At 38.1% G+C, this 72,089-nt stretch overlaps 1 protein-coding gene across 1 annotated transcript; it reads left to right on the top strand.

Moving 5' to 3' along the window:
• The first annotated feature begins 41,559 nt into the window (after nucleotides 1-41,559).
• LOC107630382 (Translation initiation factor SUI1 family protein) lies at nucleotides 41,560-44,978 on the top strand. The gene is made up of 7 exons (XM_016333490.3): nucleotides 41,560-41,998; nucleotides 42,157-42,246; nucleotides 42,825-42,877; nucleotides 42,999-43,080; nucleotides 43,163-43,230; nucleotides 43,320-43,403; nucleotides 44,644-44,978. Exons 1-7 carry the CDS (start codon nucleotides 41,851-41,853, stop codon nucleotides 44,698-44,700), a joined length of 582 nt encoding a protein of 193 aa, XP_016188976.1. The 5' UTR covers nucleotides 41,560-41,850; the 3' UTR covers nucleotides 44,701-44,978.
• Nucleotides 44,979-72,089: the final 27,111 nt, after the last annotated feature.

Raw genomic sequence — 72,089 nt, 5'->3', positions numbered from 1 at the left:
TACCGTCTAACCAAGATACAAAACCACTAAGGCACAACTAACGCTTGAATCAAAAAAAATTTCCGTACTAACCTCGTCGTTGATGACCCCGGCTATATGAGCGACTCCGTCCAAACGATATAACCGTGCCGGATCGTCCCCCATCAGCAGAGTAGTCTGTTCGAATCTGGGTCGTTTTCTCTGAGATTTTGTGGGGTAGGGGGGAGGGATAATGGTTCGAATGAGGGTGATTCGAACTCCTTATATAGTCGAATCACACATAATTCGAACCAGCCTGGTTCGAATTATGAAGGAGTGCATTAGGAGTAATTCGAACCGACCTGGTTCGAATTACATGGACTCGAATACAAAGCATAATTCGAACCACCCTGGTTCGAATTATGCATGAGAGAAGTTCGAACCATATTGGTTCGAATTATGTGTGGGAGAAGTTCGAACCATCTTGGTTCGAATTATTCAAAAACGTAGAACACTAAATCGAACCATCTTGGTTCGAATTATGAAGGAGTGCAATTCGAACCAGCTTGGTTCGAATTGTATTAAAATACACTTTGGCTCATTGCTGAAACGAAATTGGATTTGGCGCATTTTGGTTACAAGTTTCTTGCTCTGGCTCAATATGGTTTTTTGCCCATGTATATATGTACCTAATATCGTAACCTCGTTAAGTTGATGAAGTTAAACTAAAATTAGCTATTTTTACAACTTCGAATGTTGTGCTCCTCTTAATTTTATTGAGTAATATTAGAGAGATAAAATTTTCAATTAATATCAGCTAACTTTTTAAAAATTATTCTATTTATCTTAAAAATTAGATTTTAAATAATAAATTTTTAATTTTAAATTATAAAATATAAATCCTAGCTAGATCCTAAATCTTCTAAAAAAAATTTATAATTAAAAAAGAAAAATGAAGTTAGCTAAAATTGACTAACAAATAAGTAGTTTTCTATATTTTTTATTTTTACCATCTATTTTTGGATTTTCTTGCAAAATTTTGACCAAGCTGTCAATTTGTTTTTTTTTTTAAATGTGATTTTCTATTTTTTTTAATGTTTAGTGTCCAAACTCAAAACTGTCGCAATATAAAAAAGAAAAAGTAAAATCAAAGCAGCTTTATGTATATACCAAAATGTTTAAGGTAGATTAAGAATAATCAACTAATATGCCTGCAAAATTTAAAAGATATTTGAATATATATATATAAAGTGCTTTGCAAATGGATTGTCATAATAGCAATTAGAATTGAGGACTTGGAATCTAAGTTTTCATTGAGATGTTGCAAATCTTTATCAATATAAAAAATTGTTAGTTTATTGCTCGACCAATTTGATGTTGGTGCTCATCATAATTACCTTAAGGCGTGTTGTTTGGGTTTGATGAATTTAATTGAGAGGATTATGCTGATGAGAGATTCCCTTTGCTTTTGGGATTATTAAAGCCAATATTTTTTATTAATAGCTAACCTTACTGGAAGTTCTGTATGTGGGTATCAATAAGTAATTAAATAAATATATTCGAAAACCAGAAGCTCAAGGTGGCAAGCAGTAAATTAAAGGGCTAAATAAAGTTTTAGTGCAGAATATAGTTTAGTTCAGATCGAGTGAGCTTGTTGGATGGTTTCAACAAAAAATTTATATACACACCAAAATCATGTATCTATGTATTTTTATACGTTTAAAAAAACAATATACATCAACCACCTAACAAATCTTTCATGCGCCAACACAAAACCACCCAACTCACCTATACCTTTCGCTATTCAAAAACCCAATTCTTTGATCATAGTTCTTATTGATTATGCTCTACATTATGGAACTTTTTAGAATTTTTATGATTTTATTTTATAAAAATAAATATTTAAATATTATAATAAAAAATTTTAAAAAATAAGTAAATAAATCAGGTAACTAAAAAATTTAAAAAGATAGATAATATTTAAAAATATTTATAATATCTAAGAATTAGAATTATCTAAAAATTATAATGAATCAATTTGTGAAGCCTATAAATAGGCCATCATAAAACTCATTGTAACTAACTAGCAAAAGCAAATTTCACTAGTCTTTGTACTTTTTTCTTAACTCATCAATAATATAATTATCAATTTTCTCAAACCATTCATGCAAACTACTTATTCATCAAAATTATTCTTGCTACAATATTGAAATCCATAATATACTAAATCAACATCAAACTATTTCATAAAACTAACAGTGGCATCAAAGTTACGTTCGGTCATCTACTAGGCGTAAAATTTTTTTTTCTAACCTGTCAACTATATATATATATATATATATATATATATATATATATATATATATATATCCACCACATTATAACCCATTCAAACCAATTTATCCATAACTATGACAATCTCAACCATAAATATTCTCATGCCCATATTGTCAGAAGACAATTATGAGGACTAGCATTCTCAAATGAAAATCTTTCTACAAGCACAAGACTTCTGAGATGTTGTCCACGAAGGGTTCACCATGCTAGAGAATTAAGAAACACTTTTCGTTGTAGAAAAGAAAAATTGAAGGAAGAAAAACAAAAAAAATTATATTGCTCTATATTTCCTCTAATAAGTTATAACGAAGACAATCTTCTCAAGGATAAGAGAAATATCGTTAGCTAAAGAAGTGTGGAAAAACTCAGAGCAAGAGTTCAGAGGCAACACAAAGGTACACAGAATTCTCCTCCAATCTCTAAAGAAGCAATATGCAAATATGAAAATGAAAGATTTTCAGAAAATAAAAAGTTGCTATACAAGATTAATGCACTTAATAACTGAAATGAAAGCTTATGGGAGGACTTACTGATAAACCCATATTTTATGATATATTTTATGCTTAGTTTGAGTGATTTATTCAATCCTTCACCCACTTATTCATATTAATTGCATGGTTTTACTTTTCCTTCCTTATTATGTGATGTATGTGAAAAACATGTTTCCTATGCTTTAAAATTAATTATTTTAATTACCTTTATTTCTATTCAATGCCGTGATTAGTGTGTTGAGTAGTTTCAGATCTTCTAAGGCAGGAATGACTCAAAGGATGGAAAGGAAACATACAAAAATGGAAGGAAAGCATAAAACTGAGTTTGTGAAGAAACTGGCAGCCACGCGATCGCATGGGCGACGCGGCCGCATGCCAGCACGAAAAGGCATTGACGCGGCCGCTTGACTTACGCGACCGCGTGACAAGGAAAACTCCGAATGACGCGACCGCGTGACCCACGCGGACGCGTGACAGAGGTCACGCACCAGAAATTGCAAAAAACGCTCATAGCGAATTCTGAAGCCCTTTTTGGCCCAAATCCAAGTCCAGAAGGCATAGTCCAGAGGTTATGAAGTGGGGGAATGCATCCATTCAAGGAGAGTCTCCACTTTAGTTAGTTTTCATGATTTAGATTTAGTTTAGAGAGAGGTTCTCTCTTCTCTCTTCTCTCTTTAGGATTAGGATTTAGAATTAGGATTTTATTCGCTTTCAGGACTATCTCTTTATCAGGTTCAATATTCCCTTTTATTTACTTTTGCAATTTAATTTATGAATTCTTCCATGTTACAGATTACTCTTTTGAATTAATGTTATTTGAGGTATTTCAGTTTAATATTACTTTCTTTTATTTACATTATTGTTATTCCCATCTGAAGACATTTTTATTCCAGTAGATTTACTTTTCTCCTTTTGGTCTTGGTTAAGAAATCAGTAACTCAGGAGTTATCAAACTCAAACATGATTGATAATTGTTATCTTTTTAATTAAATTGAATTTCAATAATCCCAATCTTTTCTTAGGAAATAAATAGGATCCGAAGCTCAAACCAATTAATCCCTTGACCTTCCTTTATCTTAGTAAAGGTTAACAAAGTGGAATTAAGATTCAAATTCTCATCATCATTGATAAGGATAACTAGGATAGGACCTCTAATTTCTCATACCTTGCCAAAAGTTTATTTACAGTCATTTATTTATTTTACTTGCCATTTAAATTACTTGTTCTTCATTTACTTTAATTGCTAATTAAACCATTCGCTCCTCATTCTCAAAACCCCAATTTACAATCTCCATAACCAATAATAAGAACATACTTCCCTGCAGTTCCTTGAGAAGACGACCCGAGGTTTGAATACTTCGGTTATCAATTTATTTAGGGGTTTGTTACTTGTGACAACCAAAACGTTTGCACGAAGGGATTTCTGTTGGTTTAGAATCTATATCTACAACACGACTATTTTTATAAAATTCTTTACTAGCAAAAATTCCAACGTCAAAATGGCGCCGTTGCCGGGGAACTGCAATCGTGTGCCTTATTATTGGTTATTATAAATATTTTTCTTTTACTTGTTATTTGTCTTTATTTTCCCCTTTTATTTTTATTAGCCATTATGAATTCTCACCCTTTTCGCTTTGAGTTTGGTTCTAATGTTATTGAAAGGAATGAAAGTTATAACAGGAACATGCATCAAGGTCAGAACAATCAAAGATGGATGGAGCCAAGAGGATCTGATCAACCCTTTAGGCAACAACACCCTCCAAGATATCATGGACAAAGACCATTCTACAATGCATACCAAGAAAATAGACGTGGTGGATAACCTTGTAATTACCAACAAGCCCCACTGTGTGCTTATAGACCATCCTCTCAACATAACTCCGAACCACCACACTCACAAGCTCCTTTTCACCATTCACCACCGTATGATCCTCATTTACCCCGATTCCAATCAAATTACTCCCAAACATCACCACTTCCCCATGCACCATATCCAAATCTATCACCCCGAGAATCAAAGGTTCGCCTCAAGGAAACAGTGGCTCGACTTCAAACAACCCTTTATCAACTGGAGCAAGCAGTAAGTCAATTATCTTCTAGGCGTTCGAACATTCAAGAACCTCCCACAGCCCCGTGTGGACAATCTAACGAAGAGCGTAGCATGAAGGAAATACTAGAAACTCCAGTGGACAAGACAGAGCATGGCTTCATCCTGGAACAAGTAGAGGAAGCTGTCATTATTGAAGAAGAAGAGTTGGTTGAAGACTTAGGAGACGCTGAACCTCCATGGGAATCCAAGGTTGTGGAGCATTCTGTCAAGGATGTTACAATTGATGCTAAGAGGAATTGTTCACAATCCCCAGAGCAAGTCTTTCATGAAGAACTAGACAGAATAACCCAAGAAGCAAGTCTCCTTGATAATGATAATCTCAAGTCAAGTTCTTCTAGTAATGAGCTTGCATCCGCGAGTGAATTCTCTGAGATCGAAGGATCTTCCCCAAGTGACTACGAAGATGATATGGAGGTAGATTTCTCTCAACCTCCAGTCTATGACTTAAGTGATGAGGAAGACATAGATGGCTTTGATCAGGACATAGATATGTTTGAAGAATCTTGCAAAGAAGTGGAGAAATTCACAGAAGAGCACAAGGGAGTAGAACTCACAGAACCACTGGAACAACCTATCCCAAGGCCATTACCACCCAATACAAGTTTCAAGTGGGTACAATCCTTAACCTTTAACTGTGTTTTTCCACTTGAATATGGTTTGCTTGAAACAGATGGCCAGCTTAGAGCTCTCTGCGGCTTTAAGAGTAAAAGGGAAATGGCTCGTACTCAAAGCTGGTGCACAAGGTTCAATAAGGTTCCACGCTTCGACTCGAAGTGCACGGATTGGCATCATGATCAATCGGATGGATCTCGGAAAACGTTTGGTTATTCTGGTGAGAATCTAATTTCTAAACCGCCCGGATGGAAAAATATAGATCAAGACGAAGGCGGATTTAAAAGCAAAGTTTGGGATCCTGGAATCTATGCTGACAATCATCACCCCGGGAGCCTGAGAATCTGTTTGAAGCTGCTCAGAAGCTTCACATGCCTAGTTTGGGATCCCGGAGGCTATTGGCATTCCAAGCATTGGTGGAGATTTCTGGATGAATTTAAGCATAAGCCGCCATAACAGGAAGCTCATCCAATGTCCAACTTAAGGACTTTAACTAAAAGTGCTAGGTGGGAGACAACCTACCATGGTATGATCGTTGCTTTTTCAATTTTTTTTATTTAGTTTTATTTGTTTTCAAGTCTTATTTCATTTTATTATATTGAACCTAGAGTTTTGTATCGCATTCATATTAATCATTGCATTCTGCATACTGCATAAAAAAAAGGTGCGTGACGCGACCGCATCATTCACCCGGCCGCGTGATCTGGAGATCGGCATAAAGATCCAATGTCCAGAAAGTTAGGATGGAATCGTGCGGCCATTGTGCGTTTTGCACAAACGGCCCACGCGATCGCGTCCCTGATGCGATCGCGTCACTTGCACAACATCAATCCCATGCGACAGCGTGAGCGACGCGATCGCGTCGCATGGATTACACAACACCCCAAAAGGAGACAGAGAGTTGCGCTGAAACGACGCTGGATTCGTGCGTTTAGCACAATTACCAGCGACGCGATCGCATGCCCCAGGTGATCGCGTCATTCACTCTTTTAGCTATTCCATGCGATCGCGCCACCCACGCGATCGCGTCGACCCCATTTCACTCCAGCCACGCGATCGTGTGGATTCAAATTTATAACCCTCCAGTCACGCGAACCCTAACATTCGCCCCCTAAACCCATCTCCTCCCTCTCTTCTTCTCCGATCACACCACCACCACCCAGCCACCATCACCGAACGACTGCCACCCCGCCGACCACCCAGACCCCGCCGCCACCCACCCCCTTCCTTCCCCCCTCTTTCTTCTTCTTCCTTCTTCCTCCTCCCTCCACCGCCACTGCCCTCCTCCGCGATCACCATCACCGCACTGCCGTCACCGCCCAGCGCCACCCACGCCCCCCTTCCTTCCCCTATTACCCCCTACCCCCATTACCCCTACCTTTCCCCCTGCCCCCGGACAGCCACCGCCGCCGCGCCACCCTCCTCCGCCGCGCCAGACACCACCGCCACCATCCCCAGCCACCTCTCTGCCCCACTCTCCTTAATTCGCCTACCAGGTTCCGCCGAACGCCACCCTTCTATCCATTCGTAGTTAATTCATATTTTTCTGTTTATGTTCCTATTTAGGCTAGTTAGATATGCATGTTGTAGTGGATTCTAGGTTGTTAGGTAGCCTAGGATGTGGTTAGTGGATTTAGGTCTGTTTAATTGCGCTGTTCGTGTTTCTTGTTTCATTATTTTTGCAATTCTGCTGTTGCTGTGATGTTAGTTTTGTTCATATGCTGTAATTTCTTGTTTCATGCTGCTCTTTACTCTGATTTTTCATGATTCTTATTCCTTATATGTAATTGCAGGTTTATTTTTGATTCATATGAACTATTCTGTTGCTGTTTATTTTCCGAGACAATCCAATTTTAGCTAGAATGCTGCCCAAATTTCTGTAAAATATTTTCATTCATGTCTTGGTTTTGCCATTTTCAATTGTGCTTTCCTTAGATTTCACCAAACCAATTCATGAATGCCAGGGCAAGCATTCTTATTCTCTGATTTCCTGGTTCATAAATTGCATTTTTGATGTTTGATTCTAATTTTTGCTATTTCTATATCTATCTGAATCATCATCAACCTGTTTTCCTTGTTTGGTTATGAGTTACCCGTAGCTTCTAATTATGAATGCTTGTTACTTAGAAACTTATCCTTATGCACTAACTCACTAATTTTAACTTCCTGAACTCTTTTTCAATTCTAACCAAACTAACCTTTCAAAACATCTCTTCTGGTTTTTCACTTTCTTTTAACCTTCTAACCATGGCATACTGATAATTTTTTTCCTAATTAACATGCCTTCTATTACATTTTGGATTGTGAATTCTTCCTTTCGAACTTTTAATTCCTATACAATCCTTAATGCACATTTACTTAACTCATTTTCCTTATCCTATTGCTCCTTTGCCACTTTGTGTTTCTTTTGACTATTTGCCTATTTGTTTTCCTGTTTTATTATATCCTGGTTTTCTGTTTTTCAGGATGTCTGCCACCCAGAGAAAGGGAAAAGCAAAGACAACTACTGGCAAACGTAAAAGAGGAGAATCCGCTATGTCCATCCTGGATATCATGCACGATGACTCCTGGCGGGAGAAAAATTTTACCCCACAGGAGAAGACTGACCAGCTACTCCCTGCTAATGATCCAGTAAAGTTTGCAAACCGATACAGTGAGCTGAAGTATCCGGTGTTTGCAACCTCCAGGAACCTATACCTAGAGAGGACTTTGAAGATCCCAGAAGAACTCCAGCAATACACCTCTGATCAGATCAAACAAAGAGGCTGGTTCTTTCTGGAGAGAAACCTGACTGAGGTCAATGCATTTTGGGTTAGGAAATTCTACTGTAATTACTTCAAAACTTCCCTAGATGCAGTGAACCTAAGAGGGAAGCAGATTCTGGTCACTGAAGAGGCCATTGAAGATGTTCTGAAACTTCTACCTAAATCTGATCAGCTGGATGGATATCAAAAAGCTGAGGAGGATATGCGCTTCATGAAGTTTGATTGGGATGCAGTCAAGGCCAGGATAGCCCTTGACCCGACCGTTCCTTGGATTATGGGTCAGAACACTACCATGCCAAAGGGAATTAAGCGGATTTACTTGAATGATGAGGCTCGGCTATGGCATCAGATACTTAGCAACTTCATCATGCCGAGCACTCACGAGACTGAGATACCAGCCGCTATGATCACCCTCCTATGGTGTGTGATGGAGGGTAAGGACCTGTACCTGCCACGCTTTATCCGGTACTATATGGCCAGGGTCCACATCCGAGGCACTCTTCCCTTTCCTTATCTGATTACACAGCTAGGCCGTCGAGCTGACGTGCCTTGGGAGGATGCTGATGAAAAGCCACCTGCTGCAGAATGCAAGAAGATTATCCCTCACAGCAGGAACTTTCTGGCTTTGGGCTACAGACCTCCATTCCTCACTGCTACTACTGAGATAGCCATACCATCTGCCGGCCCCTCTTCTTCCACAGCTACCCCTGCTACCACCACTGCACCTCCACTTGCCCCAAAGCCCGTCTATCATCTAGTGCACCACCTGTTTCGACGACTTGACCAGATGGAGCGTCGCAACAAGCGACGCTATGAGCACCTGAAGCTGATGATACGATCAGGCGACATCCCCTCCGAGCCTGACACACCATCCGAGGCATCTGAGGAGGAGGCGGATGATCACGAGGCAGAGACCCATCCACAGAGCGAGGCTGCGTAGGCAGGCACAGAGCAGGCCGCATCACATCAGGAGGCTCCGCCTCAGATTCAGGCTGTAGACCCCGAGATCCCTATCCAGTCAGCACCTCCTCTGTAGCAGACAGATCTTCAGACCGCCACCACAGAGACTCCAGCTACCCACCCTTCCAGTGATGACACCCCTTCACACCCTGCTTGAGTGAGCATCAGGGACGATGCTTCATTTTAAGTGTGGGGAGGTCGCCATCTCTGGCGTACATTTTGGTGAACCACTACAGACTCTTTCATTTTATTTTGCTACTTTTCTGTATTTTTCTCTTTATTTTTATTTTTCTTTTCTCAGTACTTATATATTGCTATTTTTATGTATTTTTACTCTATTTCTGCATTTCGCATTTTCAGTTCATATTTTAGCCATTTAGTTTAGTAGCAATTCTAACTTATTAGTTATAGAAATTGTGGATTAATTAGTATAGTTTACCCTTTTTAGCATAAGATAGCTTAGTTTAATTTGAAAATATAAAAAGGAAGTAAACTAGAGACTTGAACATAATAGAAACAATCCACACAACTTGTATATATAGCATTATATGTTAGTTAGTTAACAACATTTCATCAAGGAGAAACACTAAAACTTTAAAGCCATTCAAAATAAATTTTACATTGAGAATAATGGGAACTTTTAATTTTACTTGCATGACATACATAACTGATAAATGATTTTTGAGCTAGAGAATACACAGCCTGTGAGTTTTGAGCTTAATTGTATGGTTACATTCAAACCATAATTTTTATTCCTGTGTGTTCCGCCCTTCTTATTTATTCTGTTGTTCTTTACTTTGTTTTAATCTATATGTCCAATTATAGAATAGAAATACATACCAAGAGAGTGATTGAGGCCATTATTTAATTTTACATCACCCTTGTTAGCCCCTTGAGCCTTTAAATCCCCTTTTATTCTATCAGCCACATTACTAGCCTTAAGCAGAAAAACAAAATAAAAATCCCAAGTTGAATCCTTGGTTAGCTTAAGATAAAAATTGTGTAACTGTTTAAGTACGGGAAACCTATTGGGAACATGGATGATAAAAACAAAAGGTAGAAAAGTTGATAAGAATAAAATAATTCAAAATAAAAATTTTTGGGAAGCATGCTCATGTGAAATAAAAATAATTGAATTACCATGTGCATTAAAAAAAAGTGTTATTTTTCAGTAGTTGAATAAAGGGGACACAAAAGAATTCCCCAAATGTGAAATAAAGCAATGCACATGGGATAAAAATAATAAATATTGAAACATGAGCATGTAACATCAAAAGTGGGAAAATATAGGAAAATAGGTAAAGAAGTTTTGCTTTACAAAGTATGTATGTTAGGTGAGATCTTAGACTAATTAAGGATTCACTTATTAGCTCACTTAGCCTTATACATATACCCTTACCTTTACCTTGGCCCCATTACAACCTTAACTAAAGACTTCATGATTTTTGGTATGTCTATATTCTATAATTGTTGATTGGTTAGATGAAGAACAAAGTTATAGAAAGTAAGAATAAAAAGAAGAATAGAGTGATTAACCCAATAAACACTGAGTGACTAGAGAGTAAACACAAAATTCAGTGAGGGTTCAATAGCTCATTAACATATATCTCTGCTGAAATTATTAATTGTCTTGCAAGTTTATAAAATATTTTTCTCTCCCATTTCAATTGTAAAGGCACTTTATCAACTATCTAAGGTTTTGCTATATATATATATATATATGACTCCTTGAGAATGTGAATTAATTCAACTACATGCAAGCTTTATATTCAAGTGAATAAAAATTAGAATTGCATGATGCATCATTCATTTAGGTAGTTGCATTTAGATTAGATTGAATTGCATGACATTCCACCACTTTAACCTTACCTTACTCTTTATCTTGGACTTAGCATGAGGACATGCTATTGTTTAAGTGTGGGGAGGTTGATAAACCCATATTTTAGGATATATTTTATGCTTAGTTTGAGTGATTTATTCAATCCTTCACCCACTTATTCATATTAATTGCATGGTTTTACTTTCCTTTCCTAATTATGTGATGTATGTGAAAAACATGTTTCCTATGCTTTAAAATTAATTATTTTAATTACATTTATTTCCATTCAATGCCGTGATTAGTGTGTTGAGTAGTTTCAGATCTTCTAAGGCAGGAATGACTCAAAGGATGGAAAGGAAACATACAAAAATGGAAGAAAAGCATAAAACGGAGTTTGTGAAGAAACTGGCAGCCACGCGATGGCATGGGCGACGCGGCCGCATGCCAACGCGAAAAGGCATTGACACGGCCGCATGACTGATGCGACCGCACGCCTCGAGCGAAACACATATGACGCGGTCGCATAACTGACGCGACCGCGTGACAAGGAAAACTCCGAATGATGCGACCGCGTGACCCACGCGGACGCGTGACCCACGCGGACGCGTGATAGAGGCCACGCACCAGAAATTGAAGAAAACGCTCATAGCGAATTCTGAAGCCCTTTTTGGCCCAAATCCAAGTTCAGAAGGCATAGACCAGAGGTTATGAAGTGGAGAAATGCATCCATTCAAGGAGAGTCTCCACTTTAGTTAGTTTTCATGATTTAGATTTAGTTTAGAGAGAGGTTCTCTCCTCTCTCTTCTCTCTTTAGGATTAGGATTTAGAATTAGGATTTTATTCGCTTTCAGGATTATCTCTTTATCAGGTTCAATATTTCTTTTTATTTACTTTTGTAATTTAATTTATGAATTCTTTCATGTTATAGATTACTCTTTTGAATTAATGTTATTTGAGGTATTTCAGTTTAATATTGCTTTCTTTTATTTACATTATTGTTATTCCCATCTGAAGACATTTTTATTCCAGTAGATTTACTTTTCTCCTTTTTGTCTTGGTTAAGAAATCAGTAACTCAGGAGTTATCAAACTCAAACATGATTGATAATTGTTATCTTTGTTAATTAAATTGAATTTCAATAATCCCAATCTTTTCTTAGGAAATAAATAGGATCCGAAGATCAAACCAATTAATCCCTTGACCTTCCTTTATCTTAGTAAAGGTTAACAAAGTGGAATTAAGATTCAATTCTCATCATCATTGATAAGGATAACTAGGATAGGACCTCTAATTTCTCATACCTTGCCAAAAGTTTATTTACATTCATTTTTTTATTTTACTTGCCATTTAAATTACTTGTTCTTCGTTTACTTTAATTGCTAATTAAACCATTCTCTCCTCATTCTCAAAACCCCAATTTACAATCTCCATAACCAATAATAAGAACATACTTCCCTGCAGTTCCTTGAGAAGACGACCCGAGGTTTGAATACTTCAGTTATCAATTTATTTAGGGGTTTGTTACTTGTGACAACCAAAACGTTTACACGAAGGGATTTCTGTTGGTTTAGAATCTATATCTACAATGCGACTATTTTTATAAAATTTTTTACTAGCAAAAATCCCAACGTCACTTACCCGATAAAAAGATAGTGGAAAAATATTTATTAGTTTGCCTTCTAAATTTGATCCTAAAGTGTCTACAATTGAAGAAACTAAGAATTCATCAACGTTAACACTACTAGAGTTAATAAGCTCATTACTCATTTTTTAACAAAGAGTGGCAAGTAGAGATGATGAAAATTCAATAAAAAATGTATTTTAGTTTAAGCTCAATATAAAATCTCAGAATCTAAATAAAAGAGGAGGAAAAAGACAAGAAAATTCTAGAAGTTCAGACACTTCTAGAAAAATAGAAAATAAAACTGAAGATAGAAAACAATATTCTCCATGTGACATATGCAAGAAGACCAACCACCTAGAAAAAGATTGTTGGCATCGTGGAAAACAACGGTGCTGCAATTGTAAAAGGTTTGAACATATGAAGAAAGACTGTAAGATGAAGATCAATCATGGCGCAAACTTCTCTGAAGAAAAAGAGGGAGAAGAGTGCCTCTTCTATGCATCATCACAAGAAGAGTGCAAAAAAAAATGACATATGATATCTCGATAGTGGTTGTAGTAATCACATAACAGATGACCAAAGCCTATTGAGTGACATCAATAAATCTGTTCAATTTGGCATTATACTTGGAGACAGAATGATCGTACAGGCGAATGGTAAAGGTACAATCATCGTACACACCAAGATATGAACTAAGAATATCCATCGTACAACCACTGATTCTCCTCCAAGAAAAACTAAACCTCTACAAGATGTATATGAAACATGTAAGCCAAGATCGAGCTTACAAGATTTGAAGAAGTAGAAAAGAAAGAAAAATGGAGAAATTCCAAGGAAGAAGAAATCAAGATAATCGAGAAGAACAACACATGGGAACTGGTAGATCGCTCTTCAAATAAAGATATCATTGGAATAAAATAGGTATACAAGACTAAGCTCAATCTCGATGGATCTATTCAGAAGCATAAGGCAAGGCTCATAGCTAAAGGATATGCACAAATTCCTGGGATAGATTACACAGAGACATTTGCATATGTAGCTTGCTTAGATACAATAAGGGCATTCATTGCACTAGCCGCACAAAAGTAATGTAAGATCTATCAATTGGACGTAAAATCTGCCTTTCTACATGGAGAACTAGTAGAAGAAGTATATGTTGATCAATCATAAGGGTTCGTTGTATAATGACATGAAGAAGATTTGCTAGTTACTTTGTCATAAGGATTTATTGATGAATAAAATTTCCAGTTGCTTTATGCACATTTTTTTAGTGTGATTAAGTGAGGTGAGTAATTTGCTTTGCTTGTTCGATGAAGAATATTGATGGATCCAGCATTATGGTGAATTTGCGTGGTGGTTTCTTTCAGTTTTCATCCCTTTGATCTAGGTTGTCAAGGATAGGTTCTTTGAAAGTCTAGTAGGAAAAACCCTTCCAGTGACCTAGGTTGCTAAGAACAGGTTTCTTAGAGGTCTAGTAGGAAAACCCCTTATCTATCATTTTATGTTTTTACAGTGTCTTTTCTGTTGCGTCTTTTCTCTATCTTTTTCTTATCCCTTTATCCTTCGTTCTAATTTCTTATCATCTGTTGTGTCTCTTAGGGTGTGTCCTTTACTGAATAATCCTTATCTATTGTATTAAAATTCCTAAGTGCCAATAATTTCTTATCAGTAAAATATTAATAAAAATAAAAGGGTAGAGCAATAGGCAACAGATTATCAATGTCAAGTTTGGGCATTCCAATAATAGGTATTCAACTCTCATCAAGTTTAGGCTATTACCCTCATCGATGTCATTCTCGACAATAGACAACATACAACATACAATTCAATATACAAACTCCACTACAAATCCAAACCGAAATCACAATCGCAAGCAATCAAACAGTCAAACAAATAGTCTGATGGTTATCAGTGGCTAAGAGAAGGGGGGTTGAATCTTAGCCCCTTTTTGCTTGAAAATACTTGCTGACCTTTGAAACCAATTTTGGAAATTTTTTGTCTTTTTATCTCGTAACTAGCCACGAGACTTTTTCTTTTGTCTCGTCCTCAGCCACGAGACTTTTCTTTTTGTCTCGTCACTTGACACGAGATATTTTTGGTTTTTGCTCCTGTGCAGTAGAAACAAAAATGGAGTAGAGAAGAGAGAAAATTACACCCAGATATATCCTGGTTCAGCTGTTAAGTGCAGTGCAGCCTACATCCAGTCTCCATCACAAACATGATGGAATTTCACTATAATCTTCCTGATTACAAACTGTAAAGTGCTAACCAACTTACAAGGGGATTTCCACAGAATCATGAAACACAACATAGATGAACAAAGGAACTCTAAGGACATCTATGGCTTTTTCTTTTAATTTTGCACTCTCTGCCTTTTTCTGCTCTATGGCTTTTTCATACAAACATCACTGTTTGCCTTTTTCCATGAGACTCAAGACATGACAAAATTAAACAGAAAAATTACAAAACAGAATACATTGAAGGAGAAGAGAAAATTGTTAGCTCAGGTAGCTCTGAGAATACTGTGCCTTGCACTCTCAAACTTTCTCCTTGCTTCAAACCGTGGCTGTTCTCCCTTTTTATAGAAGAGGGAAGCTTCCACCTTTGAAGCCAAAAACCGAGCCAACTTCTTCTTCTCCAAGAAACAGAACCGGTTCGGCCACACAGAGAGAGAGAAGAGATAACCATGCAAAATCCAACATGCAATTACCTCTAGTCCTTCCTTGGTCACCACTCTTCATCAATCCGAGCGCTCCATCCTTGGCTTGCTCTCCAACATGAATTTCTGGCCCTTGATGCTTCATGATGATGATAGCTTCATCTGCTCCAATCTCTGCCTCCTCTATCACTTCGCCACTCTAGCTACTCTCTGTGGTGGTTGAGCAGAATCAGAGACAAGCCATCTCTCCAAGATCTTCTTCCTTGCTGGCCGAATCTTCTTCATCCATTTTTGGTATGGAGAAGCTAAGATCTCATCACAGAATCTTACTACAAGTGATAAGAATCTCAGCCACTATATTTTTTATGTTTTCTTGCCATCATTGTGATGGTCTTTTGGCGTGCCTTTTCTTCTTTTTGGTAGCTCAATGTAGCTTCCATGGTTTGCTGGGTATTGTCCAAAAAGAGAAGAAATAAAGAATGAATGAGAGAGAAGAAACAAATGAAAGAGAAGTAATTAAATGAAGTTAAACAATTAAGTAGAAAAAGTTGCTTTTACTTCCCTTGCTTGAGTGGCGTGCTGCACAAAGTAAATCAATCATGTCACTCATAATCTCTCTCATAGTTCCCATGCAATTAATGAAAATTGAGTGAATTTGAAATCCATCATGTGGCAAGCTTTGAGATCCGTTAGAAGACATAAGGCAAATGATAACATTTGCTTTCCTGATGAATTGTTTTCGGATCAAGCATGAGAAACAATTTTGGGCTTGGAGCATTGAAACTCATTTTGGCCCAAGTAACATAACAATCAATTCAGCCTTATAACATAAGAAACATTAATCAAGGTTGAGTGTAATTTTGATTTGGGCTTGCACCAGAATTCCTTTTATTTTCGGTCCAATTAAACAAAACATGGTTTCAGCCACTATGATCACAACAATTTGGCATCAAGGCTGAATGAGAATTATTCCAATGGGCTTGCTTAAATATTATTCTGTTCGGCCCATAAATAATTCTGCACAGCAAAAATTATTATAATTAACATACTTTAATAAAAAATAATTTAATAATTTTGCTGTTAATAATGTTTGATCATCATCAATTTAAATTAGAGTTTTCCAAACTCATCAATCTCCCCCTTGATGACAAACATTTATTAAAATTTGAAATGGAAAGAAATTTAAAGATTAGAGTATAAAGTACTCCCTTTGGAGATTTGAATTTCTCCCCCTTTCAAATTGTCACAAGACTTCCCCTTAATATATGCCATTCTTATCAAGGGAAGAACTAACCTGTAACAATTTTAATCAAGCTTCAAGTAACAATGTTATTTAGCATATTCATTACATGATGCTAAATGCTTGATTTATGAGCAGATTTGGTTTCATAATCAAAACTCATTTGTTATCATAAATTGATTTTCTGCTCAAATAATTTCACACATCAGATGAGTATTTAAGAAATGCTGTTCAAATGATTTTCAAATATTTTCCAGTCAAGATATCAGAGCAATATTATTATGGTAAGGAAAATAATTTTTGAAACACACATCAAATCATGGCAATTGTTAGATATCACAGTTGTTAAAAGAACTGCCAAAAAATATCAAGCATGTTAACCAAGATGAATCAGAGTATGCATATTCATCAAGATTAATTAACAACCAAGTATTCATGTAATCAAAACAAATGTATTGCCAAACATCACAAACTAAATGCCAAATGCATTTCCAGCAGCAGTAATCACAGTGAACCAAATGATGCAATATCAACATGCTTAATCAGATGTATCCTTTTAACAAGGGTGATCATGAATTTTCAAATAAAAATTTCATCCCTTGTTCCCCTGTTCATCCCCTGTTTTTTCATTTCAATTTTCAAAACTTTCTCCCCCTTTTTGTCATCAAAGGGGCACCTGCAAGAAGATTTAACATGGAAGCATAATATACAAAATATAACCCAAAAGTGTCTACAAAGTATCACAGAGTTAGTGTTCCAATAAAAACAAGCCAAAACAAAGTACTAAATTGAGCCTAAGTGTGCCAATATCAAATAGTAAACATACATAAGTTTAATCATCAGAGAGATTGAAGTCAGATCCCTCGGCCCCTGCTTCACTACCCACTTCATCATCCAGGCTTTCAAGCATTAGACCGACCCTTTCTTGGCATTTCTTCCAGACCGACTCATTTTCATATGCAAGTTTGCGTGAAGACTTATGAAATTGAACCATGAGATCGGACATGTTTGAGAATTCTGTCAGAATGTCTCTTAGGGAATCGGTCGCCTTTGAGGATTCTGGCCGGCTCTCAAAGTCATCATCAGAAGCCATAGATTTCTTTCCCTTTTTAACAGCTCCGCCTCCTTTGATCATAGAGACTTTGTTCTCTACATCCTCATTTGTTAAATCTACCTTAAAGTACTCAAAGATGCATGTGAGAAACATTCCATAAGGTAAATTAGCCTTTTTTGTACTCTTTACAGATTTCCACATATGTCTAATCATGAGATAGCTAAATGAAATAGAAGATGAAGTAACGAGAGCAAATATTATGAGACAATTAGATACGATTACCCTGTTATGAGAGCCACTCTGTGGGGGTAAGAATGTGAGTTATGATGCGGTGCAGTAGGGAGTTGGTTGGTCCAAGAGCCTTGTGAGTAGGAACAGTGCCGTCTAGTCCAGACAGATTCTCACAAATTTGATGAAGAACTTGCTTGTATGTGACCCCAACGTGCGCATCCCATTTGTCAGTCATATAAACCCTCGGCCCTTCATCAGTGTAACCAAGGGCAGAGCCAATGGTCTCAGCATTCAGAGTAATATGCATGCGCTTCACGTAGGAGTGAAGACTACCATCAATCAATCTCAGATTCGCATAAAACTGTTTTACCAACCCTGGGTAAACCATTTTGTGAATGAGGAGCAATGGACCATTTGAGATTGTCAAACAGAGGATGCAAATCAATCCCTTTGGAGGCCAGAGAATCAAGATTCACCAAGTATGAGGGACACAGATGCCGTTTTTCCAAAACCTCTTTGTGGAATTCATAGAATGCACATGTAGAAAACCTTGAAGGATCAAAATGAGAATGTGGCTTATGAAATTTGTTCTTGAAATCCATTGATCCAAGGTTTGCGGGTTCTCGGGTCTCATGAAGCACGAAACCTTTGGTTTTCTGAGAGCTTTTTCCAGACGCATGAGGGGTGAACTTCTTCGGTGGTGATGGAGGAGGTGATGTATGAGATTCCTCTTCCTCTTCCTCTATGCTTGGTTCCTTGTTCTTGTCATTTTTTCTCTTTCCAGAAGATTTCTGGGCTATAACTTTGCGCCTCATTGATTCGGTTTTCTTGGTGGGAGGTGAAGGAGAAGATGAAGAAGTGGAGTGAATGTGTATGTGTATATGTGTTTGGGGAGTGGAAGGCTTTTGAGAGAGACGAATTCTTTCACTCTTCCTTGGTGCTGTTTTCTTTTTCATTATGAGAAAGATGAATGGTGATGGAAGTTGGAGAGAGAGAGGTGGTCGAATGGTGAGGTGAGTGGAGGGAGGTTAGAGGGACATTAAATGCTGATTGGAAAGAGATAGTGGAGGGAGTTATTAACCATTAAAAGCGCGGTTATTAACCAGGGAAGTTTCAAAAAAAAAAAAACTGAAAAGGAGTTTCCTTGAATCAAGGGATTAGTTGGAAGGAAAGATTTGATTTGACAACATGCTTCTTCTAACAAGATTTGATAAGACAACCAAGAGATTTTGTGATTTTATTTTTCAAAAAAATGAGGAACTAACAAAACTGCCATGGTGGGGTCAAAGATATTTGGTAGGGCCCATGAAAATTGAATTTTGCGTTGCCTCCCCCTTGATTATAGCTCTTCCATCATGCCCTCATTTTTATCTCGTCCAAACCTACGAGACAAAACTGAACAGAGTCAAATATTCACAAGTTATCAATAGAACTTAAATCAAACATTCCCAAACTTTTTCTCAAGGTGCAGAATCTGTCTTCACAGAGGGGTTTTGTAAAAATATCAGCAATTTGGTCTTCAGATTTTACAAATTGAATATCAATAGTACCCTTTTGCACATGCTCTCTAATAAAATGATATTTTATCTCAATGTGCTTGGTTCTTGAGTGCAGAACAGGATTTTTTGAAATTTTTATAGCACTCATATTATCACAAAATAAGGGTATACTATTGATTTTTAATTTGTAATCTTCCAATTGTGTTTTTAACCAAATTAATTGAGAGCAACATGCGGATGCGGAAATGTATTCTGCTTCAGCCATGGATAAAGCTACTGTGGCTTGCTTCTTGCTTGACCACATGTTGAGTAAGCTTCCAAGGAAGCAACACATGCCGGATGTGCTCCGTCTATCCACTCTATCTCCCGCATAATCTGCATCACAAAATCCTACTGCACAAAAGTCATCAGATTTAGGATACCATAATCCAAAATTATAAGTCCCCTTAATGTATCTAATGATGCGTTTAACAACCGTAAGATGAGATTCTTTTGGATGAGATTGAAACCTTGAGCATACACCCACACTTTGGACAATATCCGGTCTAGAGGAGGTAAGGTACATAAGTGAACCTATCATTCCTCTATACCTTGTTTCATCCACATCTTGGCCATCATCATCCTTTTCAAGTTTTGTGTTAGGATGCATTGGTGTACCCATTGGTTTGGAATTTTCTAGGCCAAACTTTTTGATAAGTTCTTTTGCATACTTTCCTTGGTGAATAAAAGTACCACTAGGAGTTTGTTAGATTTGGAGGCCAAGAAAGAAAGTTAGCTCTCCCATTAAACTCATTTCAAACTCACTAGTCATAAGTTTTCCAAACTCTTCACACAAGGATACATTGGCCGATCCAAGTACAATGTCATCAACATAAACTTGAACAAGGAGTATATCATCATTAGATGCTTTAATAAATAAAGTAGTGTCGGTGGTACTCCTTTGAAATTGATTTTCCAACAAGAAGGCACTAAGCCTTTCATAACAAGCTCTTGGAGCTTGTCTAAGACCATAAAGAGCCTTAGATAGTTTGAAGACATGATTTGGGAAATCTTTATGTTCAAAACTGGGGTTTGAGCCACATACACTTCTCTATCAATAAAGCCATTAAGGAAAGCACATTTAACATCCATTTGAAACATTTTGAAACCTTTATGGGCTGCATAGGCAAGAAGCAACCTAATTGCTTCCATTCTAGCTACCGGAGCAAAAGACTCATCAAAATCTATACCCTCTTATTGATCATAACCTTGGGCCACTAATCTAGCTTTGTTACGAACAACTTGTCCATCCTCACCAAGTTTATTTTTAAATACCCACTTAGTACCCGTAACTTTCTTACCATCCGGATGAGGTACTAGTGTCCAAACCTCATTCTTGTCGAATTGAGCAAGCTCTTCTTGCATTGCTTTGACCCAAGATGGATCTTCAAGAGCTTTTTTGACATTGTTGGGCTCCATTTGAGACAAGAGGGCAAAATTGCTTGGTTCGGATTGCCTTTTGGTGGAGGATCTTGTTGTTACTCCTTGAGAGGGATCACCAATTATGAAGTCATGAGGATAACCCCTCATAGACTTCCATTCTCTAGGCTTCCGAAGTGGTGTTGAGCTTTGATGAGTTTCTGGTGGTCTCACTGTTTCAGTTTCTCGTGTCTGCTCAGGAGATAAAATGGAAATATCTCCTCCAATCTGACGAGACAAAACTGAACTGGCAGATTCTTCGTTTTGAGCAGATTTGGGATTTTCTTTAATTGTTCCAGCCTCTTCACCATCTGAATCATTATCTATCACAGCACTGGGAATTAAGTTAGAATCACAAAAGGTAACATGTATGGATTCCTCTATAGTTCTATGTTCCTTGAGATAAACTCTATAGGCCTCGCTTGTGGTGGAATATCCAACAAACATTCCTTCATAAGATTTTGGATCAAATTTTCCAAGGTTTTCTCTATTATTAAGTACAAAGCATTTGCATCAAAAAACATGAAAGTACTTAAGATTTGGAGGGGTTCCTTTCCATAGCTCATAAGGGGTCTTCTTCAACCCTTTTCTAATGATTGTCCTATTCAAAATGTAACAAGCTGTATTCACAGCTTTAGCCCATAAAAATTTAGGAATCTCATTCTCACAAAGCATAGCCCTAGTCATCTCTTGAAGGCTCCTATTCCTTCTTTCAACCACCCCATTTTGTTGGGGGGTTCTAGGGCATGAAAAGTTATGAGAAATTCCTAAATCATCACAGAATTTTTCAAAGTCTTGGTTTTCAAATTCTCTTCCGTGATCACTTCTTAAATGGGCAATTGTTAAATCCTTTTCATTTTGAATTTTCTTGCAAAGAGTGGAGAAGGCATGAAAAGCATCATTTTTATGAGCAAGAAAAAGTACCCAACCAAATCTAGAGTATTCATCTACCACCACAAGACCATAGTGTTTACCTCCTAAACTTTGAGTTCTTGTTGGTCCAAAAAGATCAATATGTAACATCTCTAATGGCCTTTTGGTTGAGATTCCATCTTTAGGTTTAAAGGTGGATTTTACTTGTTTGCCCAATTGGCAAGCATCACAAGTAAGATCCTTATCAAATTTGATGTTTGGAATTCCTCTAACAAGATTTTTCTTAACAAGCTTAGAAATTTGGTACATGCTTGCATGACCCAACTTTCTATGCCATAGCCATTTTTTAGATTCAAGAGATGTAAAGCATGTCACATTTTGTTCTTTTAGGTCCTCAAGAGTCAATCCATACACATTATTGCATTTTTTAGCTTTAAATAAAATATCCCCAGTTTTCTCACAAACAACTAAACAAACAAACTTCCTAAAAATAACCTCAAAGCCTAAATCACACAATTGGCTAACACTAAGTAAATTATGTTTCAAACCATGTACAAGAAGAACATCATTTATACAAGATGAAAAATTTTTACCAACTTTCCCAACAGCCACTATTTTTCTTTTTGCATCATCACCGAAAGTGACAAGTCCTCCATCATATTCATCAAGCTTTATGAAGAAGGTTGTCTTTCCGGTCATATGCCTAGAGCATCCGCTATCCATATACCACATATTTTCTTTCCGTTTGGATGCTAGGCACACCTACAAAACAAGCTTAAGTGACCTTTTATCCAAATTTTCTTGGATCTTTTCACGTTAAACCATCTCTTATGTCCTAAGCCATTGTAATCAAAAACAACTTTACAAACTTTATCACCAATCATTCTTTCACCAAAAAAATATTGAATAGGAAAGTGTCCATTTCGATTGCATAGTCTACAAAATCTTGGAGTTGCTGTTTTGTTAAAGTAAGTGGGATCTTGAAATCTTATATCATTAGAGGATGAAGCAAAGTTTTCAAAATGAGATTTTTCAGCAGATTTATAAAACCCCAACCCAGCCTTATCATAAAGAGGTTTTTGACTAGCCAAGATTTGATTCAGATTTTCAGAACTTTGGGTGAACTTGGCTAAGTCTTCCTTAAGCCTCTTAACCTCTTTAAGCAACTCTTCATTTCTTTTAAAACAGTCTACATATGCAAAAACGGAATGATCACTTTCACAGCTCTTAATTTGGGCTTTTAACTGCTTATTTTCTTCAACAAGATCACAGGCAGTTTCGGCCTCCCTCACTTTTTCTTTAAGAAAACTGTTTTCAGCTTTAAGAATGGTGATTTGTTATTCAAGTTCTTGATTTTCCAGCAGAAAGCATCTTATTTTTTCAGAAAGGTGGTCTATCATAAGATGAAGATCTTCAGTGTTAGGGTTATGAAAGACTACCTGATCTATGTGATCTGCCATGAGACAAGGTTGTGACTTGGTCTCGGATTCTTCATCATCATCATCCGAGTCATTTTCCAAATCTTCCTATGAAGCCATCAGTCCCTTCTTCTTTCCTCTTTTTGGCTTCTCTTCCTTCTTTAACTTAGGACAATCAGATTTGAAATGCCCAATTTCCTTGCAGTTGTAACAAGTTACTTTGCTAAGGTCTTTCTTCATTTTCCTTGAGCTGCTGCCTTTGCCTTTGAGCTTCATCATTTTCCTGAATTTTTTTGCAAACAACACAAATTCATTTTCAAATGAGTTATCACTAGATTCATCATCCAGAGGGTTAGTGACAGAAGAAAAAGCTATTCCTTTCTTTTTTGAATCTTTTTTCAAGTAGGTGTTTTCAAAAGCAAGTAAATTTCCTCTCAAATCATCATAAGTCATAGAGTCAAGACCACTACTCTCAGAGATAATTAAAGCTTTTGTTTTCCACTCTTTTGTGAGACATCTCAACTCTCTTCTCACTAGCACAGATTCAGGATACTTGATTTCCATAGCATCCAAGCCAACAATAATGGTGTTGAAGCGTTCAAACATCTCATCGATGGATTCTCCTTCCTTCATTGCAAACATTTTGTATTCTCAGTTCAACATATCAATCCTGGTCTTTTTCACAATGGTTGTTCCTTCATGAGTGACTAGGAGTTTATCCCAGATTTCCTTTGCTGTTGTGCAACGTGATACCCGTCGGTACTCCTCAAAGCTGATAACAAAGTTGAGCAGATTGATGGCCTTGACGTTGAGCTCCACCTTTTTTCTATCTTCATCCGTCCAACTTGCTTCTGGTTTAAGAGAAACAACTCCTTCGGCACTTGTAACAGTTGGATATTGAGGCCCTTCCAGGATGATCTTCCAAAGTCTGTAATCCACTACTTGTACAAATATCTTCATCCTCTCCTTCCAATAGGTATAATTTTTCTCATTGAAAAGAGGAGGTCTGTTGCTTGATTGTCCTTCGGTCAGATTGTAGGACACCACATTTGAGCCACTGTTTTCTGCCATGAGGATTTTTACTCCAAGCTGCAAAGCTTGATCTCTTTGAGACCAAGCTCTGATACCAATTGATGGTTATCAGTGGCTAAGAGAAGGGGGGTTGAATCTTAGCCCCTTTTTGCTTGAAAATACTTGCTAACCTTTGAAACCAATTTTGGAAACTTTTTGTCTTTTATCTCGTAACTAGCCACGAGATTTTTTCTTTTGTCTCGTCCTCAGCCACGAAATTTTTCTTTTTGTCTCGTCACTTGACACGAGATATTTTTGGTTTTTGCTCCTGTGCAGTAGAAACAGAAATGGAGTAGAGAAAAGAGAAAATTACACCCAGATATATCCTGGTTCAGCTGCTAAGTGCAGTGCAGCCTACATCCAGTCTCCATCACAAACATGATGGAATTTCACTATAATCTTTCTTATTACAAACTGTAAAGTGCTAACCCAACTTACAAGGGGATTCCCACAGAATCATGAAACACAACATAGATGAACAAAGGAACTCTAAAGACATCTATGACTTTTTTTTTTAATTTTACACTCTCTGCCTTTTTCCGCTCTATGGCTTTTTCATACAAACCTCACTGTTTGCCTTTTTCCATGAGACTCAAGACATGACAAAATTAAACAGAAAAATTACAAAACAGAATATATTGAAGGAGAAGAGAAAACTGTTAGCTCAGGTAGCTCTGAGAACACTGTGCCTTGCACTCTCAAACTTTCTCCTTGCTTCAAACCGTGGCTGTTCTCCCTTTTTATAGAAGAGGGAAGCCTCCACCTTTGAAGCCAAAAACCGAGCCAACTTCTTCTTCTCCAAGAAATAGAACCGGTTTGGCCACACAGAGAGAGAGAGAAGAGATAACCATGCAAAACCCAACATGTAATTACCTCTAGTCCTTCCTTAGTCACCACTCTTCATCAATACGAGCGCCCCATCCTTGGCTTGCTCTCCAAGATGGATTTCTGGCCCTTGATGCTTCATGATGATGATAGCTTCATCTGCTCCAATCTCTGCCTCCTCCATCACTTCGCCACTCTAGCTACTCTCTGTGGTGGTTAAGCAGAATCAGAGACAAGCCATCTCTCCAAGATCTTCTTCCTTGCTGGTCGAATCTTCTTTATCCATTTTTGGTATGGAGAAGCCAAGATCTCATCACAGAATCTTACTACAAGTGATAAGAATCTCAGCCACTACATTTTTTATGTTTTCTTGCCATCATTGTGATGGCCTTTTGGCGTGCCTTTTCTTCTTTTCGGTAGCTCAATGTAGCTTCCATGGTTTGCTGGGTATTGTCCGAAAAGAGAAGAAAGAAAGAATGAATGAGAGAGAAGAAACAAATGAAAGAAAAGTAATTAAATGAAGTTAAACAATTAAGTAGAAAAAGTTGCTTTTACTTCCCTTGCTTGAGTGGCGTGCTGCACAAAGTAAATCAATCATGTCACTCATAATCTCTCTCATAGTTCCCATGCAATTAATGAAAATTGAGTGAATTTAAAATCCATCATGTGGCAAGCTTTGAGATCCGTTAGAAGATAAGGCAAATGATAACATTTGCTTTCCTGATGAATTATTTTCGGATCAAGCATGAGAAACAATTTTGGGCTTAGAGCATTGAAACTCATTCTGGCCCAAGTAACATAACAATCAATTCAGCCTTATAACATAAGAAACATTAATCAAGGCTGAGTGTAATTTTGATTTGGGCTTGCCCTAGAATTCCTTTTATTTTTGGTCCAATTAAACAAAACATGGTTTCAGCCATTATGATCACAATAATTTGGCATCAAGGCTGAATGAGAATTATTCCAATGGGCTTGCTTAAATATTATTCTGTTCGGCCCATAAAAAATTCTGCACAGCAAAATTATTATAATTAACATACTTTAATCAAAAATAATTTAATAATTTTGCTGTTAATAATGTTTGATCATCATCAATTTAAATTAGAGTTTTCCAAACTCATCATAGTCACACATAGAGAACAATTATGACAAGTAGCACAATTAGTAGTTAAATAGATTATTAATTAAGCAAGCCAAGTAATTATGCATTCCCAAAAAATTATGAACAAATGCATATGATGCATGCCTGTTGATGCGTGAGCATCTTTCCTATTTTAGCCACTATGGATGCTATTTTGAGTTTTGTGCAATTTTATTTAATTTAGATAGTATTCGGATGGATTTGATGAAGTTTCTGCAGAGAAAGAGAAGAAGCCAAGGAGATGACCAGCGAATACCGACACGGACGCATGGCTCACGCAACCGCGCGAAATGGAGAAAATCGCAATGATGCGATCGCGTGCCTGACGCGAATGCATGGACTGGAATCTGCACAAATGACGCGAACGCGTGGATGACGCGGACGCGTCACATGAGCGATCTGCAGAATTGACAGAAAACGCTGGGGACAATTTCTGGGCTGTTTTAACTCAGTTTTCAGCCCAGAAAACATAGATTAGAAGCTGCAGAATGGACAAATCAAGTGGTCTCCACCCATCAGTTGAAGACTTGTTAATTAATTCGAATTTAAATTCAAATCTTAAATTAGGAAAAGATATTATTTTAAGTTTAATTTTAAATATTAGATTTTAAATTTATTATGATTAGTTATAAAAAGAGATCTGATGCCATCAGATTGGAACGCTGTACATTTTACCAGAATCCTAGTTTTCTTCTCTGAACTATGAGCAACTAATCCTTCATTGTTAAGGTTAGGAGCTCTGTCTATTTCTATGGATTAATTTTATTGCTTTTTCTATTTTAATTCATGTATGGATTTATAATTTAAGAATTGTTTTCGCTCTTTATCTTATGAATTTGGGTGGAACGGAAGTATGACCCTCTTTCTAATTGAGTTCTTGTAAAACTTGGAAAAGCTCTTTACTTGAATAACAGCTTGAAAACAATTTCTCCTAAATTTTAATTATCTGAATTTAACAGGATACGTGACATATAATCCTTTTACTTCTTGGATAATTAGAGTTTTTGTGGCATATAAACTAGAAATTGATTATCACCCTCTAATTGGAATTAATTGATCAAGGAATTGGCAGTTAATGAATTTTAGAGGAGACTAAGAAGGTCTAAGGAATTAGGGTCTAGTCACATACAGTTTGCCATAAATTAAATCCTGCATAATTAAATTAGTTAGTAAGAAAAGTTAATCCTGAAAAATAGATAACTCTGAAACCTTAACTATTTTCTCCATATTTTCTTCCCAATTTATTTACTTTACTATTTTAATTTCTGCACGATTGAATATTCAAATACTCTTTTCTGTTTGTCTAACTAATCCTATCAAATACTATTGTTGCTTAATCCATCAATCCTCGTGGGATCGACCCTTACTCACGTAAGGTATTACTTGGTACGACCTGGTGCACTTGCCGGTTAGTAAGTGTAGTTAGAAATTCCGCACCAAGTTTTTGGCACCGTTGCCGGGGATTGACAGTGATTAACAACTATTCGTTGTTTGATTGCTTAGATTAGATAATTTTTTATATATATATTTTTTCTATTATTATTAATTTTTATTTTGCATTTTTTCTTATGTTATTTTTTTCTTTTCTTTACGTTACTTTTTTTTCTTTTCCCTTTTGTTTACGTTATTTTTTTCTCTGTTCCTTTTAGTTTACATTCCCCCTCCCCTTTATACCGTACCTTTGTTTTTTTACTTTTATTAAAAAAAAAGAATATATATAAAATTTAAGAAAAAATATTTAAATAAATAAAATAGCACTAAAATTTATTTTTAATTTCAGAATTTAAGTTTCGTGTTACACAGTGAATTTTATTTTAAATTTTTCTGTTTATTTTTCCTTTTAAATTTTCGAATTTTTGTATTTTTATTTTATTTTTTTTACACAGGTTACCTCACAGGGACTTCTGTGCACTCTAACGTAGAGAGTCCCATTTTTTCTTGTTTTCTGCTTGTGTATGCGCAGGAATAGAGACAAAGAACATCTCTTAGACTTTGATCCTGAACCTGAAAGAACTTTGAGGCGGCGTTTACAACAAGCAAGACTTTACAAAGCTGCAATGTCCACTATGGATAATAATAATGCTGTTAATGCAAATGTGGCAAATTCGAATGGGGATGAGCAACAAAGGAGAGTACTTGGCTCTTATTCTGCCTCTACTGCGGATCTTTATGGAAAGAGCATTGTGGTGCCTCCTATAGCTGCGAACAACTTTGAGTTGAAGCCACAACTGGTTACCCTGATGCAACAAAACTGTCAGTATCATGGACTTCCTCATGAAGATCCAAACCAGTTTATATATGATTTTCTGCAGATTTGCGATACTGTGAAGACAAATGGAGTGAACCCAGAGGTGTACAAACTGATGCTCTTCCCGTTTGCTCTGAGGGATAAAGCAAAGCTATGGCTAGATTCCCAACCAAAGGAGAGTCTGAATACTTGGGAAAAGGTTGTTACAGAATTTCTCACTAAATTTTTCCCACTAAAAAAGCTGACTAAGCTTAGATTGGAGGTTCAGACTTTCAGGCAAAAGGAGGGTGAAACTCTTTATGAAGCTTGGGAGAGATACAAGCTGCTGACTAGGCAATGCCCTCCGGACATGTTCTCCAAATGGACCCAACTAGATATCTTTTATGAAGGTTTGGGTGAGATGTCCAAGATGAGCCTAGACACTTCTGCAGGCGGTTCACTGCACAAGAAGAAGACACTAAAGGAGACTATTCAGCTGATTGAATTGGTTGCAAGCAACCAATATTTATACTCATCTAACAGGAATCCTGTGAACTCTGAGACCCCTCAGAAGAGAAGCGTGTTGGAAGTAGAAGATGTTAATGCTCTTCTTGCTCAGAACAAGCTGATGTCTCAGCAAATAAATTTACTTACTCAACAGATGAGTGGCATGCAAGTCTCAGCTATCAACACCCAAAATCCACCACAGAAAGTCTCCTATGACATGGCAGGTAACTTTATGCAAAATGATAATTATCATTATGCTCAACCCTCTTCTGAACAGGTGAATTACATGGGAAGTGGTCCTAGGAATCCCAACAATGATCCATATTCTAAGACATACAACCAGGGATGGAGAAATCACCCAAATTTTGGATGGAGGGACCAACCTCAGAGACCTCAGAACTTCAACAATAGTTCTCAGGGCGGTTTCCAGCAGAACAATGATTTGGAAGCAATATTGACAGGTTTTAGACAGGAAACCAGAGCATCCATCAAGAACCTGGAGATTCAAATGGGTCAATTAGCTACAAAAGTCACTGAAATCGATCAGAGGACCACTAATAGCCTTCCTGGTAACACAATTCCAAATCCAAGAGAGGAATGCAAGGCTATCACTGTAATAAGTGAACAAGTGGCAAGTACGGAAGTACAAGTTATACAGGAAACCAGAGCCTCTATTAGAAACTTAGAGGTGCTAGTGGGCCAACTGAGCAAGCAAATATTTGAGAGGTCTGCAAGTACATTTCAAGAGGATACAGTGGTGAACCCAGGAGAAGATTGCAAGGCTATTCAATTGAGAAGTGGTAAAGTAGCTGGCTCTGAGACCAAGGCCAATGAAGAGCTAGTTGAAAAGGAAGCTCCAGAGGAGAAGAAGGGAGAAGTGGAGCACACCCCTCCAAAGCGTACAGACAACCCATTCCCAAACTCTCTTGACACTTATCCTACATTGCCAAAGGCTCCTGAGTACAAGCCTAAAATGCCATATCCTCAGAACTTCAAAAGGAGACCAAGGACAAACAGTTTTCAAAGTTATTGGAAGTCTTTAGAAAGTTGCAAATCAATATTCCTTTTGCTGAGATTTTGGAACAAATGCCCCTCTATGCCAAGTTCATGAAGGAGCTGTTGTCAAAGAAGAAGCCTTTAAAGGGAGATGAGACAGTGGTCCTGACTAAAGAATGCAGTGCCATCATTCAGAATAACTTACCAAAGAAGATGCCAGATCCAGGGAGCTTTCAAATTCCATGCACCATCGGGAGTACAACCTTTGAGAAAGCGTTATGTGATCTGGGAGCAAGCATCAATTTAATGCCCTTGTCTGTGATGAAGAAGCTGCAGATCCAAGAGGCACAACCCACAAAGATTGCATTACAGATGGTGGACAAATCTATGAAGCCTGCATACGGATTAGTGGAGAATATCTTGGTCAAAGTGGGTAAGTTCTTCCTCCCAGCAGATTTTGTGATTCTTGATACAGGGGAGGATGAGAATGCCTCTATAATTCTAGGAAGACCATTCTTAGCCACTGGAAGAGCTCTGATTGATGTAGAAGTGGGTGAATTAGTACTTAGAGTGCATAATGAGCAACTGGTCTTTCATGTCTTCAAAGATGTACATTCAACAGGTGAAGAAGAGAGGTGCATGCAGGCTGAGCTTATTGATCCAAACCTTCAAGAACCCCCTGATGATGCACAGCAGAATTTGCAACTCAAACCTCCTGTGGTGACAACCGATAAAATTCTGCCTAACATCAAACCTAAGTTTGGTGTTGGAACTGCATCATCCACCAAGGAGGAGGTCCCCAAAAAAAAAAATACCCAGAGGATGAAGAAACAAAAAGATCCCCACTGAAGGTTTCTCCCCAGGAATGAAGGTGGTGTTGACCAGCAATCCAGCATGGGTTTATACAGTAATCAGAATCCTCTCTCTGGAGCATATTGAGCTACGTTATGGAGACACAGGAAAGAAGTTCAAAGTAAGGGGTGAAGAGCTGAGCCCCTATGATCCTCCTCCTTAGAGAAGCTGACCGTCAAGCTAGTGACGATAAAGAAGCGCTTGTCGGGAGGCAACCCGATAATTTCGTATCCTTAGCTATTTTTCGTAGTAGTAGTTTTCTTAGTTATTTTATTTTTATTGAGTTCTTACTAATTTTCTGATCATGCAGCTATGTTCTTCCAGGAACCGAACACCTCAAGCTATATTTCAAAAAAAAAAAGGGGAGGCACACGACGCGCAAGCGTCATTGACGCGAACGCGTCAATCATGTGTGCGTAAAAAATAAAAATTGACAGAGAGTTGCGTGGGAGTAGCACTGGACTCATGCCTTTCGCACAAACGATCCCACGCGAACGCGTACCCCACGCGTTCGTGTCATTTGTGATTTTCGCCATTCACGCGGGCGCATCATCGACGCGAACGTGTGACCTGCAAATTCGATGTAAAAGAGCGTTTGGGCAGAGAGTTGTGCTGGCTTAGGGCAAGAAGTGTGCTAAAAGCACAAATTTGGTCACGCGGACGTGTGACTGACGCGTTCGCGTCAGTTGCACATACGACCATCCACGCGAGCGCGTGCATGACATGCACGCGTCGTATGAAAATTTGGTTCCCAAGCCATGCGAACAGAAAGTCACGTGGCTGGCTTCGTGCGAATCACACAAAACCCAAAGCACGTGGACGCGTGCCTGACGCTTGCACGTCATTATGAAAAAATCGCGACCCACGCGTATGCGTGCCGTACGCGAACGCGTCGCTTGCGCCGCCCATTTTTCTTTCTCTCTCTCCCAATCCTAATTCTCTCTTATTCTCTTATCCTTTTATTTTTCTTTCATCTTAATATTTGTCTCTTTTTATTTTCAGTTCTTCTTTGCTTGAGGACAAGCAAACCCTTAAGTTTGGTGTTGACGCTTCGCTTATAGGTTTTCTGTCTATTCTTATGGCACCAAAGGGAGGCGAATCATCTTCACAAAGGAGTACAACCTGAAAAATAAAACGTCCGCTAGGATAACTAAGGTGGTTGAGTTCCTTTCATTCTATATTCCTTCCCGCTTTTACTATATTATGTTCCGATTTTCTGCTATTTTGCTTTGTTTGCTGCATGATCCTTTATTAGTTAAAATCCTAGGGCTAGTTTAGTTTTCTCTTAATTGCTTAATTCTGAAAAGATGTCTCATGTATTACTCACTAAGCTTGAAAAAAAATTACAGGAGTGATATAGTGCATGAAAAAGGGGGTCTATATTGAAGAATAGTCTTATTTACTTAAATGTGGTGGTATTTTCTGTGATTCTGAATGCATGACATGAACAGTGCATATTTTTATAGTGAAGTTTATGAATGTTAAAATTGTTGGCTCTTGAAAGAATGATGAAAAAGAGAAATGTTATTGATAATCTGAAAAATCATAAAATTGATTCTTGAAGCAAGAAAAAGCAGTGAAAAACACAAAGCTTGCGGAAAGAAATAAAATAAAAAAAGCAAGCAGAAAAAGCCAATAACCCTTTAAACTAAAAGGCAAAGGGTAAAAAGGATCCAAGGCTTTGAGCATTAATGGATAGGAGGGCCCAAAGGAATAAAATCCTGGCCTAAGCGGCTAAATCAAGCTGTCCCTAACCATGTACTTGTGGCGTGAAGGTGTCAAGTGAAAAGCTTGAGACTGAGCGGTTAAAGTCGTGATCCAAAGCAAAAAGAGTGTGCTTAAGAACTCTGGGCACCTCTAACTAGGGACTCTAGCAAAGCTGAGTCACAATCTGAAAAGGTTCACCTAGTTATGTGTCTGTGGCATTTATGTATCCGGTGGTAATAATGGAAAACAAAATGCTTAGGGTCACAGCCAAGACTCATAAAGTAGCTGTGTTCAAGAATCAACATACTGAACTAGGAGAATCAATAACACTATCTGAATTCTGAGTTCCTATGGATGCCAATCATTCTGAACTTCAAAGGATAAAGTGAGATGCCAAAACTGTTCAGGATTGCAGTTGTAAACCCCACTATAAGAGAAGACATGGGCTTAATCGAACTCTCATTCTCATGCAAATTCACATCCTAAGCTTATATTAGTTTTGGTTGCTTGAGGACAAGCAACCGTTTAAGTTTGGTGTTGTGATGCGTGAGCATCTTTCCTATCTTTTCCTAGTGAATTTGCATATAATTTGTTGAGTTTAATTAAGAATTAATTATATTTTAGCCACTATGGATGCTATTTTGAGTTTTGTGCAATTTTATTTAATTTAGGTAGCATTCGGATGGATTTGATGAAGTTTCTGTAGAGAAAGAGCAGAAGCCAAGGAGATGACCAGCGAATACCGACGCGGACGCATGGCTCACGCAACCGCGCAGAATGGAGGAAATCGCAATGACGCGATCGCGTGCCTGACACGAATGGGTGGACTGGAATCTGCACAAATGACGCGAACGCGTGGACGACGCGGACGCGTCACATGAGCGATCTGCAGAATTGACAGAAAACGTTGGGGGCAATTTCTGGGCTGTTTTAACTCAGTTTTCAGCCCAGAAAACACAGATTAGAAGCTGCAGAATGGACAAATCAAGTGGTCTCCACCCATCAGTTGAAGACTTGTTAATTAATTTGAATTTAAATTCAAATCTTAAATTAAGAAAAGATATTATTTTAAGTTTAATTTTAAATATTAGATTTTAAATTTATTAGGATTAGTTATAAAAAGAGATCTGATGCCATCAGATTGGAACGCTGTACATTTTACCAGAATCCTAGTTTTCTTCTCTGAACTATGAGCAACTAATCCTTCATTGTTAAGGTTAGGAGCTCTGTCTATTTCTATGGATTAATTTTATTGCTTTTTCTATTTTAATTCATGTATGGATTTATAATTTAAGAATTGTTTTCGCTCTTTATCTTATGAATTTGGGTGGAACAGAAGTATGACACTCTTTCTAATTGATTTCTTGTAAAACTTGGAAAAGCTCTTTACTTGAATAACAGTTTGAAAACAATTTCTCCTAAATTTTAATTATCTGAATTTAACAGAATACGTGACATATAATCCTTTTACTTCTTGGATAATTAGAGTTTTTGTGGCATATAAACTAGAAATTGATTATCACACTCTAATTGGAATTAATTGACTAAGGAATTGGCAGTTAATGAATTTTAGAGGAGACTAGGAAGGTCTAAGGAATTAGGGTCTAGTCACATACAGTTTGCCATAAATTAAATCCTGCATAATTAAATTAGTTAGTAAGAAAAGTTAATCCGGAAAAATAGATAACTCTGAAACGTTAACTATTTTCTCCATATTTTCTTCCCAATTTATTTACTTTACTATTTTAATTTCTGCACAATTTAATATTCAAATACTCTTTTCTGTTTGTCTAACTAATCCTATCAAACACTATTGTTGCTTAATCCATCAATCCTCGTGGGATCGACCCTTACTCACGTAAGGTATTACTTGGTACGACCCGGTGCACTTGCCGGTTAGTAAGTGTGGTTAGAAATTCCGCACCACCTGTCCCACGTGTCAGTTAAACTGCCAGACCTAAAGCATCTGGTAACTAATCCAAATATTGTCTCTCTGTTGCACATCTCCAATGGAAATTATCATCGAGGAATCATATGAAACAAAGGAGAGTTCTTTTGCTTGGAGGTATAGACCGTGCCATAGAAACAACAGATAGTGTCGTCTGTAACACCCTCACCACCAGAATGTTACGCTTCCAGCTGCGCCACTCTGATAGCGAGGATATTATGACGACTTCTATATATAACTATAATATGTAGGAGCCTTTACCTGCAATTCTTATTAACTTTTCTTTGAAAAACCGGAAATATTTTTCTTTTATACATACATACATACATACATACATCACTACACTTTTACACTTACATGAATAATATATACGAGTGATACACAAATATATAATATAAATCTCAACTCTTATCCCTCTTTACAAAATGTAAAGAACGAAAACAAGGGCGAGGAAAAATATATAAGATAATAAAACAAATAAAACATGTATTTTCTAAACTTTCAAAACATTCCAAATTCATTAAAAATAAACAACCCCTACCTAACACAGCAGCAACAGTAGCAGTACTAGTAGCTCTAATGACTTCGAGCAGCAGCGATAGCCACAAATGCAGCATACAATTACGGTAACTTAACCCTAGGACATCAACACCTCAAAATTCTTAACAAACAATAACGGAATGCTAATGGTGAGGATTTCAGAATAAGAGTACTTACTGTAATCTAAAAAGGAACGACAGAGCAGAGCAGCAGTAGCTCCGACAGTGGTTCCGGCGACAACAGCGCCATACCTAGTGACCAATCACGGCGAAGCGGTCTTCTTCTCCTTCGGGGAGTTCCTCTTCTCTCTGTTCGTGCTCTGCTCGTTCTCCCCCTCATGCAGTGGCAACGGCGACAGAAGCTTTGCAGCATCGATCATGAGACGTGGGGGCTGCAACGGCGTTGTGGCGATAGGAACATGGCAGTGATGACGGGACACGACGGTGACAACAAAACGGCGATGCTGCCTTTCATGCGTGCTCTCTCTCCTCACGTTCTGTCTCGTCTGTCTCTCTCAACTCCTCTGCGGATATCTCCCTCTCCATTTTGTGCTCAACGGTGAGGTGTAGTGACAGCGGCGGCAGTCCTACCCTCCGCCGATGCCATCTTCTTACTCTTCTCCCTTTCTTTTTTTTCTTCCGTTCTCTCTTCCCCTTTTCTGGGCGTGGGTGTGTATGTGTGAAAGAAGAGTGACGACAGCTGAGTCTGAGTGTGAGTGTTAAGGTTAAGAGAGTTTTGATTTGGGAATTAGAGTTAGGTTAGGGTTTGTGTGGGAATTTGATAAAATCAGAAAATAGAGTAATAATTTAAAATAAAACATAATTCAATATATAATTATTTTTTAAAAATACTATTTATTTATAAACTCATTAATTAGTTTCAAATAGCTACTCAAATTTTTAAATTAGAAATAATCTAATTAATTTTCTTTTAGTTCATTAAAATTAAATTCAAAATCTCAATATTCAAATTAAACTATATAAAATTCTCATTTTTTTTATGTACTAAAACTTTAGATTTTAAATAAAAAATATCTAATTATCATAAAAATTATATAAATCCTAATTAATTTTAAACTCAAAATATCACAACTTTGATTTAATTAATTTTCATAAGAAAATTTTTTAAAAATAAAATCATAAATAAATATAATAAATCACCAATAACTCATTATCATAAAAATTTAATTTAAATACCTTTAATAAAGTAATTTTTATAATAAAAATCCCAATTTAATAAAATAAAACATAACTTATTCATAATTAAATTTTTCGAAAATAAGGGGTGTTATACCATGCCACTCAAAAGAGAATGCCTTCCCACACTACAATCAGAAAGTGAATTGAAGGGAATCCTCAACCTTTTATCCAATCCTCCCGACGTAACAAGAAAAGAAATTCTCAATCCCACTTGTCCACCGTAACACAAGAGAGAAAATTCTCAACGTCAACTTGTTTATCCGTAAGCGGAACAAAGCCACTGTCCTCACCGTGGGCGGGACGAACCACCATCCCACAACCTGAATAACGCAAGCGGGACAAAATTCACATCCTTGCCAATCAATAATCATCATCAATCAAAACCATTATCATCATCAAATTCATCATTAATCATAATTCTATATAATCATATTTATAACAAGAATAACTATCCTCGAGCCGTGAGCTGGATAAAACCACCGTCCTCACCATGGGCGGGACGAACCACCATCTCCACAACATTTATATCTCAAAAGAAGTTTTCAAAACTAATTTTAAAAAGTTAAGTTTAAGACTTCCCCAAAAGACTCGAAAATCATTTCATTTTACTAATCAAATTCAAATACTTTAAATTCACTAAAACTTCTCAAAACATAATTTTTTAATCAAAATTAACCAAACTTCAACACAAAATCTCTAGTTTTTTGAAAATAACACTAGTTTCTATCCTTCTTATTATTCAATTTTACTTAAACACCTATGAAAATTTTGGCAAAACCTCCTACAAAACTCGGACTTTTTCACCTTCAAGGGTTCTATACAAATCAAACAGTTTCTCAACATGTACCAATCAAACGTAATCAAGAATTCTAACAACTAATCATTTTCCAACAATCAGGAAACCAATCATAGTCCATAACCACAAACAATCCAAAACAGTTCAATTTAATCCATAAGACTTACATAATTACAAAAATATATTTTTTTACATCAATATCGATTTATAACAATTTTTTAAAATAAAAATAAATTTTAGAAAAATCTCCTACCTCAATCATGACACAATTATGCGGTAAACTCCTTTTTATTCTTATTTTGCAGCAGCAGCAGCAATTCTTGCTGTTTTTGCGACAGCAACATCATCGAAAACGGCTTATAGTTGCCGTTCTAGTAGTTTCGAGGACTCTCCGGAGCAGCGACACCACAAACGCAGTATGCAACTACAATAACTCAACCCTAAAAAGTTTTATTAAATTTAAGAAGATTTTATTAAATTTTTTTATAAAAATATAAAACTGTGTTTTGTAGTAAAAAATTAAAACATACTTTTTAAAAATCAAACAAAACTCACTCATAATCTGATTCCCTCAATTTAACTTAGTAAATCACAAAAAATTCTTGAATTATTAAGTCACCGAGAGAATTATCCTCCAAATTTAACAAAAAAAAATTGCCTTTGAAATATTTAAAAAAGAAATACTAAAAGATTATCAGAATTTATTATTTTTAGCTATAAGTTAGTAATTAATATTTAAAAGTATAAAATAAAGTATCTTGTTGGATTACTAGGCTAAAAAAACTAAACTAAAAGAATAGAATTAATGACTAAGTGATGACTAAAAATAATAAATTCTGATAGTTCTCTAATATTTTTTATTTAAAATATAATAAAAATATTCTCAAAATATTTTGAGATTCAACAAAAATAAAAAAGATTATAAGTGACAAATGACTTTTGAATTTAACAAACTGTTTGTGTACTCTATTTAAATATTTGCAAAAATACAAACCAAAATTTTATATATAATTTTTTTATTTTCTAAAGTATTATTGGTTGTTAACAAAAACATCACAAAAAAATTTATTTGATTTATTAACCGTTGACAAAAAATTACAAAAAAAATCTATTTGATATAAAATTATTAAATTTTAAAAATATAGTTTAATGTTGAGTATTTTTGTCTTATTTTAAAATATTATGAGATCATTTCTTTTGTTAACAAATCTAGAAGATAATTTTGTTAGCCAGTTAATAATCCAATGGCAATTTTGTGGTTTGTTCCATCTTAATTTTGTGTAATAAATTAATAACTGGATTTGACTCTAAAACTATAAACTTTTAATACTTGTTTTTGCAGTTGATTAGCACAACATCCGCAGTAGTACTTTGGATAAATTCTGATTAATTGTGAAGCTGAATTTCCAGGTTCGAATCCTGGCTGCGGAAACATTTACTTTTTCATTTATTGGCAAGTCTTCCTCTTCTGCGCTATATAACAATTAACAACACAAAAACGTTGAATGGCTGCGTGACAAACCCAGATTTCCTCCCTATTATTAACCATACACAAAATTAGAAATTCCTTTTCATATTTAAAAAAAGTTGTATTTTCCATCCTGCATATAAATGAACATGTGTTACAACAAGTACAATGATGAATAAAATTCGGAAGTGACTTGGCTCAAGGAATTGCTTGCTGATGACGTCACTAACCAATTAACATGAGCTAACTTGTTGTCTGGTGTGCCACCACCAATGTGTCGCCATGGGATCGGTGGAGATTTCAAAGCAACTCATATCATATTACTAAATTAGTTCTTTAGCAACATATGCCACTGTTGGGTTCTGAGGGAAGAATTGGTCCTTCCACTGCCCAGGGGAGCACCTCCAACAACACAGGATACATACCAATGATTGTTCACCTTCTTCACTGCAAAGAAAACTAATTGAAATTCGGAATGCATAGGCATCATACATCAAAAAGCAATTTGGTTATAAAGAGGCATTTAATATCAATATGGTGACAACCAAGTCTGTATGCTTATATCAATAAAGTGATTGTTTAAACAACAATCACTTTTTTTTTGGGATAAGTGTTTAAACAACAATCTAACGTTGTAAAAGAATATATACTTCTTTTGAAAGAGATCCAACCTTAATCCACTTATTGAGTGGCTTGAGAGTAATCCTGGTTTGTTTTGGACTTTGATATCTATCTCTACTTATTGGGCTTGAAAGAATGAAAAAATTGCAAAAGAAAAAAAAAAAAAAACCCTTAAAGTTCAAGCACACTAAATCACTAATATAAGAATTTAGATTCTCTAAAATTTGAATTTTTATTTTAGAGGGTAAAGTGTTATCTCTCACATTTGAATGTTTTTTTTTTTTATATTTTTTCTTGGTCTCACCTATAAAATAAATGATAAAAGATCACATTTTACTATCCAAAGTGAAATTCAAACTTTAAAAAATCCAAATCCTAATATAAAGCTAGTCATGATCTAAATTGTTTAGATCCCACAAAGAAATTAGAGTATATGATAACCTATGTTTTTAGAAACAAAATTTTCTTAATTATTGTTGTTTAATTCTTTTTAATAGATGATTATTTTTAGACAAAATAAGATTTTAAGAATAAATAATTATTTTAAGACGGAGAGAGTATAATCCTTAAAATACAAATTCTTATAAAAAGGAGATTATAAATATTATATATTCTTCAGAAAGTCTCAACACATGTTTATACAATAAATATAATATACAAAAATGTATTCAATTTTTAAAACATTTATTATATAGTTTTTTAATTACTATGCACATGATTGTGGTAACATCATCAAATAACTTTTGAATGTCTTTCACGAATATGACATTTTTTTAGGTAGGTCTAATTTCAAACTCATATATTATCGTTACAATATTATTTGTTACATGTAAATGCGGGTTCTAAAAGCCGGACTGGATCAGTCGATTCAATTAGATTAACCGAAAATCGACCATTTAATCGATTCGATTGATTTTAAAACCGCTTTACAAAAAATCAGTTAAAAAACTGGTTGAACTGGTGAATTAGACGAACCGACCGAGTTTTTTAATGTTCCGATTTTGTCATATAGCCCATAAACGGCATCATTTTGATGCCAAGAAAGAAAAAAAAAATCCCACTAACATATCCCACTAACCCACTTCCCTCACCCTCACTTACGAATGCCCCCCTTAACCCTCTTCCTTCCAACCCTAATTTCCATTGCATCTCCAATGAGCAGAAGGAACTCCACCTCCCTAGTCCCTCTCCCTTGCCACCCTTGCCACCCTTGCCACCTTTGCGGTTCAAACCTTCTATTGGTGTCATCGTCTAGTTGTTGTTGTCGTTGGTTAAGAAGTGATTCGATTCGACAGACGCAGAAAAAGCAAAACTACCAACTATGACTACTACTACCACCACCTTCTTCATTCTCGTAATTATCATTTCTATCTCTATTATTTCTATTATGTAACCATATTTTATCACCACTGTTATCTCCTCTATTGTCATAATCACTAATATAAATACATCAACATTAATGTTATCTTATTTTATTTCTTGTTCGATGCTATTTTTTCCTTTAAAAGATTTTCGCACTTGTTTTACTCAAATTTTGTTAATGTTTAAAAGCAAATGTGGGTATTTCAATGTCGCAATTGTAACGTCAATAGAAATTAAAAGGAATAAAATTAGAAAATAAACAAATAAATATAAGGTGTTGGAGGTAAAGTAAATTGTAGAAATTAAAATAAATAGGAAATTAAAGAAAGGATGAAGAAGGAAAGCTAAATGTAAAAGAGAAGAATACGTAAAAGTAGAGAAATTTTATTAATAAAAACTGGAAAGAAGCAAATTGCAAGTGTTTGAGTTCAGATAAATTATTTAAGATTCCCAATTTTTACTCTGTGATACCAAGGGGGCTGAAAGCGTTTTAGGTTTCTAAGTGTTTTTCAAAAAAACTAAATTTTCTGCAATGTTTGCTTAAAACTCTATATATAGACTAAACTAATGCCTAATTGACAATTATTTCTATAATATTTTCGCCAGTTTTTTTTTTTCTAAACTTGAATTAACTGTTTTCGTTCTAATTTTCTTAACAACTGTTTTGCACTTTACTTTGACGCTATGTGTTGATAGCTATTCTCGAACATAGCATGTCCATAATTTATGTCTAACTTAAATTTTGAATAAAAATGACTTCTTTTGATAGTATCAATTAAAACCTTTTTTTAATGTATTGATACGGACTTCATAAATTGATAATAATATCTTATATTTATTTATTTAAAACATTTTTTTAAATACTAATGTTTTTTGCCTAATAATACTGCAATTATTTTTTTCTGCGACATCATTTTTAATAATGGTCTTTTTCTACTTAACCATCATCAATAAGATTTTTTTAAAAAAATAAATTTATTAATAATTTGTGGGAGTTTAAAACTCCTATAAAAATTCCACAAAATTAATTTTTGTTATTATTTAATAAATTCTTTAACAAAAAAGTTGCGTTATCCTAACAAAAAATTATTAAATACCGAAATATCTTTTTTTTTTTGGGGACAAAGAACATCTTATACTTCGTGAGATTGAAGTCTTTAAATTTAATCATTTATTAGTACTCTTCTTGCAACACAAATGTTAGCCAGTTTGGCTGTGGCCTGTGGGTTCTCGAAACGACGACGTCTGCTTATTACAGTTAGCAAAAAGCCCTTGCGGTTCTAGAGTATTGAGATTTGATCAGGCATTGCCTTTTCGAAGAGCTGCGTCACCATAACGCACCGTTTCATTCCTCTTCCTCACTCAGTCCCTATTCCTCCTCCTCTTCTTTTCTTTCCTCCCTGAACTCCGCACAGTACAATCACGCGAACCACATAAGAAGGGTTTCTGGTTTCGTTGCTCCGCACAACACAATCAACAATGGCAGACAAACCCCAACCGGTTCGGGTAGTGTACTGCCCCGTGTGCTCTATGCCACCCGAATACTGCGAATTCGGACCCGATTTCGAAAAATGCAAACCCTGGTTGATCCAAAACTTCCCTGACCTATATCCCGATCTTCTCAAAGGTAATCAATCTTTCCAATTTTTAAATTTTTATTTTATTTTTTCCTGAACAGCAGTTACAATTCAAATTTCCCAATATATTCACTGTGAATTGATTTATTTTCAATTTGAAACCTAACTCCTTCGAATTTGTTTGTTCATTTTAATTTTGACGGCGCAGAAACGAATGAAAGGGATGCTGATAAAGTTGCTGATAAGCTTCAAGGTACCGGTATATCTTCGGGGTCTAGTGATGGAGCTGCTACCTCAGGTTTTCTTCTTTTTTGTTTTTTCTTTTCCCCTTCGCTTATTTATTTATATATCTATTTTGCTGCATTGCTATTTGATGTTGAAGATTAGAGTTGTGATTAGTGTTTTTATTTCTGAGAAATGGTTATTAGTTCTGGCAAGCAAATGCAATGGTTACTTGTGTTTCGTTTCACTTATTTTGGGTATTGTTTTGATTGGAACAACACTCATATTTTCATTGTGTACATTTGTCTAGATATGAGTATTATTATGTCGCGGAATTCCATTTCATTTTCTTTTTTCAAATGAAGAACAAAAGTGTACATGGAATTAAGGCCCCCTCCCCACCCCCACCCTTCTTTTTGTATTTTTGCCTGGTAGTTTTCTTCTTATGAAATGCAATTCATAAAGTCAACATTCTAGAAGTTTCAGACCTGACATGTCAGTGAATTGAATATTTTGCTTTGCTTACCATCATATTCATTTCAGTTTCGTTATTTCACGAGTTTGATAAATTGGATGTTGTTCTTGTACTGCTTCCCAATTGGTTATAGCCAAAGCATTTTGAAGTCCTGCTGATGTTATATTGTTATGATTTAGCACCAAAGCAAGAAGAGGTCAAGCGTCTTCCTGGTGGGAAGATAAAGAAAAAGGCATGTCTTGGAATTTTTTTTCGCTCTCAAATAAAAGATTCTCATCAATCATCACCATCATTTATACTAAATGCCATCATTCCAATCATTTGATATGTTCTTAATTTGCATTGTTTTACAGGAGAAGCAAGAGGTTGTTATTGAGAAAGTCATTCGTAACAAACGAAAATGTATCACGACTGTGAAAGGACTAGAACTTTTTGGTAAGCTGTAACTTCATTATCTCAAGACACTCATTAACAGATGCTATTAATATTTAAGTCATTCTATTTTATTGCATCCCAGGTGTCAAGCTTAGTGATGCTTCAAAGAAACTTGGTAAAAAGTTTGCTACAGGAGCTTCTGTTGTAAAGGTGAATAACTATTAGCTTTTAGGTGGTGGTCATAGTTGTCTAATAGATGTAATTGATATCTTATACTACTGTGGATTCATTGGTGTCAGGGTCCAACTGAGAAAGACCAAATTGATGTTCAAGGGGATATATCTTATGACATTGTGGAGTTCATTACAGATACATGGCCTGATGTAAGTGACTTTGATTTCCAATTTGCTATTTAGTTCTGATTTAGTATGTTGAAATATAAAGGGTAGCACAAGTATCTTGCTAAAGCAGGGTCCGGTAAAGGGCCGTATCTAAAGGCTGTAATGTAGGTAGCCTAACCAATAAAATTTACTGTTATCATGATTTAGTCATAGTGTCTGTTATCAAATTGTCATTAATTTGTGAAGAGAGGGTACTTGCTATTGGATGTTTTAATGTCGCTATAGGAATGCATAATAAAGAAAGTTTGTCTCAAAGTGTTAATGTGTTGTACGCCAACCTATGTGATTTATGGAACACTTCATTTACAAACGGTACAACTTTTGAATGGAGCAAAGACATTTTACTTGTTTCTTTTATTATAACTTGTAACATTTGTTTATTTTCTTTTAGTCATCTAATTATCTTGATAAGTTGGACCAATGGATTTATTAGTATTAACAATCCTGTGTAATGTTGATGCATAACTACTTAGCAAATACAATGGTCTTCCCCAAAAAAGTGTTTTACATTTTTTTATTGGGTAAAGAATACTTTTTGTCATGAATGTTTTCAAAAAGTTTCAAAACTACACGACGTTAATTTGATCCAATTTTGTCTCTATCAATTAAAACAAGTTTCAAGTTTACCCCTATCGAACAGTCCACAGTTAGTCAACTTTTTTTTTTTTTTTGCCTCCAAACCCTGCCCTTCCTATGATCCTCCCCTTCTCTCTCGCAGACCTTCCTTTTCTCTTCCCAAACTCAGCAGTAGCAACACCGCTCCCTCTACAAGTTGTAACCATCACCGCCACTGCCTCTACCGCCACCCCTCCTCGGCTCCTTCACAAACCAACTTGTGAGAAAAATAAAGTGATCATATAACTTTCTAAAGCAAATATAATTGTGTGAAGCTTATATTATGAATAACTGTAAAAATTATAGGGGATGTCATTCTATTTCCTTCCCTTTGTCTTAAATAGGTAAATTGGGAGTTCACTAACTTCTTGCAGTCCTCATGAAATTATGACAAGATAACAAATGTGAAGCAATGCTACAAATATGCTGGAAAATATGGATCTATAACTAAAACAGAAAGTTTTGATCAAGTGGGTTGTCTTTTGCAGTTGATAACTTTTGTTTTCGGTACAGGATTCGTACTGTCACCGATTCTTGATAACTGAGTTTCCTTTATCCCAATCTTTTGGAACTTCTTTATGATGGAAAACTAATCTTCCTCTTGCAGGTCCCAGAAAGTGCAATTTACTTCATAGAGGATGGAAAGAAGGTTCCAGCTGCTTGATATTGGAATCCTGCATTAATATACTTTGGGCTGATGGCCAGACTTAGCTATATTTCTGTAATTTTGAAGTAAAGGGCTGATAAACTTTGTATCTCATCTTTTGGCAACATGTTTTTAGGTCTTTAACTATTACTGTAGTGTGGCATGATCCCTGATGATGGGCATCAGCGTATGTATTTACGGTAAAACTATTCCTGAGTTAATAGTTTGCGTATATACTTATTATATATAGAAGCAAAAGGAAGAAAAGCTTCGTTTGCTTCGTTTTTGTACTTGCATGAAGGTTTTAGCTATTTAATGGAAGCTGAGGATTTATTTTGCAAAAAAAAAAATTGTCTCACATGTATTGCAATATTCAATTATAAAATCCAACTCTAACCTGGGATTTTTCTTAAATAAATAAAAAAAATATTTACGAAAATATGTAATTTGTAGCTTTTTTTATTGATTTACACTCTATTACTTATCTCGTTTATTGGACATGATACGACGTGCATGTATGACATTTGCACACGTGTGTATTGTGTTTATCTCGTTTATAGTGTAAATAAGATATACACAATGCTATTTCATTTACATTGTAAACAAGACAAGTAAGAAGGACGCATATATATAGAACTCGTTTACAGGGTGACTTGAAGTCATTTTTCATTCATTTCTTCTAGTTTTCTTCTAGCCTTTTCTAATCATATTGTCGAGGTACTTGGAGATTATGGGGCGCGCAGATGCATGGGATGAGGATATCAACCGTCTGAATGCGATGTAGCATATCGTTGGGACAATTGATTTCCATGTTAGTATTGTTATATTGTTATTTTCATGTTTAAGTTAAATAAGCGCATATATCTATAGTGGTGGTTAGGGTACTGTTCATACCCTGACCCAATAAATAGGGCCCAAGATCCAAGCAAAGAAGCCCAACCCAAAGGGTTGGCCCTCCCCCAGTACCAGCCTTCATCCCAAGAAGTCGGTACTGAACACGACATGCTCCAAAGAAGTCGGATACGAGGGTTAGCTGGCAGATAACACTTATTCGAATGAGTAACTGCCCCTAGAAACTCTCTAACCACTTCATAGAGCCATATCTTAACCTCCCTAAGATATGGGAACGGTTATCCACCTAAAAAGGTGGCACTACTTCAGCGGTGGTTATTGGTTCACCACTATAAATACACTGACACCATTCAGGTATCTCTAAGTTCCAATACTCTCTAACCTGCTCACACTCTTGCTAACTTAGGCATCGGAGTGTCTTTGCAGGTACCACCCCCCATTCTCTCTCACGTACAAGTCGGACGGAGGAACACCGAGTACCAGGTCCACTCGAAAGCCACCTCCTTCATACGTTTGGGCCAACCAACGTCATCCGGCCCATTAATCTCCGGTTACCCACCGTAACATTGGCGCCGTTGCCGGGGAACCGAGAGATCAACCAGTGATGGCGGATAGATCCCCTGAAGAGGGTCATGTGGAGACTGATTCTGAACAAGAACATTGGAAACAATGAGGCAGACCAGACCCTTCACCAGGAAGCCAATGACCAACACCGGGAAGGCACCTCCGGAATCAAAAACCCGAAGGTGAATTCCTCGGAGGGGCGCGAATCAGAAAAAGAAGGACCATCCCACGCAATTGAGCTTATGGGATTAATCCACAGTCGCCTCGAGCAGCTAGACCAGGAACGGGAACGACAAAAGGAAACCGAAAAGAACCTGAAAGAGGAGATGGAGCGACGAAAAGAGTTAGAAAAAAAACTCTTAAAGTTAGAATCCTCCCTCAAAGGCCAGAACTCCCACGACGGTAGAGAAGATTCTCCCTTAGGGGAGAAAGATCCTTTCAGCGAGGACATAATGAGGGCAAAAGTTCCGAGAAACTTTAGAAGCCCCGATATGGACCTCTACGACGGAACCCCCGACCCAAAGCATCATCTGAGCAATTTTAAAAGTCGGATGTATCTGGCTGACGCTTCTGACGCTACGCGATGCAAAGCTTTTCCGACAACCTTGTCGAAAACAGCGATGAAGTGGTTCGACGGCCTCCCTCCGAGGTCAATTACCAGTTTTGAAGACCTCTCCAGAAAGTTCTTGATGAGGTTCTCCATCCAGAAAGACAAAGTAAAACATGCACCAAGTCTCCTGGGAATAAAACAGGAGGTCGGGGAGTCCTTACGGGCCTATATGGAAAGGTTTAACAAAGCATGTTTGGAGATTCAAGACCTGCCCACCGAAGCAGTCATCATGGGGCTAGTCAATGGTCTTAGAGAAGGTCCCTTCTCACAGTCCATATCAAAAAGACACCCCGCCTCTTTAAGTGATGTACAGGAAAGAGCGGAAAAGTACATCAATATGGAAGAGAACGCTAGGCTAAGAGACCCGAGTTTGCGACCCGGTCACCCTCCCTCAACGAAAGAGAGGGAGAGGGAAGCTAAGAAGAAGGAAGAACTCGGCCTCGATAGGCCAAGAAAATACCACTCTTATACTCCACTGAAAATTCCTGTAGTAGATGTATACAGAGAAATTTGCAATACCGAAAGGCTGCCTCCCCCCAGACCCATTAAAAATAAAAAAGGGGGGAGCCGCGGTGATTACTGTGAGTACCATAAGATATATGGGCACTCCACAAACGACTGTTACGACCTTAAAAATGTGATAGAAAAGCTGGCCAGAGAAGGTCGGCTTGACAGATATCTCATAGAAAGGTCGGACGGTCATGGAAAAAGAAAGCGAGAAGATACGGATAGAAGAGACCCACCACCACAAACTCCGGAGAGACATATCCATATGATTTCAGGAGGGTTTGCGGGAGGGGGACTCACAAAATCCTCTCGTAAAAGACATCTCAAGAGAGTTTACCAGGTCGAAGAGGGGTCCTCCGACCTTCCGACCATTTCATTCACAAAGGAAGACGGGCGAGGAGTAATCTCGGGGCACGATGACCCAGTGGTAATTACCATGATCCTGGCAAATGTCCATCTACACAGAACACTAGTAGACCAAGGAAGCTCAGCAGACATCCTCTTTAAGCCCGCTTTCGACAAACTAGGTTTAGATGAGAAAGAGTTAAGAGCCTACCCCGACACCTTGTACGGATTAGGTGACACGCCAATAAAGCCACTATGATTTTTGCCCCTCCACACCACCTTTGGAAAGGGGGAAAAATCAAAGACTCTGAGTATAGACTTCATAGTCATCGACGTGGGATCGGCCTATAATGCTTTAATCGGCAGAGCTACCCTTAACCGACTCGGAGCGGTGGTATCGACACCCCACCTCTGCATGAAGTTCCCGACCTCGTCGGGGATAGCAACGGTGAGGGGAGATCAGAAGCTGGCAAGGAAATGCTACAATGAAAGCCTAAACCTGAGAGGAAAATGCAAAGAAGTTCACACAATAGAACTCGGGGGAGCAAGGGTTAAAGAAGAGCTGCGACCACAGCCCGGGGGAAAAACTGAGGAGATTCAGGTCGGCGAAGAGGAAGGAAAAAACACTCACATAGGAGCCAACCTAGGGGAAACCCTAAGACAAGGGTTGATTAAGCTCCTAAGAGATAACTCAGATCTCTTCGCCTGGAAGGCCTCCGACATGCCTGGGATAGATCCCGAGCTCATGTCTCACAAGCTCTCGGTCTACTCAGGGTCCCGACCTGTGCAACAAAGAAGACGCAAGCTCGGCCCAGAGCGAGCCCTAGTAGTAGAAGAGCAAGTGCAGGCGCTCCTAGAAGCCGGTTTCATCAGAGAAGTCAAATATCCAACATGGCTAGCCAATGTAGTGCTAGTCAAAAAACAAAATGGTAAATGGAGAATGTGCGTCGACTACACCGACTTAAATAAGGCATGTCCCAAGGACCCTTATCCACTACCAAGTATTGACGCCCTAGTGGACTCTAGCTCGGGGTATCAATACCTGTCATTCATGGACGCCTACTCAGGGTATAACCAAATCCCGATGTATGAACCAGACCAGGAAAAAACATCATTCATCACGCCCAGAGCCAACTATTGCTACGTGGTCATGCCATTTGGATTGAAAAATGCAGGGGCCACATATCAGAGGCTGATGAATAAGGTGTTTGCCCCCCACTTAGGGAACTTAATGGAAGCATATGTCGACGATATGTTGGTAAAAACCAAGGAGGAAGTCGACCTCCTATCCGACCTCTCACAAGTCTTTGACACCATAAGGTTGCACGGGATGAGACTAAATCCTGCAAAGTGCGCCTTCGCAGTGGAGGCAGGAAAATTTCTAGGATTCATGCTAACACAAAGAGGGATCGAAGCCAATCCCGACAAGTGTAGAGCTATCCTAGAGATGAAAAGCCCGACTTGTTTGAGAGAGGTCCAACAGCTGAACGGCCGACTAGCAGCTCTCTCCATATTTTTGGCAGGATCAGCATTAAGATCCCTTCCACTGTTCTCCCTACTGAAAAAGGGGCACCAGTTTGAGTGGACTCCCGAATGCGAGGAGGCGTTCCAGGAGTTCAAAAAGTTTTTGAGCCAACCTCCTATCTTGACCCGACCTATAGCCAGAAAAGACCTCGTCCTATATCTATCCGTGGCAGACAAGGCTGTCTCGGCAGCCTTGATGAGAGAAGACGAGGTCAGTCAACACCCAATCTATTTCATCAGTAAAGTTCTACAGGGCCCTGAGCTAAGGTATCACAAATTAGAAAAGTTTGCCTACTCCTTAGTAATAGCCTCCCGAAGGCTACGGCCTTACTTTCAGGCTCACACAATAAGAGTCCGCACGAACCAACCCATGAAGCAAATCCTCCAAAAGACGGATATTGCAGGAAGAATGGTCCAATGGGCAATAGAGCTCTCCGAGTTCGACTTGAAGTACGAAACTCGGACGGCGATTAAAGCCCAGTGCCTCGCCGACTTCGTTGCAGAATATGCAGGGGATCAAGAGGATAAACCAACTACATGGGAACTCTATGTAGATGGATCCTCCAATAAAACAGGAAGCGGCGCAGGCATAATATTGGTAGATGAAAGGGGAACCCAGATAGAGGTTTCCCTCAAGTTTGAATTCCCAGCTTCAAATAATCAGGCAGAATACGAAGCCTTGATCGCAGGATTGAAGCTGGCAGAAGAAGTCGGTGCTATGAAGGTGATGGTATACAGCGACTCCCAAGTGGTGACCTCCCAAATAAGTGGGGAATATCAGGCAAAGGACCCAAATATGAAAAGGTACTTGGAAAAAGCTTCGGAGCTCCTGGGGCGCTTTGCAGAAACCGAGGTGAAACACATAACTCGGAATCTAAACAGCAGAGCAGACGCCCTATCCAAGCTAGCAAGTACCAAGCCGGGAGGAAATAACAGAAGCCTGATTCAAGAGACTCTCCAGGAACCTTCAGTGGTAAAAACGGAAGACACACTAGAAGTCTTTGAAGTGGTCAGATTAAACCTCGGATGGATGAACCCCTTAGTCGAATACCTAAAATTCGACATCCTCCCCAAGGAGGAAAAAGAAGCCCAGAAAATCCGAAGGGAAGCACAACACTATACCTTGGTGAAAAATGTTCTCTATAGAAGGGGGATATCAACACCATTGTTAAAGTGTGTACCGACCTCAAGAGCCACCGAGGTGTTGGAGGAGGTACATAGCGGAATCTGCGGGAACCATCTCGGAGCCAGGTCATTGGCCAGGAAAGTGATCCGAGCTGGATTCTACTGGCCAACCTTACAGAAAGATGCCACAGAATTTGTGAAAAAGTGCCAGCCATGTCAGATGCATGCAAATTTCCACGTGGCTCCCCCAGAAGAGCTCATTAGTATCACTTCTCCATGGCCCTTTGCAAAATGGGGAATGGATTTGTTAGGTCCTTTTCCCCAGGCGCCAGGACAAGTTAAATACCTAATAGTGGGAATAGATTATTTCACAAAGTGGATAGAAAAGCAGAACCACTGGCCACCATCACTGCACAAAGAAGTCGGAGGTTCCTCTACAAAAATATAATCACAAGGTATGGGATACCTTATTCCATTACCACAGATAACGGAACCCAGTTCACCGACTCCACCTTCAGAAGCCTAGTAGCCAGTATGAACATCAAACACCAGTTCACCTCAGTGGAACACCCACAAGCCAATGGGCAAGTCGAAGCAGCCAACAAAGTCATACTGGCAGGGCTGAAGAAAAGGTTACAAGATGCGAAAGGAGCTTGGGCCGAAGAGCTCCAACAAGTACTATGGGCTTACAGAACAACCCCCCAATCCGCCACTGGAGAAACACCCTTCCGACTAGTCTATGGCGTAGAAGCCATGATCCCAATAGAGGTCAATGAGCAAAGCCCAAGAGTGATTTTCCACGACGAGATCAGGAATATACAGGGGCACAAAGAAGAGCTCGACTTGCTCCCTGAAGTCCGAGAAGAAGCTCAGATAAGAGAAGCAGCGTTGAAACAAAGGATGACTACAAGGTACAACAAAAAAGTCATTCGAAGGAGTTTCACCCCTGACGACTTAGTCTTAATCAGAAACGACATTGGAGTCAACAAATCGGGGGAGGGAAAGCTCGCTGCTAATTGGAAAGGACCATACAAGGTCAAGGAGGTCTTAGGAAAGGGCTATTATAAGGTGACCGACTTAGGCGGCGCCGAGTTACCAAGATCATGGCATGCTTGTAATATGAAAAGGTACTACAGTTAAAAATGAACTCTACTCCCTGATGTACTCTTTTCCCAGCTTCATGATTTTTTCCCAGAATCAAAGGGTTTTTTTCTGGAGAAGGGTTTTTAACGAGGCATTATAGTAGGGACTAAGGGAAATAAATTATCAAAAGCCCTTAGTAGCAATAAGGTACCTCCTCAATTAGTAAAGATCTTTTTTATCTTAAATATCTCTTTTAAATTCCCTTTTTATTCTCTTTCTACGAAACGCGCCGATTTAAGCTCGACAAAACGTGAAAATCCCATGAACCGACCAGGATGGTCGTCAGGATAAAACGACGAGGTACAAGTCGGCGTAAAGAGGCTATAGAAGTCGATCATGATAAACTCGGAAGCAATCTGACTCATAAGTCGTAAAACAAAGCCGAGTAAAGTTAAAATGAATCGCAAAAGTAGCCTAAGCCACGAAAAACTCAATAAAACAAAATTGAGTACTAAGAATAACAAAAAGAGATAAGGAAAAACTAAGAAAAAATAGTAAGGCTGCCTTGAGAATCAAGGAAGTTCAGAAAAGCAGGCAAGCCCCAAAGAAAAGGTTTTTTCTAGAAAAGATCAAAGAGTCAAAAGAACCACGAACAGAAAAAGCATGAGCGCATAAGGTAACCCAAAACCCTTATCCAAAAAGGGCATTTATTTAACGCTAAATTAAACCCTTATTAAGAAAGGGCATCATAAATTGTTTTGTTTACGGCCTTAAAAGGCCAAAAATTGTTCAAACACCGACAAATAAATATAAAGAGTTTAAAAAGAGGGGCCCACAGGCCGGGCCCCAATAGCCAAAATCACTTTTTAAGAGGATCACCACCAGCAGAGTCAGGGGGAACGCCAGGAGCAGGAGTCGGAGAGGAAGTCGGAAGAATGGTAGAGGAACTCGGAGCGTCCTTAGAGCGAGGAGGGGACTCTATGATCCTCTGCCCCCGAGTCTTTAAATCAGACTCAGACTCCACCACGGGGACAGGAGGATCCACGATGGCACCATCAATAACAATCTTATCAGGGTCCAAAGGAGAAAGGTCCAAGTCAGGAGCAATAACTCCGACCTGTTCTTTGAAAATCCTCCAAGCCTCATCAGCACCATCCGCAATAGAGTCCTCCAACTCGGTATAGGCCTTCCGAGCATTCAGCAAGTCATTCTTTACAGACACAAGATCAGCAAATAAACTGTTGTAGCTGGCTTGCGCTGCTTTCCTCAAATCCATCTCCATGTTACATTGGGCTTGCAACTTCTTCCCCTTCTCCCGGAGGCTGTCTCTCTCCTCCTTCAGCTTGGTAACTTCCCCCTCCAACTCCCTCTCATGATCCTGATATATGCGAAGCCTACCTTCCAGCTCCTCGACCCTCGAGGTCGTCCCTAAAGAGCTGATAGGAGTCTTCTCAAATATATCTAAGAGTTTGCCACAAACCCCCGCCGTCTTAAGACTCTCCTCAACCACAGTGGTGAGGTAGTGCCGAACAGAAACATCATCCATACTCATACGAGCATGAGGATAAATGTTCTTTCGGACGAACGCAAGAGCGTCTGCCTCACCAGAAACGCCAGACTCTAAGGTCTTGCGCTTCTTCGACTCTGGTTCGGGAGTAGGTCGGACAGGAGGGGGTGGCAGAGAGGAAGCAGAGGAAGAAATTACAATAGGTTGAGAGGGAGTCCCAACGTTCCGAGGAGGAGGAGGAGAGACAACCGTCCTAACACCACCAGATCTGGCTCGAGACTTTGCCTTGGCTTCCTGAACCCTCTGGTAAGACTCTTGAGCGTTTTTCTTTGCCATCTCTGCAAAAACAAATTGGTAGCTAAAGGTCAGACAAGTCGGTAAAAGAAATTGCAAGTCGGAAATAAGAGAGAAACGCAAAAAGCTACCTAGTTGTGACTGGACAAAGGCCGGCGACCCCTGGAGAAATTTTTTAGTATCCAAGTATGGGGCTCTCCCCCACACTTCTCGGAGGAACCCCACAATGGCTGCTTCTACCTCATTTAGGTCATCCAGACCATATTTCTCGCAGGGGGAGGCCTCCAGGCAATATAAAGGAAATCGGGGAGAAGAATGATCATCCAGGAAAAAGGGGTGGTGACCCTCTATAGCTTGCACTTTGAAAAAGTAGTTCTTGAAGTCGTGAAAGGACTCGTCAAAAAGGGTAAAAAGCCTCCGACCTTGTATGGCTCGGAAAGGACACCCACTGTTGCTTATTATTTAGCCCACTAAAGGGCTTGGTCATATGGAAGAGGTAAAAGAAAATCCTCAGAGAAGTCGGAAACTCTAGGGCCTGGCTGATAAATTGATAAATTTTCAGAAAACCCCAAGAGTTGGGGTGAAGCTGGGTAGGAGCAACCCGGCAATGACGCAACACAGACATTTCAAACTCTGAAAAAGGGAGAAAAACGCCCAAACGAGTGACCATACTCTCATACATAAAAAAGAAATGAGGGGCCGTCTCGTCGGCCCTCCCGAAGCAAACCCGGTCTTCTGGACCCGGGACTACCAACTCGTACTTCGGCTCATCTTCTTCAGAAGTACAAATTCTATAGTGAGTACGAAGGTGGGTAATAAATTCAGTATCAACTGAGGGCTCCTCCCCTAGGACCGTAACATCAACCCACTGGGAGAGAGCATCTACGGAAGCCATTTTCTTAAAAAGGGTGACAAGAAACCTACAAAAAAAAAAGGGAAAATCAACACACGGTCTCTAAGGGAAGGGGTACGGAACTAAAGCCTACAAACCAATCTACCTATAAGATAAAGGCACGCAAATAGAAAGCATGTCACAGAAGGGGAAAAAAAGCTAACCTTTAAGTCTGAAACCAAGACTGGAGGAAGTAAAAGCCTTCGAAACGCAAGAATGCAGCACGAACGAATGCAAGGGAAATTTGAAAGATCGCAGAAACGAAACAACGAAAGAGAGGGAAAGTATTTATAAGAACGTTAGGGGCATAATGGTAAAATGGGGGCAGTCATTAATGAAGATGCACCGTTACCAAGGCCATTAAATCCCTACGCACACCCCTAACGGACACGATGCTTGATTAGACGTAACTGTCAGAACCGAAAGGTCAAGAAAAAATCACGTCGGTTCTTAAACCATCACGTCGGTCCTCTCGCAAATCGGCTACGACCCCGAGTTGAGTACTCGAACCCAAATCCTAAAAAGAAATTGGGCTCGAGTAGGGGCACTGTTCATACCCTGGCCCAATAAATAGGGCCCAGGATCCAAGCAAAGAAGCCCAACCCAAAGGGTTGGCCCTCCCCCAGTACCAGCCTTCATCCCAAGAAGTCGGTACTGAACACGACATGCTCCAAAGAAGTCGGATACGAGGGTTAGCTGGCAGATAACACTCATTCGAATGAGTAACTGCCCCTAGAAACTCTCTAACCACTTCATAGAGCCATATCTTAACCTCCCTAAGATATGGGAATGGTTATCCACCTAAAAAGGTGGCACTACTTCAGCGGTGGTTATTGGTTCACCACTATAAATACACTGACACCATTCAGGTATCTCTAAGTTCCAATACTCTCTAACCTGCTCACACTCTTGCTAACTTAGGCATCGGAGTGTCTTTGCAGGTACCACCCCCCATTCTCTCTCACGTACAAGTCAGACGGAGGAACACCGAGTACCAGGTCCACTCGAAAGCCACCTCCTTCATACGTTTGGGCCAACCAACGTCATCCGGCCCATTAATCTCCGGTTACCCACCGTAACAGGTACTTTTATAGATGTAGTATATGTTAGGTGGTAGAATCTATTGTTAATAAGTGTTAATTGATAGGTAAGGTTTAATTTATTAGTTAAACTATTTTATTAAGTAAATGTTTATTGCATTTTGTTATTTATTTAATTTGATTTCTATATTTTTAATTTTAATTTTGATAACTTGGTAGATAACTTTTTTTTGTTAAGTGTTAATGGATAGGTATAATTTAACTTATTAGTTAAATTAATTTATTATGTTTATTTCATTTTGTTATTTATAAACTATTTGATTTTTATATTTTTAATTTTAATTTTGATAGCTTGATAGATCACTTTTTTTTTAACTGTTATTCAATGTTTTAATGGGACTTATGATTATTCAATATGTTTTTTCGACATTTGATTTTTAAAAATTAATTATTCTATTTCCAGCTAAGTTATGAAATGTGAAATACTTGTTTAGTCTATTTTTTATTTTTTTATTTTTTTATTTTTTTATCTACCCTAGTCCGGGCATCCAACGCCCATAAGGGGGTAGCCAGCGTTCCAATGCCCAAAAAGGATCCCCAAGCAGGCGTTCAACGCCCTAGAACCATCCTAGCACGTGGAGGCACTCAAAGCTCAGCCCAAACATTCACCAAGTGGGTCCTGGAAGTGGATTTTCACACTAAAAGACTGTTTTATCTTTTTTATGTAATCCTTAGTCATTAGTTTAGTATTTAAAGGAGAAGATCACCCTTGTTTACGATCTCTCCTAGCATATTTTGAATTTCATTGTGATTTTCTATCAGTATGAGTCTCTAAACCTCCTAGGTTGAGGCTAGGAGCTCTGTTGAGTTTTATAGATTAATAAGTACTACTGTTCTATTCTCAATTAGTGTTTGATTCTATTCTAAGATGTATCTTCGTTCTTTATCCTTATGAATGAGTTGAACCGGCACAAGGTTATCTCTATTTTATATGGGTTCAGAGTGAGCCTTTCATCAGACAATGATGAACCACAAGCTTGATTATACATCTCTTAGACGGCTAATCCGCGACTTTGTTGGGGACTTCTCGAGACACCTATTCAGCTGAGGTATGGGGAGATTAGAGTATTTGTGGAAAAGGCTAGAACCAAAGGAGCAGCATTCTCTGATCCGGAAGATTCGACCATGTCTGTGGCGTTTTGAGTAGGATCATCAAGGGGAATGAACTGCAGGAGCTTCACCCTCAATCAGACTGGATCCGCACTAATCCTGGGGTTCAGTCTGGAGAAAGATTGGCGACCTCTCAAGAAAGGTGTTGATCACATACAGCCTGCCATAGAATAAATCATTCACAGTTAGAGTTGATGCCTTTGTTTCTTCTTTCTCTATCAATTCCTATAAGAATTCACAATTTCAAGGCAATCAAAGTAATCTCAAGTAAAGCACAAAAAACTTCATAATTGAGCAAAGTTTAGTAACTTTCTATATGAAATAAACAACCAAAACAACTTATGATGCAATATGCATCAGAAGCCATGTCCCATACCACTCCTGCCAAAGTGCCTCGTATGGTATCGGTGGAAACTCCATCTTGTATACCTTGAACACAGCTTCTTGTATGTACACCGGATGAACATATGGAGCCCATTCGATGCTTGCGAGGGCACAAGCGGTAAGCGCATGACGGTATGGGAAATGGAGTGATTGAAAAAGGCCACAGTTACACGTCCCCGCGCTAAGCCAAACATGGAACGAACCTTGAGACCAAACCTCGAATGGCACTAACTCCTCAGCGACAAACACTGAAGCCCGTCTGTCAAAGTGAATAACACGCATCTTCAGGATTCTCTCTCGATTCTTTTCAATAGCAGCCATCAGCTGTTGGGAGAAACAATTTCCAGCCGCCAATTGTGCCTGTGCCTCCCTGTCCTTCGTGATGAACAACTTCTGCAGCCTCTCGTAAGTGCATCGCACGTTGGAAGAAATTGGCAAGTACCGTGTACCCTTCAGCACTGCATTGATGCACTCCGAGAGATTCGTTGTCATGTGACCAAACCGGCGATCGCTGTCGCAGTGTTGTACCCATATTTTTTTTATTGAACCTACCAGTCCAGTCCACCATCTCTCGTGACAAAACTCTCAGGAGATCTATGTACCACTCGTACCTAGTCTTGCTTGGACTATAAGTAGCATTTATAAGGTATCGCTTGCCCACGGCAGACTTAAAACGAGACATGAAGTTTGCACCCATGTGTCTAACACAATAAGCATGGAATGCCCTGGAAGCATGCCAATCACTATCATCAACCCTCAATGCAGCCTTGATCGCCTGGGATCTATTAGAAATAATCAGCAGGCCTTCTTGTAGGGTGACATGTCATCTCAAATTAGTCAGAAAAAAGATCATAACTCCATACTCTGAGACTCCACAATTGCAAAAGCAATAGGAAGGATATTGCAGTTGTTGTCTTGTGCCACTGCAATACGCAACACACTACCGTAATTGCCATACAAGTGCATGCCATCAACATAAACAAACGACTTGCAATGCTTGAAGGCCACAACACATGAAGAGAAGGCCCATAATACTTTGTCGAACATGCTACAGTTGTGAACAATAAGGTGCCCATCAAAGTAAGGTAAGGCCCTGAGCTCACATATTGTTCCGGGACGACAACTCTACAGTGCTTGTAGCAGCTTCAGCACCTTGTTGTATGACTCCTCCCAGTCCCCGTATATCTGCGCAATTGCCTTTTGCTTCGCTATCCAAACCTTTCTATACGAGGATTTGAAGTGATAGCTTTGCCAAACTGCACCCTGTGGGACAGGGATGCTGACGAATAGGTTGGACTGTATCAACGACAGGATGACATTGCAGATGAGGCTGCTGTCCAACTGTCGATAGTCTTGGGACATGGTGGGTGCTACACACGTATGGGCTCCACCAACCCTCCGGACTTTCCTGATGAAATAAAACATTCATGGTTGGAAACTACACCAGATATAACAATCATAAATGAGTAAATACGCCACAATTAAACTTGACCTCCCCAGTATCCGAGGTTCTGTCAGAGGGCTACATGGAGACTCCAGGGACATCCAGTTGCAGCTTGGCGGTAATGAACATGGTATTTTAATTAGTTTGATTTGACTACTCAGTACTCAGCACTTCTGCGAATGCTATCGTTCTTCACACCCTGCATTACTACATCTATGCTTTTGAATCTGTGGCCGACCTGAAACTCCACCCCACTGTCTAGGTTGTAATCATCTTTCCTGGTGTTGAAAAACAGAGATTTCTCATGCATTGCGTCCAGATTCAATGCATGATAGTGACTTGGTACATCTGATAGCGTCTGAATCGGGAGGGGGGAGGCAAAACATAGCACACCGCTATCTCGGCCGGCATCTCTAGTACAAACTCTTTCTCATCGTCATCTTCAGAAGAACCACCGTTGTTGCTATCTGCAACATACTCTTCGTCGGAGTCTTCATCATCCACGTCCATGTCTTCTACTGAACAAGCAACATGAATAAGTGGTGATGTGAAAGGTAGGTCATCCTCCACAAAGGTCGAGTGGACGGATCCACTGCCACCAACATCACCAACCTCCGCAGAAAGTTTCATCACTTATTCTGCCATGATTCTTCCATGAATATCAAACATGAGGAGTACTTGCTGGTCGCCAGGGAGCCGAAACAGATGAAACCAAAAAACTCAATTTTTTCCAGCAGTGCTAGCAATCTCTTTTCTTCCAATCTCTTTTCTCCCTATACCACCAAGGTTACTCAATAGCAGACTATTTAACTTGGACAAGGAACTTACTCGCTGAGTGTGCAACAGTAACGGATTATCACACTCAAATATCATCCCATTGTCACTGTTTCTCATACGCCAATTGGGATACACACAAACAACCACATATCCGCTACTACTGGACATTTTTGTCTATTTTTTGGAAGAAAAACGAAGGAAAAAAAGAACTAAAATGTATGTGGAGAATACCAAGGGTTGCACATCCTTTTATAGCTGTTGAAAATTTACCACGTATTTCGTTTACAGTATAAACGAGATAAGTGCACGTATCTCATTTATACTGTAAACAAGATATACACGTGCCACTCGCTTGTCTTATCTCGTTTATACTGTAAACGAGATAAGACATACTATGTACTTTCGTAATTATTTTTAAAATTATTTATTTTAGTAAATAAAATATTTTTTAATTTATTTAAATAAAAAATCCTAAAAATATAAGATAATTTTTTTCTTTTTATATATTAAATATAAATGTTAAATATGTTATTATTTTGATATTACGAAGAAAAAGCAAAAAAATTTTAAAAAATGAATATAAAAATAAATATATAAAATTTTTTTAAAAAATATAAAGATTTGAGAATACGATATTAAATTAATTAAATAAAAATATAAGTGAGCTAAATAATTGGTACTTGAACCTATTAGGTGGAAAAAAATAATCGCATGTCAAACCATTAAATCATATATGTTGTAAAATAAATAAAGATGTACTAAATATAAAATAAAGATGTGTAAATACATATATGAATTATTGATATTGAGCTAATTATATATATAAGGAGAGAGAGAAGTATTCAGTATAAAGAGAGAGTGAATGTTTGTTCTTATTGATGTGTATTATTCTTCATACCAGACTCTCTATTTATAGGCGTACAAAAGTTAAAGTTTTAGATGCAATTAACTTCAGTCTTCCTTTGATAGTTTAATCTTTTCACTTGGAAAAATTAGCTGTCCAAACATTAACGGGCATCCACCTCATGCCTTATCACAACACTCCCCCTTGGATGACCATTCAAGATTATGTCTCGTTAAAACCTTACTAAAGAAAAATCCATTGGGAAAAAAACTTTAGTAAAGGAAAAAGAGTACAATATCCTTTGTGATAGGGACTGCCTCGTTAAAAACCTTGTCAAGAAAAACCCAATAGAAAAAAACCTGACCAAGGAAAAAAGAGTAGAGTCTCCCTCTCTTGTCGACATTATTTAATATCTCGAAATCGGCGCATTCCAATCTGATGTACCAATCTTTCAAAGGAGGATTTTGGGAGTGACTTTGTAAATAAATATGCCAGATTATCACTTGAGCGGATCTGTTGGATATCAATTGTCCCTTGATTTTGAAGATCACGAGTGAAGAAGAATTTGGAAGAAATATGTTTTGTTCTATCACCTTTGATATATCCGCCTTTAAGTTGAGTAATGCATGCTGTATTATCTTCAAACAGGATAGTTAGAGCTATCTTCTAATCAATTAGTTCACATGATGACAGAATATATTGGATCAAACTCCTGAGCCAAAAATACTCGCGACTAGCTTCATGTATCGCTAGTATTTCAGCATGATTAGAGGAGGTTGCTGCTATCGTCTGTTTCGTGGACCTCCATGATATAGCTATACCACCATATGTGAACAGGTATCATGTTTGAGATTTTCCTTTGTGTGGATCAGACAAGTATCCTGCATCTGCATAGCCAATTAGTTATGACTTGGATCCACAGTGATAAAACAATTCCATATCAACCATTCCATGAACATATCGAAAGATTTGCTTGATTCCAATCCAATGTCTTCTGGTTGGAGAGGAACTATACATTGCTAGTAAATTCACCGCAAATGATATGCCAGGTCGTGTATTATTAGTAAGATACATTAACGCTCTAATGACACTAAGATATGATACTTCAGGACCAAGGATATCTTCATTCTCTTCTTTAGGACGAAATTAATCCTTTTCCACGTCCAAAGATCTTACAATCATTGGGGTACTTATTGGACGTGACTTATTCATATAAAATCTCTTCAAAATCTTTTCTGTATATGTTGTTTGATGAATAAAGATCTCATTTTTGTATGCTCGATCTGCAGGCCGAGACAAAATTTAGTATTTCCAAAATCTTTCATCTCAAACTCTTCTTTTAGAGTTTTTATAATTGTTGGAATCTCTTCAGGAATTCCAATGATATTTAAATCATCAACATACACAGTAATTATAATGAATCCAGATGTAGATTTCTTTATGAAAACACATGGGTAGATATCATCATTCTTGAATCCATTTTTGGCCAGATACTCAGTAAGACGATTATATCACATTCGTCCAGATTGCTTTAGACCATATAAAGATCTTTGCAATTTGACTGAGTATAATCCTTGTGAATATTCGATGGTTTAGATATCTTTAATCCTTCAGGGACTTTCATATACATATCACGATCTAATGAGCCGTATAAGTAGGCTGTTACCACATCCATTAAATGCATATGTAGTTTATGATATGCAGATAAACTGACCAAATAACGCAATTTTATCACATTTACTACAGGGGAATACGTTTCTTCATAATCTATACTGGGCCTCTGTACCTTGTGCTACAAGTCAAGTTTTGTAGCGTACAACTTCATTTTTCTCATTTCGTTTTCTCACAAATACCCATCGGTATCCAACAGGTTTTACATCTTCTGGTGTACAGACTACAGGTCCAAAGACTTCACATTTTGCAAGTGAGCCTAACTCAGCCTTCATAGCTTCTTCCCATTTTGGTCAATCATTTCTTTGTCGACATTCTTCGACTGATCTTGGTTCAAGATCCTTACTTTCATGCATGATATTCAATGCCATATTATATGCAAATATTTCATTAACAATTGTCTTATTTCGGTCCCATTTCTCTCCTGTAAAGACATAATTTATCGAGATCTCACCATTTTCACAATTTTCAGGTACCTGAACATCTTCTGGCATTAAAATTATATCAGAATTTTGAAAAACTGCAGGTGTCTCTACTATATCTTTTTCAACAGGAATAGTATTTATCTTTTTTCTTTTTCGAAGATTTTTGTCTTTGGAACCGACAGGCCTACCACGCTTTTGGCGTGAATTTGTTTCAGTGGCTATTTGTCCGACTGGAACACCAATTCGAATTGGGACATTTTCCGCTGGTATATAAGATTTGGTTATCCTCTTTATATCAGAAAATGCATCAGGCAATTCATTTGCTATTCTTTGTGAATGTATAATCTTTTGAACTTCTAGTTCACAATGCCCTAATCGAGGATTTAAATGCGTCAAGGATGATGCATTCCAATTAAGTTCCTTTTCAGGAAGCTTATTCTCTCCCCCTAATATTGAAATTTTTGATTTATCAAAATGACAATTCGTAAACCGGGATTTAGTACATCTCCAGTGTGTATCTCAATATACCTCACTATAGAGGGAGAATCATATCCAACATATATCCCTAATTTTCTTTGGGGTACAATTTTGGTGCGAGAAGGTGGTGCAATGGGAACATATATTGCACACCTGAATATTCTTAAATGGGAAACATTTGGCTGCTGGCCAAAAGATAATTGCATAGGAGAGAATCGATGGTAACTCGTTGGCCTCAAACGAATAAGTGCTGCAGCATGTAAAATAGCATGCCCCCAAGCCGAAGTTAGGAGATTTGTTCTTATAAGTAAGGGTCTAGCAAGTAATTGGAGGCATTTAATAAGTGATTCTGCTAATTCATTTTGTGTGTGAACATGAGCTACTGGATTTTCAACACTTATTCCATTGGCCACACAATAAGCATCAAAAGCTTGAGAAGTAAATTCACCAGCATTATCAAGACGAATTGCTTTGATTGGATTTTCTGGAATTTGTGCTTTTAATCGAATATTTTTAGCAAGTAATCTCGCAAATGCCAGGTTGCGAGAAGACAATAAGCACACATGTGACCATCTCGAAGATGCGTCTATTAGGACCATAAAATATCTAAAAGATCCACATGGTGGATGAATAGGTCCACATATATCGCCTTGAATCCTTTCTAGGAATTCATGGGACTCAAATCCAATCTTTACTGGTGATGGCCTTAAAATTAACATTCCCTGAGAACATGCAGGATAATAAAATTCCCTAGATTTAACAATCTTCTAGTTCTTTAGTGAATGTCCATGGGAGTTTTCAATAATTCTCTCCATCATGGTTGTTCTCGGATGACCCAATCGGTCGTGCCAAGTTATGAATTCATTTGGGCTAGTAAACTTTTGGTTTACAATGGCATGTGATTCAATTGCACTAATTTTGGTATAACCCAGATGAGAGTGAGGGTAATTTTTCTAATATAACCTTTTTATTTAAATCATGAGTTGTGATACATAAGTACTCATGATTTCCCTCATTCATTGTCTCAATATGATATCCATTTTGGCAAATATCTTTGAAACTCAACAAGTTTCTTAGAGACTTCATAGACAATAGTGCATTATTTATTATGAATTTTGTTCCTCCGGGAAACAAAATTCTAGCTCTTCCAGAGTCTTCTATCACATTTCCTGAGCCAATAATAGTATTAACATATTCCTCTTTTGGCACAAGATGGGTAAAATATATATCACTTTTGAGAATGGTGTGCGAACTTGCACTCTCCACAAGGCATACATCTTCATTATAAGACCTTACCATTTTATTCAAAGATAAATAATAATAAAATGAGTAGTAATACATACACAGTCAAATTGAATTCTTGATTGAAATTATTTTTCTAAGAAACACTGTCCAAATCTTCAATGCAAACACAATCGCCGCTAATTTCAAGTCATGAGTTGGGTAATTTACCTCATGCGGTCTCAGCTTACGCATTGCATCAACACGCAACCCAAACCCTTCAGTGACGCATCACAATATACTTCAAACGGTTCATGCAAATCTAGTAAGATTAGAACAGGCGCTGAAGTTAACTTCTACTTCAAAGTTTGAAAACTTTCTTCACACTCTGACGTCCATACAAAAGGCACATCTTTCCTTGTTAACTTAGTCATCGGCAGTGCTATCCGGGAGAATCCTTCAATGAATCTCCGGTAATATCCAGCCAAGCCCAAGAAACTCCTAACTTTCGTCACCGTCGTCGGTCTTTCCCATTCCATCACCGCTTCTACCTTAGAAGGATCCACCGCTATTCCTCCTTTGCTTACCACATGACATAAGAACTTTACTTCCTCCTTCCAGAACTCGCACTTCGACAACTTAGCATACAATTTCCGCTCCTTCAAGATTTACAATACAATCCACAAGTGTTCCTCATGCTCCCTTGCCGTCTTAGAATAAACCAAGATATCATCTATGAAAATCACCACGAATTTGTCCAAAAAGGGACGAAAGACTCTGTTCATGTAATTCATGAAAATAGCAGGTGCATTCGTTAACCCAAAGGACATTACTACAAACTCGTAGTGTCCATAGCATGTCCTAAACGCAGTTTTAGGGATATCATCCTCTTTCACCCTTATCTGATGGTAACCGGATCTCAAACCAATCTTGGAAAATACTTCAGCTCCTTGCAGTTGATCCATCAAGTCATCTATCCTTGGCAGCGGGTACTTATTCTTCACCGTCACTTTGTTCAACTGTCGGTAATTGGTGCACGAATTATAAATCACACTTTTCACAACTCGTACCACTAACCAGCAAGTGCACTGGGTCGTCCAAGTAATACCTTACGTGAGTAAGGGTCGATCCCACGGAGATTGTTGGCTTGAAGCAAGCTATGGTTATTTTGCAATTCTTAGTCAGGAAATTAATAATAAAGATGGTTGGGTTTATAAAGAGTAATTAACATAAAATAAATAATACTTGTTATGCAGTAATGGAGAACAGATTGAGGATTTAGAGATGCTCTGTCTTCCGAATCTCTGCTTTCCTACTGTCTTCTTTTACATGCACGCAAGGCTCCTTCCATGGCAAGCTGTATGTTGGTGGATCACCGTTGTCAATGGCTACCATCCGTTCTCTCAGTGAAAATGGTCCAAATGCGCTGTCATCGCACGGCTAATCATCTGTCGGTTCTCACTCATGTTGGAATAGGATCCATTGATCCTTTTGCGTCTGTCACTATGGCCAGCACTCGTGAGTTTGAAGCTCGTCATAGTCATCCCATCCTAGATCCTACTCTGAATACCACAGACAATGTTTAGATTTTTCGGATCCCAGGAATAACCGCCAATAATCCTAGTCTATACCACGAATACTCTGATCATGAACCAAGAGGCTAAGAGATACACACTCAATCTAAGGCAGAACGGAAGTGGTTGTCAGGCACGCGTTCATAGGTTGAGAATGACGATGAGTGTCACGGATCATCACATTCATCACGGTTAAGTACAAGCGAGTATCTTAGAACAGAAACAAGCGTGATTGAATAGAAAATAGAAGTAATTGCATTAATTCATCGAGACACAGCAGAGCTCCTCACCCCCAACCATGGGGTTTAGAGACTCATGCCATCAGAAATACAATATGAAACGTGTAAAAATGTCATGAGGTGTAAAATAAATCTCTAAAAGTTGTTTAAATACTAAACTAGTAACCTAGGTTTACAGAAAATGAGTAAACTACGATAGATAGTGCAGAAATCCACTTTCTGGGGCCCATTTGGTGCGTGCTAGGGCTGAGACTTGAGCTTTACACGTGCCTAGGCTGTTTCTGGAGTTAAACGCTAGGTTGTAACCTGTTTTGGGTGTTTAACTCCAACTTGTAACCTGTTTCTGGCGTTTAACGCCAGAATGGAACATGGAACTGGCGTTAAACGCCAGTTTACGTCATTTATCTTTGAGCAAAATATGGACTATTATATATTGCTGGAAAGCCCTGGATGTCTACTTTCCAACGCAATTGAGAGCGCGCCATTTGGGCTCCTTTAGCTCCAGAAAATCCATTTCGAGTGCAAGGAGGTCAGAATCCAACAGCATCTGCAGTTCTTTTTCAGCCTCTGAATTAGATTTTTGCTCAGGTCCCTCAATTTCAGCCAGAAAATATCTGAAATCACAGAAAAATACACAAACTCATAGTAAAGTCCAGAAATGTTAATTTTTCATAAAAACTAATAAAAACATAGTAAAAACTATCTAAATCATACTAAAAACTACCTAAAAATAATGCCAAAAAGCGTATAAATTATTCGCTCATCACAACACCAAACTTAAATTGTTGCTTGTCTCCAAGTAACTGAAAATCAAATAGGATAAAAAGAAGAGAATATACTATAAATTCCAAAATATCAATGAAACTTAGCTCCAATTAGATGAGCGGGACTAGTAGCTTTTTGTCTCTGAATAGTTTTGGCATCTCACTTTATCCTTTGAAGTTCAGAATGGTTGGCATCTATAGGAACTCATAATTCAGATAGTGTTATTGATTCTCCTAGTTCAGTATGTTGACTATTGAACACAGCTACTTTATGAGTCATGGCCGTGGCCCTAAGCACTTTGTTTTCCAGTATTACCACCGGATACATAAATGCCACAGACACATAACTGGGTGAGCCTTTTCAGATTGTAACTCAGCTTTGCTAAAGTCCCCAATTAGAGGTGTCCAGGGTTCTTAAGCACACTCTTTTTTTTTTGCTTTGAACCTCGACTTTAACCGCTCAGTCTCAAGCTTTTCACTTGACACCTTCACGCTACAAGCACATGGTTAGGGACAGCTTGGTTTAGCCGCTTAGGTCGGGATTTTATTCCTTTGGGCCCTCCTATCCATTGATGCTCAAAGCCTTGGATCCTTTTTATTACCCTTGCCTTTTGGTTTAAAGGGTTACTGGCTTTTTTGCTCTTGACTTTTGGTTTAAAGAGCTGTTGACTTTTTCTGCTTGCTTTTCCTTTTTCTTTCTTTTATAAATTTTTTTTCGCAAGCTTTGTTCTTCACTGCTTTTTCTTGCTTTAAGAATCAATTTTATGATTTTTCAGATTATCAATAACATTTCTCCTTTTTCGTTATTCTTTCAAGAGCCAACAATTTTAACATTCATAAACAACAAATTCAAAAGACATATGCACTGTTCAAGCATTCATTCAGAAAGCAGAAAGTATTATCACCACATCAAAGTAATTAAGCTAATCTCAAGGATGAATTTGAAATTCATGTACTTCTTGTTCTTTTGTAATTAAAGCATTTTTCATTTAAGAAAAGGTGATGGATTCATAGGACATTCATAGCTTTAAGACATAGACACTTGAACATTAATGATCATGTAATAAAGACACAAACATGAATAAACATAGAGCATAGTAAATGAAAAACAGAAAAATAAAGAACAAAGAAATTAAAGAACGGGTCCACCTTAGTGATGGCGGCTAGTTCTTCCTCTTGAAGATCTTATGGAGTGCTTTAGCTCCTCAATGTCTCTTCCTTGCCTTTATTGCTCCTTCCTCATGGTTCTTTGATTTGCAGTCAAATGCTCTACCACTGAACTATGGACCTTTGAGATGAACCTCTCCATCTCCCATGACTCGGAGGTGGAAGCGACTGCCTTCCTTTTCCTCTTTCTAGAGGTTTCTCCGGCCTTAGGTGCCATAAATGGTTATGGAAAAACAAAAAGCAATGCTTTTTTCCACACCAAACTTAAAAGGTGTGCTCGTCCTCGAGCAAAAGAAGAAAGAAGGGAATGGAAGGAGAAGTGGAGGAGATGGAGGTGTGTGAATGGGTGGGTCTGGGAGGGGAATGGTTTGAATTTGAATGGTGAGGTAGGTGGGGATCCTGTGGGATCTACTGATCCTGAGAGGTCAAGGACTTATCATCCCTGCTCCATTGAGGCGTGCAAAAACGCCCTTAGTGTGCAATCCTGGCGTTTAACGCCAGACTGCTGCTTGTTTTTGGCGTTAAACGCCAGCTTTTCTCCCTTTCTTGGCGTTAAACGCCAACTTGATGCTCTGTTCTGGTGTTAAACACTAGTCTGGTGCTTGTTTCTGGTGTTTAACGCCAGCTTGATGCTTCTTTCTGGCGTTAAACGCCAGTCTGATGCTTCTTACTGGCGTTTAAATGCCAGTAAGCTCTTCCTCCAGGGTGAGCTATTTTTAATGCTGTTTTTCATTCTGTTTTTTATTTTTCAGTTGTTTTTGTGACTTCATATGATCATCAACCTAAAGAAAGCATAAAATAGCAATGGAAAATAAATAGATATAATTAAATAACATTGGGTTGCCTCCCAAGAAGCGCTTCTTTAATGTCAATAGCTTGACAGTGAGCTCTCATGGAGCCTCACAGATAATCAGAGCATGGTTGGGGCCTCTAAACACCAAACTTAGAGTTTAGTTGTGGCCTCTCAACACCAAACTTAGAGTTTGGTTGTGGCCTCCCAACACCAAACTTAGAGTTTGAATGTGGAGGTTTTGTTTGACTCTGTATTGAGAGAAGCTTTTCATGCTTCCTCTCCATGGTTACAGAAGAAGAACCTTGAGTCTTATAGTTTGCAATGTCTGCAAGCCACAGAGCTTCCTGAATAGCAAACAATTGCTCATCCGGAAAGGTTTCAGAGATCTCAGTAAGAGGGAGGGACGCTCCTGCTACTGGTTCTATCCGGGACAGGTGATCAGCTACTTGATTCTCTATCTATTTTCTGTCTCGTATTTCTATATCAAACTCTTGCAGAAGCAACACCCATCTTATGAATCTGGGTTTTGAATTCTGCTTTGTGTGGAGATATTTTAAAGCAGCGTGGTCAGTGTACACAATCACTTTTGATCCCACTAAATAAGATCTGAACTTGTCAATGGCATAAACCACTGCAAGCAACTCCTTTTCTGTGGTTGTGTAATTCTTCTGTGCATCATTCAAAACACGGCTAGCATAGTAAATGACGTGCAAAAGCTTGTTATGCCTCTGTCCCAATACTGCACCAATGGCATGGTCACTAGCATCACACATTAGTTTAAATGGTAATGTCCAGTCTGGTACAGAAATGACAAGTACTGTGACCAACTTAGCCTTCAGAGTCTCAAAGGCCTGCAAACACCCTGTGTTAAAGACAAATGGTATGTCAGCAGCTAGCAGATTGCTCAGAGGTTTTGCGATTTTTGAAAAATTCTTTATAAACCTCCTATAGAATCCTGCATGCCCCAGAAAGCTTCTGATTGCCTTAACATTGGTGGGTGGTGGTAATTTTTCAATTACCTCTACCTTAGCTTGATCCACCTCTATTCCCTTGTTTGAAAATTTATGCCCAAGGACAATTCCTTCAGTCACCATAAAGTGACATTTTTTTCAATTTAAAACCAGGTTAGTCTCTTGGCATCTTTTCAGAACAAGTGCTAGATGGTTAAGACAGGAGTTAAATGAGTCTCCAAATACTGAGAAGTCATCCATGAAGACTTTCAGAAATTTCTCTACCATATCAGAGAAGATAGAGAGCATGCACCTCTGAAAGGTTGCAGGTGCATTGCACAGACCAAAAGTCATTCTTCTGTATGCAAATACTCCAGATGGACATGTAATGTTGTTTTCTCTTGGTCCTGAGAATCTACTGCAATTTAGTTGTATCCTGAATAGCCATCCAAAAAGTAGTAGTATTCATGACCTGCTAGTCTCTCCAGCATCTGGTCTATGAATGGTAAAGGAAAATGATCCTTCCTGTTGGCTGTATTGAGCCTTCTGTAGTCAATACACATACGCCACCCTGTAACTATTCTTGTAGGAACCAGTTCATTCTTTTCATTATGAACCACTGTCATTCTTCCCTTCTTAGGGACAACAAGGACAGGGCTCACCTAGGGGCTATCAGAAATAGGATAAATAATCCCAGCCTCTAGTAACTTAGTGACCTCTTTCTGCACCACCTCCTTCATGGAGGGATTTAGTTGCCTCTGTGGTTAAACCACTGGCTTAGCATTATCCTCCAATAGGATCTTGTGCATATATCTGGCTGGGCTAATGCCCTTAAGATCACTTATGGACCATCCAAGAGCTGTCTTGTGTGTCCTTAGCACCTGAATTAGTGCTTTCTCTTCCTGTGGCTCTAAAGCAGAGCTTATGATTACAGGAAAAGTGTCACCTTCTCCCAGAAATACATATTTCAGGGATGGTGGTAGTGGTTTGAGCTTGGGTTTAGGAGGTTTCTCCTCTTCCTGAGGAGTTTTTAGAGGTTCTTTTATTTCCTCTGGTTCCTCCAAATCAGGCTGAACATCTTTAAAAATGTCCTCTAGCTCTGATTCGAGACTCTCAGTTATATTGACCTCTTCCACCAGGGAGTCAATAATATCAACGCTCAGACAGTCTTTTGATGTGTTTGGATGCTGCATAGCTTTGACAACATTCAACTTAAACTCATCCTCATTGACTCTCAGGGTTACCTCCCCTTTTTGGACGTCAATGAGGGTTCGTCCTGTTGCTAGGAAGGGTCTTCCTAGAATGAGAGTTGCACTCTTATGCTCCTCCATTTCCAGCACTACAAAGTCAGTAGGGAAGGCAAATGGCCCAACCTTGACAATCATGTCCTCAATTATGCCTGATGGATATTTAATGGAGCCATCAGCAAGTTGAAGACATATCCGGGTTGGTTTGACCTCTTTAGTCAAGCCAAACTTTCTGATAGTGGATGTAGGAATTAGATTGATACTTGCCCCAAGGTCACATAAAGCTGTCTTGGTACAAGTACCCTCTAATGTGCATGGTATCATAAAGCTTCCGGGATCCTTAAGCTTTTCTGGTAAGCTTGTTAGGATGACTGCACTGCATTCTTCAGTGAGAAAATTTTTTTTTGTCTCTCTCCAATCCTTCTTATGACTTAAGATCTTTTTCATGAACTTAGCATAAGATGGTATTTGCTCAAGTGCCTCTGTAAACGAAATCTTTATTTCAAGAGTCCTGAGATAGTCTGCAAAGCGGGCAAATTGTTTATCCTGTTTCGCTTGGCGGAGTTTTTTAGGATAAGGTATTTTGGCTTTATATTCTTCAACCTTAGTTGTTGCAGGTTTATTTCCTACAGAGGCAGGTTGAGAAGCCTTCTTGAGGGAGTTATTATCAGCACTTGCAGGTGTCTGATCCATCACTGGCATTTGAACGCCAGAACTGGACATGGATTGGGCATTTAACGCCAGATTCCTACCCTTTTCTGGTGTTTGAACGCCAGAATTGGACATGGATTGGGCGTTTAACGCCAGTTTTTCACCCTTTTCTGGCATTTGAACTCCAGACTTATTCCTCTCTGGGCTCTTACTGTTCTCAAAGGAATTTTGGGCAGCAGGTTGCTCATCCTCTGTCAGCTGTTCTTTTTTGGCTTTCTGCTACTTTGAGTTGAGGTATTTAATGTTTTTTCACTTCTTAATTGAACTGCTTGGCACTCCTCTGTTATCTGTTTTGATAACTGCTGTTTTGTCTGATTCAATTGTGATTCCATATCCTTGTTAGCATTTTTGGTTTCTTGTAGCATCTCCTTAACTTCTGCTAACTGCCTTGTTATAGAAGATAGTTGCTGATTGAGTTCAGCAACTTGTTCCTGAGGACTAAAGTCAGTTGATACTGCCTTAGTTTCTTCTTTCATGGAGGACTCATTACTTATGTACAGATGCTGATTTTTAGCAACTATATCGATAAGCTCTTGAGCCTCTTCAATAGTCTTTCTCATGTGTATAGATCCACCAGTTGAGTGCTCTAGAGACACCTGAGCTTTTTCTGTAAGCTCGTAGTAGATGTCTAATTGCACCCACTCTGAAAACATTTCAGAGGGGCATTTTCTTAGCATCCCTTTGTACCTCTCCCAGGTGTTATAAAGGGATTCATTATCCTCTTGTTTAAAGCCTTGGATGTCCAGCCTTAGCTGTGTCATCCTTTTTGGAGGGAAGTATTGATTCAGGAATTTGTCTGATAACTGTTTCCATGTTCTTATGCTTGTTGTAGGTTGGTTATTTAACCACCTCTTAGCTTGATCTTTTACATCAAACGAAAATAGTAACAGCCTGTATACGTCCTGATCTACCTCCTTATCATGCACTGTGTCAGCAATTTGCAAGAACTGCGCTAGAAACTCAGTAGGTTCTTCCTATGGAAGACTGGAATACTGGCAATTTTGCTGCACCATGACAATGAGCTGAGGATTTAGCTCAAAACTACTTGCTTTGATGGGAGGTATACATATGCTACTCCCATATGCAGCAGTAATGGGGTTAGCATATGACCCCAGAGTCCTTCTGAACTATTCATTTTCATTTAGGTCCATGATGGATAAAATGGAATTGATATGAATTGCAAAGAAAATATATTTTTGTTTTTAT

Source organism: Arachis ipaensis, chromosome B3 (genome assembly GCF_059453495.1).
Source record: "Arachis ipaensis isolate K30076 ecotype BB chromosome B3, ASM5945349v1, whole genome shotgun sequence".
Taxonomy (NCBI): Eukaryota; Viridiplantae; Streptophyta; class Magnoliopsida; order Fabales; family Fabaceae; genus Arachis; species Arachis ipaensis.
Note: the sequence above shows the minus strand (reverse complement) of the source record. Positions and strands in the feature narration are given on the sequence as shown.

Coding starts and splice junctions, on each gene's coding strand:
- LOC107630382 (XM_016333490.3), top strand. CDS start 41,851: ATGGCAGACAAACCCCAACCGGTTCGGGTAGTGTACTGCCCCGTGTGC. Junction 42,247..42,824: donor TGATGGAGCTGCTACCTCAG/GTTTTCTTCTTT, acceptor GTTATGATTTAG/CACCAAAGCAAGAAGAGGTC. Junction 43,231..43,319: donor CAGGAGCTTCTGTTGTAAAG/GTGAATAACTAT, acceptor CATTGGTGTCAG/GGTCCAACTGAGAAAGACCA.